Source organism: Bicyclus anynana, chromosome Z (assembly GCF_947172395.1).
Source record: "Bicyclus anynana chromosome Z, ilBicAnyn1.1, whole genome shotgun sequence".
Lineage (NCBI taxonomy): Eukaryota > Metazoa > Arthropoda > Insecta > Lepidoptera > Nymphalidae > Bicyclus > Bicyclus anynana.
In genome coordinates, this window is record NC_069110.1 from 4,298,289 (window position 1) to 4,370,377 (window position 72,089).

General features: G+C 36.0%; 3 protein-coding genes across 4 annotated transcripts; 1 reads left to right on the forward strand and 2 right to left on the reverse strand.

Annotated features, from left to right (window-relative positions):
* The first annotated feature begins 1,065 nt into the window (after positions 1–1,065).
* Positions 1,066–42,413, forward strand: LOC112042891 (chondroitin sulfate proteoglycan 4). 2 transcript variants are annotated; one of them, XM_052890607.1, is made up of 25 exons: positions 1,066–1,494; positions 1,575–1,711; positions 3,194–3,340; positions 8,164–8,307; positions 9,157–9,338; positions 10,276–10,483; positions 13,828–13,983; positions 15,061–15,285; positions 16,071–16,358; positions 18,657–18,854; positions 19,236–19,342; positions 19,588–19,723; positions 20,923–21,098; positions 21,719–21,878; positions 24,651–25,856; positions 26,462–26,643; positions 27,797–27,950; positions 28,483–28,974; positions 29,528–29,723; positions 30,132–30,287; positions 30,598–32,456; positions 33,048–33,286; positions 34,370–34,520; positions 34,923–35,070; positions 35,743–42,413. In XM_052890607.1, exons 1-24 carry the CDS (start codon positions 1,407–1,409, stop codon positions 35,028–35,030), a joined length of 7,095 nt encoding a protein of 2,364 aa, XP_052746567.1. In that variant the 5' UTR covers positions 1,066–1,406; the 3' UTR covers positions 35,031–35,070; positions 35,743–42,413. The 2 variants fall into 2 exon arrangements, with proteins under 2 accessions (XP_052746567.1, XP_052746568.1); XM_052890608.1 differs by lacking the exon at positions 1,575–1,711.
* Positions 42,414–43,162: 749 nt separating this feature from the next.
* Positions 43,163–58,708, reverse strand: LOC112042915 (alpha-tocopherol transfer protein-like). The gene is made up of 7 exons (XM_024078119.2): positions 58,549–58,708; positions 49,035–49,222; positions 48,531–48,690; positions 47,701–47,762; positions 46,819–47,012; positions 45,358–45,562; positions 43,163–43,923 (listed from the first exon to the last, which is right to left on the reverse strand). The coding sequence occupies exons 2-7, from the start codon at positions 49,216–49,218 to the stop codon at positions 43,715–43,717; spliced, it is 1,014 nt and encodes a 337-aa protein (XP_023933887.1). The 5' UTR covers positions 49,219–49,222; positions 58,549–58,708; the 3' UTR covers positions 43,163–43,714.
* Positions 58,709–70,432: 11,724 nt separating this feature from the next.
* Positions 70,433–71,095, reverse strand: LOC112042917 (bombyxin A-3 homolog). Its single transcript, XM_024078121.2, has one exon. It carries the CDS (start codon positions 71,020–71,022, stop codon positions 70,552–70,554), a length of 471 nt encoding a protein of 156 aa, XP_023933889.2. The 5' UTR covers positions 71,023–71,095; the 3' UTR covers positions 70,433–70,551.
* Positions 71,096–72,089: the final 994 nt, after the last annotated feature.

Below are 72,089 nucleotides of genomic sequence, written 5' to 3' on the forward strand. Positions count from 1 at the left end.
GTAAATCATGAAAAAAATACGAAATATAGTGTAATTATTTTTTTTTTAATTCAACCACTAAAGTGGTGATATAGGGCTTGAAAGTTTACATTGAATTCCACGCGGACGAAGTCGCGGGCGTCCGCTAGTATATTATATAAAAAGCCAAAAAGAAAATGAATAAACTTACTTATATACGCAAAATAAATAAACGTTTCACTACTCTTGCCCAAAAACACTGTCACTCCACAGAGGGGCTAAACAAGCATTTCAGCCTCTAGGGGCTAAAGTAATTTTGTTTTTGTAATTCTTGTCTGTTACGAGTACTAGCCAAGTACTAGCCTACTATAAAACGGAGGAGGTTTTATTCGAAAACAGAATCATTATTTGTAAGGCCCTGATTGGTTTGAAAAATAAATAAAAAAACTTTAAATTGGAATGAAATGCAGCTTTCTTGTCTGTGGAATACGTTAATTATTTTATTTAATTTTTATTGAGTTGCGAATATTGCGAGTTTTGGAGACATGGGACACCTTGTATGGTGTAATACCTTTGCCTTTTTCTCATGAGAAAGAAAAATAAAATTAAAAAGCGAGAATTTTAAAAACAATTGCCGTGAATAATCCATACTTGATTTTTTTTAAAGAAATTCATTGTGAATTTGTGACCGTAATTTACATGTTTCTCAACATTAATTGTTTTAGATTCTCTAATACTTATCTACCAGCAGATATATTTAAGTTTGCACTTTCTAAAAGTAGAATCACAAAAAAAACACCATAAAAACGATCTGATTTCAAGAATCCGTTACAAAATCAGATGGACATATAGAAGTTTCATAGGACGTAAATGATTCCTTTAAATGGCGCCTACGTGCTTCAAGGCGGAGTTTTGTAATAATATAAATGATTATGAAAGATACATAGAACTGTTTGACATTATGTTATCCTTTAACATTTTATAAACAACGTAGGTGAGAATGAGACAAAAATATTTTTACTCGTAAGGTTTATATTTTCATCGCACTTGTAAAAATTATATAGACAACTTAGGCCGTTCCTCCTTACTCTTTCTTCATTGGGTCGGTGGCACAGACGACATTTTGATTTTGCCGTTGACACTTGACATGACACTGACAGTGAAATACGAAAGTGTAAAGTGTAAAGCTAACCGAAGATCAAATTCAGCAAAAGATGTCTCACCATATTTAACTATAATCGTCTCTGCACGGTTAAAATCGTTAGTGATATTTGTGAAACTGGATTATTTGACTGTTTTAACAATGAAACACCACTTTTGCGATCTTTGCTGATTTTTGAGAATGTCCCTTTATTTTTTTCTATTATGTTCCACGGGTTAAGGATACGATGCCGAGAGTTCACGAAATACGTTCGACGTTTTAGCCTAAGTTGAATTAATTAAGTTTCATGTTCATCAGTGTTGTGTTAACTTATTTAAAAATGGAACTTTTGTTTGTATTATGTCTTGCGTCTTTAAGCCTGGCTTACGATAAAGGTAATTAAGTAATTAAAGTGTTTTATAAATTGCTAGTGTTGTGGTAGTAATCACTTGGTGAAGGCTTTGTTTATTTTTAGCGTCGTTCTACGGCGCCAGCTACGTTTCCTACCCACTTCAGGAAGCGAAGGGTGTTACGGACATAAGCTTTAGGTTCCGTACACACTTGTCCGATGCGCTGTTGCTCCTTGCCGCTGGAAAAACTGACTATTGTATGGTGTGTATATAACACTAGTTTATACATAAATTTAACTGAAAAATAGAAACAAAAAATAGAAATATATCAATGATTCGTTTATTCCTGAATTAAAAATACATACATTACTAGTGGACACTTGCTACTTCAACCCTTAGACCTCTTTAATCCGGCCCTGCCGCAAAACTCATTCTTAGTTGATGTGTACTAACTACAAACTTCCTACCCCCCAAATTTCATCTATGTATATCAAGTGATTTTTGATATTTTTTGATTTCGATTTTATATATATTTATTTTATATTCTAGTTTATTTATTTTTTAAGATTTTGTTTCTAGAGTCAGTTAAGCATTAAGTTAAGTATTTTCAAATATTTGAGCCTCACAGAAATCATTCATTTATTTATTTATTTACATGAAATATTATATTAAATAATACAGAGTATCCCACCTTTGGTTTCTAATTCAAATTAGGTACATACTGTACGAGTAATAGACAGATTTTGAAATATAATACCCTTCTGGTACTGTGTTCCCTGTAACTTATAATTTAATCATCTTATAGCTCAGAGTAATTACTTTCTATAAGACCTGCCTCGCTACATGTTACCCCTCTGTCAAAAATATTTGATCATGATCAAACATGTTCATACAAACTGCATCTATAGAATCTATGTTTCATTGTATTAAAATTACACATGTGTGTATTACAATTCAAAAATGTATAGTTGTGTCGTAAGGACACATAATATATTTATTGGTGTGTGAGTAAATATTTTCCATGTGTGAATTTATTGTCCCCCTCAAAAAACGACAGTCAATTTCGTTTGTGAGTTTGAGTGTGATACTGGTCCAATAGAAGGTAATTGGTCTAAGCCTTAAAGGCAAGAGTTGATTAATATAATCAACCAGTAGCACCAATTGTGCAATAGCATAGTGGACTCATATCAAATTTAATATAAACAATATTAATTTCATATAGTACATAGAATAAGGGTCTGAAATATATCAATATCAATTAATAAAAGTTAAGGATTTCTTATAAAACTTAATTCATTCAACAATCAATCACTTTTTTCAAATTTTCCGAACATCAAAAACGCTGTTGTCCATTTTGTGACGTCACTAACACACTTGATGTACTAAATATCGAACTAATTGTAACTAATATACTGATGTCATGAAACAGTTAAATATAGACTGCCATGGCCGACAGGCATTTTAGCTCATATTGTCAAAAACATATTTAAAAACCAAAATTTTCATGTAATAATGTCTCAAAATAATATTTAAAAAAATTTTAGTCTAATGGAATGGTAATGAACTATTTAAGACAATTTAAAAAAACTTGTCAACTAGCCTAATGATTGATTTGTTTTAACAAGATATTGTTATATTAGGCCTACAGGTATGATTGTATTTAAGCACAACAATATTTATTACCAATAAAAAACAAAGCCTTGAAAATACATAAAATACATATAAAAATACATATGTTTTTTAGATAAGACTAGAAAGCGGGAGATTAAAACTGCACATTAATCTTGGAGCTGGGGAAAGTGAACTGTCATCATCAAAAGGCATCAACCTCAATGATACACAATGGCACCACGTAAGCATCATCAGACGAGAAGCAAATCTTACTATGAAGGTATGTGACTAACATGATGGTTTATTTCTTACATTAAAAATAACAGATTCCTGCCACATACAAAGACGAAATTTCAAGTTTGTAGCATAATAAATGAAAGACTTTCATACAAACTTGTGAGAGCCTCTAGGCCTCTTTAATCCGGCTCTATCGATCCATTATTAGCAGATACTAACTATAGACTACATACCTGCCAAATTTCATCTTTGTACGTCCAGCGGTGTTTAAGATTTCGTGAGAATGACCTTTAGCATTTATATATTAAGAAGACAAGAACATTATTTTCCCCTTTTTGGCCACATTTTCGATCAGTGCTTTGCTCCTATTGTTAGTAGCCTGATGTTATGTAGCTTATAGCCTTCCTTGATAAATGGGCTTTTAAACACAAAAAAAAATTTCAATTTTAACTATTAGCTCGTGTATAGGTAAGGCAGAAGCACAAAATTACCTATAACAGGCGAGCTATTGTTGTGTAATGACGTCACGTACAATATCGCGACCGTTAGCGGGAGTCGATATTTATGCGAACTTTGAATGCATGTAAAATCATAAGTATTTGATATTTTTAAATAAAACAAAAACTAGTGTATCTGTATAAATAAAAGCTCTAATGTAACGAAGTTTCAAGTGATTTTGCGTACCTAGTACAACCGAGTCCTCAACAATAACTGGGTGGAGCGGTACATGAGCTTTACACATTGTCTTTGTCTTACTCATGTTCATTTTAAGGCCCACCTGTTGAGACACTCGGATGACACGGCGATTTCCGTCTGTGCACATTCGTCGTATCTTTTAAAAGATTTCTGACCATGTCCAGAAGATTGTTATTGATAGTTGGAACAATATATTCCAGCCTTTGCTTCCCATACCCATTTATGAAGTTAGGTACATGCATTTTGAAGTTTTAGCAACTTCTTAACTGTTTATCGTATTTAACTTCCTTCAGTTTAGAAACACAGTTTTAAAAACATTGTTTGATTGTAAGTAGCTATAACAATTCATGTTAGAGATCAAAGGAAATCCATCATCACAATATGCTAAGTGATTTGAGGGAATGATGCATCACAGCAGCTGTACTTTGGAATGTTGTTTTGTAAATAATAGTGCTGATTCAGTATACACAAATCTCTATACTAAACTGAGCTGACTGGTCTTCAGTTAAACAGGGACTTTAAGGTGGTCACTCATTTGATCAATCAGTTATCAATCAGTTTATACATTACACTAGCTGACGCCGCGCGGTTACACCCGCGTGGTTCCCGTTCCCGTAAGAATATGGGGATAATATATAGCCTATAGCCTTCCTCGATAAATGGACTATCTAACAGTGAAAGAATTTTTCAAATCGGACCAGTAATTCCTATGATTAGCGCGTTCAATCAAACAAACAAACAAACAAACTCTTCAGCTTTATTATATTAGTATAGATTACAAATGTAATTGTAATGTAATGTATCATGAGATTCTCTTGTGTTAGATTTGAGTCTTGGATTAGGTTGGCTATGAATTGTTGTGGTTATTTTTTTTCTTTCCAAAAACTCTCAATAATACTCTTAAGTTCTGGGAAGTTGATGGTGTTAGACCTACATGTTTTACAGAGTACATTAATTGGTTCCCATGTTCATTAATTAACATCACAAAGTAACTGTTATTGTGATAGCCCAGTGCATATACCTCAGCCTCCAATTCCTGAGGGTGTGGGTTCAAATCCAGGGCATGCACCTCCAACTTTTCAGTTGTGTGCATTTTAAGAAATTTAATGTCACGTATCTCAAACAGTGAAGGAAAAACATCATGAGGAAACTTGCATACCAGAGAATTTTCTTAATTCTCTGTGTGTGTGAAGTCTGCCAATCCGCAATTGGTGGACTATTGGCCTAACCTCTCTCATTCTGAGGGGAGATACGAGCTCAGCAGTGTGCCAAATGTGGGTTGATAATGATGAGAAATTGTTATAGATTCAACTATAACAATTAGCGTTAGGAGTAGCGTGGTGGGTCAAAGCTACATATATCCTCTTCTTTCTCTTTCTTTTTCGAAAAAGGCATTGTATTCTTTCTCTTTTTCTTCTTAAAACATAAAAAGAAACATTCACATTCTTTTTTTTTTAAATATTTGCCATATCTTTTAGACCAAGATCTCAGAGCGATCTAACACAGGTTATTTTCACAAAGATGAAACCTGAGGTTTTCATTAGTGTCTCAAGTACTTTGAAAACATGCATGTTTGTTGAGACTTGCTCTGTGACACCTGACCAGGAGAGAAAGTGATAGTCCTCATTGATACAAATAAATCAAGTTCAATCACAAGGTAGTTACTGTAAACAGTTAAGGAGTTCCCTCATCTGTGTTTCAGTTCCACCTTCTATCTACTCCAGACCTTCATTACATCGTAGTGCTTTAAAATACTTAATGAAAAATTAACAAACACACAAGTTGTCACTACAATTTATGAAAGTTCCCCCCGGTTTCTCCAGGATCCCAGTAATAGGTTCTGGCATAAGAACATTGAGATCACCTCAGTAGTATACTCTTTCAAGCAAAACCAGAATTTTCCAAATCGGTTAAGGCGTCATAGAGTAATCGCGTAACATCTGCTGTACGGGTTATTTTTAGTGTCTGACAAAAGCTCTGGTCACTGAAAAGTGTCTGACACTTTTGATACTGTTTCAGAATAATATTCTTCAATATAAATATCAGCCATGTAAGTTTAAGCCACGTAACGCTTTTTTAGTTACCTTTCTCACCTGTTCATGTGTCACAGAGCAAGTTCAAAGCACTTGAATTCTTTGTGAAAATAAGCTATATCGGATCACTCTGGGATCTTACTCGAATACTATATGACTAATATTTCCATTCCCCACCAACTTGTCGAAAAAGACTATATTAGAAGTGGTTACAACAAAAAGAGTGGACCACCACCTCTCGGTGATGTGATGTGATGAGTCCAGCCGCTTTATAGTAGGGAAGCCCGGGATGCTAAATTTGCAGTTACTCGAGCGTCATTGAGACCGATTACATTTGGTAGATTAAATTATAGGAAGAATAAATGGTTATTTACTTTTTCCGCTTTTAGCGGTGGAAAAAAAAACTACAGACTTTAAAAACAATTTTTATTACTTTGGCTTACTGAAATTGTAAGAAAATTTTAGCGATTAATTAGGAGATTATTTCCTTAAAAATAAGTAAAAAATTAATCGCACTCGTACCTCGAGCACTAAAATATAAGGGTTTAATTTTGTAACTTTGAAACCCTCCCATTCCATTACGTTACGCTCAAATCGTCAGATTTTCGAAATGTGCAGTTTTTAGCTATCAACTCACCTACCTTATCTTAATCTGACGTGCTGGTTGAGTATTTATGAAGTTAGTTTTTTTTTTGGTTGCCCTAAACGTACCCACCAATATTAAGGGCTCATATTCGGTGGAGGTACTCGACAAAGTGTAAGGTATAGTCCCTTATGTTTATCTGCCGCGCTCGAGTAACTGCAAAAATCCCCTCTCGGCTCCTCTACTATTATCGTTGAGCTATTGACGCGCAACGATATTACGAGTATATGATAAGTTTTTTTTATTTTTGGTTACACAGGAATAAAAGAGACTCAGCATTTACATATATATGTTAGCAAAATATTAATTTCACCTGATATGGAATGTAAAATATTGAATGCGGTTTCGGGCGTAAAATTAATGGTTTTGGTATTGTGCCAAGTCCTATTGGTGTATCGTGTAGTGCACCCGTATTACTTTTAGTTTTTCAATGCTTTACTTGATGATGATATTACTTGATGATGACAATGATTTCGCCCACGTGGAATCCCCTGACCCTTCTAGCTTCTAAGAAGTATCGTCATATTTTAATTGATTTGAACAAATATTAAAACTTAACCTTCCTGAACAATCACTATCTAGTACCTATTGATGAAAACTGCATGATGATCCGATCCATAAATTTTCGAGTTTATCGCGAACAGACATCCAAAGAGGGGAAGATTTTTTAAAAATCTTTACAAGTTAGCTATTGATTACAATCTCACCTGATGGTAACTGATGATGCAATCTAAGATGGAAGCGGGCAAACTTGTTAAGAGTATGATGAAAATCTACACTCTTTTTGGTTTTTACAAAAAAGAAAGAAAATTTCAAAATCTCAGAGCCCGATCCAAGATTCGAACCCAGGATCTAGTGATTCGAAACCACAAAGGCTAACCATTGAACCCACATGGCACTCACTTAATTAGGATTTAATTTAGCACGCTTAGTTAGTAACGGACGTAAGGGAAAGAAATAAGATTCACCAGGCAAATTCATAGGCGTTTTTTCGTATAAAATATTATTGAAGGTTGACATTAACAGAAAAATGGATCCGACTTCAATAACGTCTTTCAGTTATTTTGATTTTAATATAACATTAAAATTACTTAATCGATTTTCATGAAAATGTAATGGGACCAATCTGGAAGAATACTCTTTCACACAAAAAAGAATTTACAAATTTGGTTAATAAATGACAAAATAATGATGTAACGAACATTAATTAAAAAAAAATTGGGAAGTAGGTTAAAAAGCAGTTGCTGATTAAAAAAAAAAAATTCACACGTAACGATGAACTGAATATAAATTCGACTGCTTACAAGCATCTTTGTCATCATTAAGGTCACAGGGTTTATATCGGAGTATAATTTGTATAGCTTTGTATTTCAATTTCAATACTACAATGTAACGAAGGCTCGAATGTTGCAACGAATATGATCGGTGTACAAGACTTCAAGTGTGTGAGTCAGCCGGTTGATTATGTCAATGACATCCCCTCATTATTTTTAGGTTGACGACAACGTTGTGAAGAAGAGGTTGCCGGGACGTTTCTTCGAGTTAAACATCCATTTTGGAATTTTTCTCGGAGGCCAAGGCGATTTTTCTGAACTATTTCTCGGACATATGGAAAATTTTCGCGGATGCATGGAGGATGTGCGTAACAATTTAAATATAAGACATTTATTTTTAGACCAATTGACATATTTTATTGGTATACTGATTCTTTAAATTGAAAATAACAAGTCATAGTTCTAATTCGTTCACTTCACATTTTTACAGTTACATAATAAATAAGAAAAATTATACAACTAACAAAAAATGCCCTATATTTTATTAAACATGATTAATATTGCGAAAATATTTATTAAACTGAAATAAATAAATATCGAACCTGGGACCTCTGCCTCATTTCATTCCGATACCTCTTAAGCGTAGAGTTGTTGAGTAAAAATACTTTGTTATACTAGTATTGGTTCTATTGATAAATAGTATAAAATACTATTTATCAATAGAACCAATATGTTATAATTTATAACCAACCAATTAACATTGCATTATCATTGTCTTAAGGTGCTGATAGACTTGAGCATTCACTTGTAATGAGCATTCGTGCGAATGTTACATCACAGAAAAATATGAGAACCTTTTAGAGAGCATTCTATCGAGCATTCTGGCGAGTGTTCTAGCGAGCAGATTTGCTTGTAAAGGATACATCGAATAGAGCGTTCGCTAGAATTATCAAGATGTTCGTAGCAATATTTGGCTCTATGCTTGGCTCGGTTCGTTGTTCAGATCGACATGCTGAAGACTATCAGTACTCATATAAAGCACTGCGTTAATAACGTCAGTTGTCAATACATTGTTCTAGCATAGCATAGGTGTTAATTTAAATTTAATTAATTAATTTTAATAAGTAATTAGTTATTTAATTTTATTTATCTTCCAAGCTATTTCATGAAGTCGAAATTATAGTGTATTTAACATTTGTTATTTCGTTTATAGGTGTATTACAATGGAGTAAAAATAATCGAGAAGGCTCGAAGTCGCAGTGGATCAGTACACGTTGAGGGAGTCACGTGGAACTGCGCACCAGAGTTCGATGCCGATATCAATTCCGACATAAGTTTCATTGATGAGGGCGCCTATTTGATTTTACCGAAAATTAACTCTAGAGCGGGAGGAAGGTACGTCTTAAATTAATGAATCATCTTCCCATTGTTCTTAGGTAGAGTCAGCAAAATATGTCATTAAGTTCTATTTGTTTAAAACACACATTTTTTGTACCACACACTTCAACCATCTCTTTGGTTTTTCTCCTCCTCTTGTGGGTAATTAAATTGTATTAAAAATTGAAATTGATTATTGATGCATTTATTAATGACATAAATTAATCACGGTTCATTCAAATTCATCAACGTTTTAACGTTTGTTTTATTAGTCCATTATTTTTTTAAATTTATAACTAACATTACTATACTTCACGACATCCTGTTCAATGGTTTGATGGCCCTGCCACATTTGGAGGTCTATATATAAACATATGTAATTGTTTTCCTTTGAACAAGAGTTATATGTACTTTGCATGAGATTAAATAAAGTAGAGTATGATACATTGCATAAATTGGTATTAAAATACTCGTGTCTCTACTATAAAGCTCACTTCGTTCGTTTTATAAAATGCATTCATACTAAGTACATCATCAGTAGAGCAGTGTTAGCCCAGTGGATATGACCTCTGCCTCCGATTCCGGAGGGTGTGGGTTCGAATCCGGCCCGAGGCATGCACCTCCAACTTTTCAGTTGTGTGCATTTTAAGAAATTAAATATCACGTGTCTCAATCGATGAAGGAAAACATCGTGAGGAAACCTGCATACCAGAGAATTATCTTCATTCTCTGTGTGTGTGAAGTCTGCCAATCCGCATTGGGCCAGCGTGGTGGACATTGGCCTAACCCCTCTCATTCTGAGAGGAGACTCGAGCTCAGCAGTGAGCCGAATATGGGTTGATGACGACGTCATCATCAGTTTTATAATCTATTATTATATGTAACTCTGTCAATGTCAGAAACAATGAATTTCAGGGGCTTACCCAGGGTATTTATAAAAACGTATATATTTCAGATGGCAGATAGAGTTCAAAACGATCACGCCAAATGCCATTGTTCTGTACAACCCTGGCGGTGGTCGCGGTTCTGATTACTTGGCCGTAGAGATATTGGAGGGCGTGGTGAGAGTGAAGATGGCCCGAGGGCAGATTGTACACACGGAGAGAGTGAACGATGGTCAGTGGCACAAAATGCATCTGCTCTTCAACCCATCACTTATTGAGGTAAATCATCAAAATTTACTACATATTTTAAATTGTTTCTTGTATACGGCTACTGCTCGCGTCATTTTTTTTTATTCTCTACAAGTTAGCCCTTGACTACAATCTCACCTGATGGTAAGTGATGATGCAGTCTAAGATGGAAGCGGGCTAACTTGTTAGGAGGAGGATGAAAATCCACACCCCTTTCGGTTTCTACACGGCATCGTACCGGAACGCTAAATCGCTTGACGGTACGGCTTTGCTGGTAGGGTGGTAACTAGCCACGGCCGAAGCCTCCCACCAGCCAGACCTGGACAAATTAAGAAAATCAGTCTGCCCAGCCGGAGATCGAACCCAGGGCGTCTGCGGTGGCACAGTGGCAATCAAATGTAGTGTACGGACGGGATGTGGCAATGGGCGGGGCACAGTTCGAAGAACCGATGGACGTTGGGGTTCCAAAGTGCTGGAATGGCGATCCCACACTAGAAAGCAGTGTTGGTCGACCCCCACCAGGTGGACTGACAACATCAAGTAAGACGCTGGGATTCGCTGGATCCAGGCGGCTCAGTATCGTTATGTTTGGAAGTCCCTACAAAAGGCTTATGTCCTGCAGTGGACGTCCAACGGCTGATATGATGATGATGATGTACAGACTCACGATATATACACACGTCCTCCGATTTCATACATTACGTCTGATCGTCACCGTGCACGCCACAGCGTACTCTTTGGTTTGTATTTATAACTAGTGCGCATCGACTTGACACCTGGCTACCAAGCACGACCATACAAAAACAGTACAAACATCATTCGAGCCCGTGTCGAGTTGATCCGGACGAGCTGTAGCTTAAGGCTTATCTTTTTCTCATCCATGTATAAATATGTTGATCTAGGCGCGTTCTTTCATAATAATTACTATCATTTAGGCGACTGAGATACGCACGGTGCGATAGCGATTAATTTTGCGATTAGTGTTATTTTTTTAATTGTCTTAAGTAATGTGTGTAAACTTAATAAATAAAACTCATCAACTTGTCTACATTTAATAAATATACTTAATATACTATATATATTGTTAGCCGTGATATGACCTCTGCCTCCGATTCCGGAGGGTGTAGGTTTGAATCCGGTCTGGTGATGCACCCAACTTTTCATTTATGTGCATTTTAAGAAATTAAATATCACATGTCTCAAACGGTGAAGGAAAAACATCGTGAGGCAACCTGTATATCAGAGAAATACCTATATATGTGTGAAATCTCCCAATCCGCATTAGGCCAGCGTGGTGGACTATTGGCCTCACCCCTCTCATACTGAGAGGAGACTCGTGCTCAGCAGTGAGCCGAATATGGGTTGATAATGATAATGATGTATGCCTGTAGTAGTAATAAATGCTTGCGTGCTTGATGCAAATTGATTTAGTGGTTTAAACAGTAATGCTGATATATTATGTGCTACATCTATGAGATGGTCAAAGCTTTACAATTCAATTATTTACAAAATTTATCAGTATACGTGTTTTAATTCATAAGGCTTTTATATTAAACTCAAACGCAAATATTCGGCCTATCTACTATAAATTATTGGGTATATGATTTTATAAATAGCTATAAAACCAAATTTTAGTCTATTTATTGGCTTCCTCCGTTGTATTGTCATATTTTAGTTATTAACTGTAATTTTTTCAAATAACATAAAACTATTAGGAGATAACTAGACGTAATTTGTTTTGGTGTTAAATATTTCATTAGCAGTTAAATGTAAAATATTCTTCGTACAACACACATTTTGTATACCTGTTATAGTATATAGTCGTCATAAAATATATATAGCTTCGAAATATTGCTTTGCGATACCTACTTGAGTTTCAGATTTATTTTCATGTTTCCATTAAATGTGCTTTAGCGACTTAAGAGACATATTTGCATAATGGCGCCTCGCTCTTCCTTTGGAATAAAGCTTACTTCATTATAAACTACTTGTCCGTAAATTTTGGGGTCACGAGTTAGCAAAGTGGGACAGTTTGCCTTGTATCGAATCCCATGGGGATAGTAATGGATAAAAACATACATACAGCCGAACGTAGAACCTTCTCCTTTTTTGGAGTCTACAGATCCTCTTATGGGTTCTTAAGGACAGATTCCAGTATGCAAAGTCGAATATCTTTTAGATATATTTTATCCGACAGTCAAAATTAATTACAAAAATTCTTCAATTGCTTGCGTTTATATTACACTAGCAGATGCCTGCGACTTCGTCCGTGTGGAATTTATTTGTTTACAATTCCCGCGGGAACCATGGATTTTTTGGGATGTAAAAGTAACCTATGTGTTAATCCAGAGTAAAATTAATTTCCATTCTAAATTTTCAAAAAAGACTTTCAAAATATTTTCAATGTACTGAATCAGTTTTATTATAAGTATTTTACCCTATTCATTCCAGAATACTAAACGAGATTGTTTAGCTATGCTGCAGAGATGTCTGTTGCATTGCTCTCGGTTAGCTTAGGTATCTAATCTCAAAATGACATAATATTGTTAATATTGTTAGTTTTGTATGTTGAATCAGCGAATATGCGAATATGCATGTATTTTTATATTTTTTTATCGGTTTCTGATATAACAAAACTATGATAGTATGAAAGTATAACTAAGAAGTCTTTATTTTTTTTTTGGGGGGGGGGTTTTTGACGACTGATTGTCTACCCATTGTACCATTGGCAATGCTTGCAAAGTGATCATTACATAGAAAATATATAATTTTTTCTTTCGCTTACAACTTTTCTGCATAGGTTTGTGTTTTTGAAGTCGGTAGTATTTATAATTTTTTTATTGTTTATTATATAAATATCATTGTTTAAACAATATAAATCATTCAGTCCCCACTCTTAAACATTTCTGATTTCAAATAATATCAAAAAACAAACTTGACAAAAAAGTCATAAAAAACAGAGCTGTTTTTGAGAAGTTCGAAGGAAAATGATTGGACTATGAGTATATTAAAAATTACTGTTGTCACTGTGATTTCATACCCATAAGCAATACAAAGAAAAATATCTGGCCTTAATTAAAATCATGTATACTCCATAGAGTTGATATAATAGTATATATCAATTATATAATTACCATTATATAACTGCACTTTTAGAATATAGTTTACATACATTTTATTAAAAATTTTAGTCAGTTAAAATATAATCTAACTGCTTCATTGGACAACAAAGTCCTGGTACAAATTTTTAACTGGAGTTGGGAATTTTGTGGTGTTTACACCTTAAGCCGTGGGTCAGTTTAATTATTGTTATTAAACAAACAAACACACATTCTTAAATTATTTTCACTATCGTTATTTTTATATATTTACAGCTCTCCATTGATAACATAGCGATGAGTACACGCATTGAAAGTGGCGGCACGAGATACCTCGATCTATCGGATTCCTTCTATCTTGGTGGCATTGAGAGCGAGAAACGACAGAGGGCTTTTGCTAAAGGGATTAAGGCCGCTGACTCTAGTATCATGGTTAGTATTTATAAAAGATACAGTTTAAGTTTAAATACCTATATAATTGTCTTATTGCTGATTGGCTCAGAAATATCGAAACATCATTTTCGTACGTTGTGTTGTGTTAAAAGCTTTTTGCGACTGAGTGTTTGCTGTAAACACCTTCCTAGGACCACTGCAATGTCATCAAGAGTATGGGCGACAGTAGATGCTTTGTCAGATTCAAACCTGTCTGCAAGAGCAATAGTCTGACATAACAAGTTGGCAAAAACGTACCGTCACACGATTTAGCGTTCCAGTACGATGTTGAGTAGAAACCTAAAGGGGTGTGGTTTTTCCTACTCCTAACAAGTTAGCCCGCTTCCGTCTTAGATTACATCATAATTTATTATCAGATGAGATTGTAGTCAAGGACTAACTTGTAAACAATTAAAAAAATACAACTGGCAATATCCATGTTTACCTCCTACAATAAAAAAGAAGTGGGTGCGAGAAGCATACGACATGTTTAAAAACGTATTGTATTGATTTCTTAGGGTTGTATCAGACTTATCGAGGTGGATGATAAAGCGATAAGACTACCGAACGCAGTGGTGGAGAGGCATACCACTAAAACCTGTCTAAAGACGTATTATATTGATTTCTAAGGGTTGTATCAGACCTATCGATGTGGATGATAAAGTGTTCGGACTAGCGAACGCAGTGGTGAAAAGGCATACCACTAAAACCTGTCTAAAAACGTATTGTATTGATTTCTTAGGGTTGTATCAGACTTATCGAGTTGGACGATAAAGTGATAAGACTACCGAACGCAGTGGTGGTGAGGCATACCACTAAAACCTGTCTAAAGACGTATTATATTGATTTCTAAGGGTTGTATCAGACCTATCGATGTGGATGATAAAGTGTTCGGACTAGCGAACGCAGTGGTGGAGAGGCACACCACTAAAAACTGTCTAAAAACGTATTGTATTGATTTCTTAGGGTTGTATCAGACCTATCGATGTGGATGATAAAGTGTTAGGACTAGCGAACGCAGTGGTGAAAAGGCATACCACTAAGCCTGTCTAAAAACGTATTGTATTGATTTCTTAGGGTTGTATCAGACCGATCGAGGTGGACGACAAAGTGATAGGACTACCGAACGCAGTGGTCACATACGGAGTGAGCCCTCGTTGTGTGTGGTGGTATCCTTGCCACGCCGGGCCCAGTCCGCCGTGCGTGCCGCGCGCGACTTGCGAGCAGCATGGCGTCGACCACTTCACTTGCAAGTGTGACAATGAGTTGTGCATCAATCCGGATTATGCGGAAAAGTACAAGGTACTTACTTTTACTACTATAGATAAAGTTTGCAAGATGGAGGAGGTCCAGTGACTGGCATTGGATCATAATATAAACGGGTTAGATATATTTGACGGATTCCGTGGCGCAGTGGTACGCGCTGTGGAATTACAAGACGGAGGTCCTGGGTTCGATCCCCGGCTGGGCCGATTGAGGTTTATTGGCCGGTCGCATAACATTGGTTCAGTTGGCCTATGTATTGGATCATATTTAGCGGCATAGATATTTAAAGGTTCTTTGGCTATGTTTGGGTAAGTGAGGTGTACCTGTACAGGACAAGCGCGTTTGTCTGTGTAAACTAAAGTAGCGTTAGTGGGTGCACGCTTAGCTAAATGACATCATTCTAAATTCAATATGGCAAACTTTCAAACATGGCGGCGCAGTGGGTTTTATACATTCCTAGAATACGGGTTTAGGTTAACTGAAAATAATACTTATAGCCTTTACAAAAATATAAAATGTTCCCGTTCCCGCAGGAATACGATGAATAATATAGGAATAGAGGAATAATAGCCTTCCTCGGTAAATGGGCTATCTAACACTGGAAGAATATTTCAAATCGTACCAGTAGTTCCTGAGATTAGTGCGTTCAACTAAACAAACAAACTCTTCAGCTTTGTAAATTTGGAGTGTCATAATATATTTATGAATAAAAAATTGTCCCATTTTTGCGCAACAAGGCGAGAATTATTAATTTCTGTCCAAGTTGCATATAATTTATTAAAAATACAGCAATGGACTGATAAATGAAAACACACTTTCAGGTATTTTCAAAATCCAGCAGTGAATTGGAACTCGTGGCTTTGTATCCGCTGACTGTTCAAGAAGGCGGAGTAGCTGTTATCACCACACAGAACATAGACGTGGTGTTGGACCACCACAAGTACGGTGTCCGACCGTCCGGGGTGTTATTGCACGTGGCGCAGTCACCCCAACACGGCAGGATCGCCGTGGACCTCTCCCTCCAGAGGAACCTGCCTCAGTACACTAACTACGTTGAAGGCGAGAAGTCTAAACAGTTCTTCACTTTGATGGACTTGTCTAGAGATAAGGTTTGTTTTTTGTTTCATGTTGTTTGACAATAACAACAACAAGAACTTTAATGCCATATTTATTATTAGGCATGTGCAATTAAATTTTAATTGTACTTAAAACTACAATACTACTAAAAAAAAAAACTAATTACTAATCGGCTTACTAAGACGATTAGCAAGATGACAACTGGCTGCAAACTCAGCCTTATTTAAGTCAACTGCCGGTGAATGTAGGAGATTTGAAGTCGAACGATGAGCTCTCTGGTTCATTTGGTAGTGGTGTAGTTCAAAGAGGTCCTAGGTTCGATGCCCATATCAGACAGATTAGGATTTTATATTTTCTAAATTGCCTCTAGTCTGGTCTGGTCAGCGTCCGGTGCGATATCCCGTACAAACCGTCAGAGTATCTGTTGTAGGCCCGCTACTATCTTCGATTGCAACGTCACTTATCATCAGGTGCGATCGCGGTCAAGGGCTAGTTTTTCATTGAATAAATAAATAAATAAAATAAATCTGATATCCTCGACTAGCAAATTTGCTGTCATTTATCAGGCTTTCCTCCTACAATAAAAAATAACGTGGGTGCGAGAGTCATTCACTAAAACCTGTTTGAAGACCTTGGCCTAACTAAAACTACAGTTCGCTTCATATTAGAATACCAAATTATTGCTGGGAAGGGAGATCAACACAACAATTTTATTATACTTAATCGTTAGCACAAGTCAAACATAACAATATTCACAATGCGCCTCAGTCTAGACGCCATTGCAAGCCGCGACACATTGTGATGATGTGGTCGACGACCTTATTGGATGAAAAAAAAAACACCACAGACATTTATAAGCTAACAGACGCCCGTAACTCCGTTGGCGTGAAATTCTGTGTGCCTAGTGGGAGTTTTCAATATTTTCATACTGTTACTATCGCGTTGACTTAATCGCGAATTTATATGGAATTGAAACAGTTGTGCAGTAGAGCCACTAGATGGCACTATTTCAATTCCTAAGAAATTCTAGTTTACGTTAACGCGATAGTAACAGTTTCAAACTGCCACTAGGCCGTCTGTTTTCTACAAATAGCGCGGGAACCATGGATTTTCTTGGATAAAAAGTAACTTATCTATACTCCAAGGTTTAATTCCAAACCACATCCGAATTGGTTGAGCAGTTTAAACGTGGACATGTGACACACAGATGACAGATAGACAGACAGACTTACTTTCGCACTTATAAAATTAGTTTGTATTAAACTAACACAAGCGCATTTTTTTTTAAAGTACAGGCTTACTGTGCAAATGTTTCTGTTAACTTAACTCAGTAACTCTTAACAGTTTTCTATCGAAATGCGTATGCAATTAACTTAGCAATTGCTGTTTCTTATCCAAAAAAAAAATTATAACAGTTTACTCGAATTAACTAGACTGAGGCGCATTGTGAATATTGTTATTAGTTCCTACTAGCTGTTTGGGTAGCAGACACACTCTTGTGTTGTCTTGTCAGTTACTTGTACTCAGTATGTACAAATCCAAGAGCGTACATATCGTAAATTTCTTCTTGCTTCTGGGCCGTTTCCACACTTGGCCATGTGATTGGCCGTTGTACGTGGGTCCTTCAGTGTAAGTCCCCGCTGGGTTCACTCCAGCCAGCCGAGCTTGCTTCAGAAGCTTAGCAGGCCGCCCAGGTCGCTGATAGTCTCATGTAGTGTCGCTGAGGAACCAATGTAGGTTGCTCGTTGTTCCGTTACACCCTGCAACTGAGCATAACGTGTAGCGGTGTCTCATTTTTCTCCATACACGCTCTGCACAGAGGACTGTCACAGTCATATCTACAATAATTGAAAGGTGTTTGTTTAGTGGACAGTTGCCCTTTATTAGGCGAACTACTGTTCTCAACTTTTCTTGTGTGATGCGCATGAGTTTCTTAGTTATCCTTAGGTCGAAATCCGGTAATGCCTCTTTTGTATGTTTGCATGTAGTTGTGTTGGTTGGTGTTAATGGTCTGCCTAAGTAGCCATGTTCTATATTCACTGAACAGTATGGGCAGTATTGATTCGGGTCCTACTACCTTCAGTAGTCAGTGTTGAGTCGCGATGCGCCAGTTCGTCTGCCGCTTCATTACCTAAATATCCGCTGTGCCCTTTTATCCAATTTAAGGTCACTGTGATTTTTTGTTGCAAATTTTGTTAGGGCCTTGACAGTCTAGTAGTACAATTGACGTGGTCGAGAGTTTTGCCAGTGCTTTTAGCACTGCCTGACTATAGCTAACTATGTTAATATTATATACCGTAATACTATTAATACTATTTCATTTTATCCAGGTCCGATATGTCCACGATGGGTCAGAGAATCACCAAGATGCAATTGTGGTTGAAATGGAATTGATTCCAGAGACAAAATTCACCCTTCCCAGCTATCTTCAGGGACGGAACACGTTCGTCTTGCACGTCAATGTCACTCCAGTGAATGATCCACCTGTTCTCAATCTACTACCGGGAAAGGTGTTGAGACTCACTCAGGTATGAATTTCGATAATAAGCCCCCATTCGCACGAGAGTTTTTTTAACGGACGTTAAAAAACCGTTTAAATACAACAAATACATTCCCAAGTATATGTTCACACCACAGCGTTTTTAAAACATGTCGCTTTTTTTCAAGCAGTGTTGCATTTTCAATTTTGGTTGTTGGAATTGGTTTGATAGATGACTTTCATTTAACTTCATGCTATATTTGAACGCTATTTTAACATCCGTTAAATAACACTCGTGAGAATGAGGGCTAATGCTGTATATTTCTATTTCTTCCCTATGAACTATATATATAAATGAATATATGAACCCTATGTATGTTGTAATAGGGTTCTCCATATCACTAACTATACTAATATCCTTTATTTATAGGGTACAAGAAAGGTCATCACTTCAGACATACTAAAAGCTGAAGATCCAGACACTCCACCAGAAGATCTATTGTACACAGTATTGCATGGGAAGAATGAGGCTATCAGGTACTATTTTTATGAAATTATCTCCAATGCATTGTAGTTCTTGAAAATGGATAGTAGTAAATATCCATTTTATAAATATTGATTAATTATTATCATAAAGGGTATGTATTACCACATTTTCTTTCGTATCACAGATTTCTTTATACTTAGCATTTTCGTCGTTACAGTGAGATGAAAAATACCGTATTAAAACCAATTTTGCAATTTTTTAAAAAATATTATACACATATCTATTTTTGTTTCAGTGGACATATTGAAATGTCCGGGCAGCCTGTGGATTCATTCACTCAACAGGATATAGATTCAGGTGTTATATCCTACGTTCATGGCACTAACAGTGATAAGCAACTCAACAAAACGTCTCTTCGGCTCACTTTACAGGTAAACATAATATATTTTTGAAGTAAAACTTCTTTATGCGCGTGTCGGTGCGAGTGAGTCATTCGTTAGGTTGGCTCGTGTCGAGCCGACATGTTCTGTGAGTTAGGTGGGAAGTAGTGGTAAACCGCTCGGGTGGCATAGCTCATTCTTGTCGTGACGTTCGATCATACATACCTTTGGTTGGATAATCCTTCATGGATTATTTTGGTATAGGCGGGGAGTATGACTTGAGTGGAGAAGGGGAGTGTAAAATAGTTTTAAAAGACGTCTTTAACCCTACATCCTTCGGTCACAAGTTCGAGACTTCACTCAATGTTATCCTCTGTTAATCGAGGGTTTATTGGTTACATGCTTGGTGGGAATTGTTAGACATGACAGACTTTCAATCAATGATAGTGTTTTGTTATTTAAAGCTACTAGTAGTTGGCGTTCTTAGAGAACTTTGAAACAATTCTTTTTTTGTATACTACAAGAACCTGTTGGGATGCAGTAATGTCTGAGGCTCACAGATGGCGCTTTATTTTTTAAAGAAGTTTTACTTCAGTCGTGCGGACTATAGCACACTCAGTTTTGTATTTTAATTTCTATAATTCTATCCACAAGAGCTTATTTGAATTTGAGTCACGAGTTCCTGGGTCTTTTTTCTAAAAAAAAACAGTAAAACTTGTCACCCCGGCGTTGGGAAGTTGGTGGTGTTACACCCTTGGACTTGACTGCCTTGGACATCACATTAAGCCGTTGGTCACTGTTGTTATCATTTTAGCTTGGCAAGTTGACACTCCCACGATATGCGGGCGACGGGGGGAACTGTCTGCGCGGGAGTAAATTCGAACGCGCGGGGCATCGCTACCCCCCTCAGGGCATGGGCGGACCATCGGTAGTGTTACAAACGAATTTGCCAAGCTATAAAATCTGATAGTGGTCATTAAAGCGTCTAGCGTAGGTCTAAACTCCGTATCCCCTTTCCTATATGCATGATAGGTCTGTCTCAGTAGTAACTGTAAAAGTAGGCAGAGGACGATGATCCACAAGCTTAAAATTATGTATATTTACTAGTGTCTATATCTTAATATATATATAATATAAATAATAATAAAAGATTTTCTTGCCATGCAAAAATTATATTTCTGTAATAGAAAAATTATTATCGGTTTGGATCTTTACTTTCCGTAATGCTGAATAACTATTAATGTTTCCAGGTATCGGATGGAATTGAGACAAGCGGCCCAGGTGTGCTCAGGATATCGGTGGTGCCTTTACAAGTGCGTTTGGTCAATAACACCGGACTATTTCTAGTGCACAATTCGTATGCGTTGATCACCGCTGACAACCTCACTTTCGCGACCAATGCTGACGAAACCAACGTACACGTAAAGTGAGTATGTCTGTCTTATGTATGTGCGTGCGTTACTGATTTAATATTTTTTCAGTTGCTTCAAAATTTAGATTACCAGCCATCATTCGTCCCCACTCAATGAGTGCCAAACGCCACTTCTTGGCACTCAATTCAAGCATCGGATTTGCAAATTCAACCTTAAACTCAATCCTTAAGGTTGAATTTGATCTGAATTTAGGATTTAATTGAATATTAGACAATATTAAAGGCCTTTAGGTATAATTTTATTTACCAATAATTCTAAAACTGTCAAAGCAAAATTTGCCAGTGTAACATACACTGTTGTGTATGTTCGGCAAATGTGTAAATAGTCGTCAGAAGCTGGAAGTTTTTAAGTCCGATGAAAACGAGTAACGCTTCTTCTATATCTATACTAGTATTATAAAAGATTGTGTTATTGTTGGGTAAACTTTGAATCTACTGAACCGATTTTGAAAATTATTTTACTATTAGTAGGCCACGTTATTTGTAAGTGTCAAAGGCTACAGGTATTTTATCTCCGTATTATCACGGAAAGTTATGAATAGCTAGGTTGTAAATTTTCGCGGTTTACCAAAACTTTTGTATTAATTAATTGAAGTATGTTTATTTATTTCCAGGTATGATATAGTGAAGCCTCCGCAGTTTGGTGTGGTGGAGCGACTTCGAGTGTTAGACGGTACATGGCAAACGGTCGATTCGTTCACCAGCGAAATGGTTAACTTCGCTCGCGTACGATACATGCACATACTTGGGAACCCCACGCATGATGAGTTTAAGGTATTTAAAATCAAACTTTTCTTCTTTCTCTTTTATTTTTTAATAAAGATAATAGAGCACTTGAGAAACTTAATTATAGTGAAAGGGTGTGTATGAACTTAAAGGGCTAATATTCTTAAAAATATCAGACCTTTAAGTTAGTAACGCCAACGTGACATTGTTCCCATATGACAGGACACAGATTATAAACAAATAACTCAATCATCGTCCGCGCAGTGCAAGAGCATTAACGACCTCCTAAGCTCTTTTCCTCCGTCATACCCTGCACCGCTGTAATGCGCAGGCGAGGATTTAGAAGTGGTTTGCGATAGCCATGTAAATATTAAATGTCTGAAAAGACAAACTCTTGAAGCTGTGGATGGTGGTGGTCTGTTGGATTAACGACAAAAGGGAGGGGTGAAGGAGGCGTTAGGTGCATTCTACGAGTACATTCATTTAATGACAGTCGCTGTTGTTACCGGCGGTACTGTCTTCGCTCTCTTCTTACGTCATACCCTGCACCGCTGTAGCGCGCAGCTGAGGACTCAAGAACTGTTGTGTTTCTTCTCTTGGTCCTCTCAGGGCCTGGGGGGAGACGTGTCCAGAGCATATGCCCTCTGCGCGTGGTTCTCTACTGCGCTTTATGAAGATAGAACGGACGTTGGATTTGCCTCCGGTTAAGAGCATTTGTGGTTTCCTATGCTATTTTCTATCTTTATTTTGTTGACTTTTCTTGGTTTTTCATGGCGTGGTAGCCTAGGCGGCAACCTCGCCATGGGAAATCACATGAGCTTCTAGGTCAGCATGTCCGGCGCAAAATCCCTATTTGAGGGCCGTTTGCGACGCATGTTATATATTTTTGAAGTCGGTGGAATTTTTTTTATTAAAATTTTTTGATTATTGTGCTGACCATTCCCGGTGAGAAGAAGAGTGTGTCCTCGGCATCACTTATCTCTTGTTCATTATTGTCGCTGATGATGTGCAGCATGTGGACGGGGTTGTTGTCCGGGAACGGTGAGAACTGGTTTTCCAGAGGTTTTGCCAGTATCTCAGCTCTGTCTGCTGCACGATAGCGGAGATTACCATCTTCGTGCAGCAGTGGCATCTTTGGTGTTGGGGCCTTTGTGAAGGTCCGGCAGAGTTTGTGGAGCGAGGTTTGGTCCTCGCTGACGATCTCTAGGTAATCCAGCAATTCATCAGCCGCGTCTTCTATTAGTGATATTTTCAGTTGTCTCTTCTGCACGGGCCATTTTCTCCTGAATTTTCGTTTCCTCTCCAGAAGCTGCTGTATCTTGTAGAGGATTCTTTTCTTTTCAAGGAGGATGTGGGAAGCGGAGGTTTGGTGCTCGGGGCAGTGGTCTCGGTAGTGGCTTCTTTTAGAGCCCCTTTGATGGAATTTTTTAATTCCCGTCGCAAGAATCTCTACTTGTTCTGAAGCCTATGCCGATCCAGTCGGGATAATATCCGAAATGATAGACTTGTCCCAACCTATTTTTTTCCTTGGAGGCATTTTCGGGCTTGTCGCGGTACCGGCATCCAGGGTGGCCAGAACTGGCAAGTGGCCTGAAGCCATATCGTCATTTAGGACTTCGAAGTGGAAGTCCACGCGCCACTATGAAGTCCAGGACGTCGGGTAAGTGGTCATCATTAAAGGGCACTTCTGGGCCGGTGATTTGGTACCCTCTTCGGTCCGCTTCGGCAAAAAGTGCTCTACCTACTAGAGTCGTGGTACTCGAATTCCATGCCGGGTGCTTGGAGTTCCAGTCCCCGGCCAGTACTGTTAGTATTTGGGGATCCACGATTTTCTGGAGCTCTTGCATGTCTAGTGTTTTATTTGTCGGCGGTCTGTATACAATGTATAATCGGTGCGGACGTCCAGCCAGTTCGAATTCCGCTCCCATTGCTTGGAAAGTTTACCATTCTACGGAGGGCAGCAGCTGATGTACTAGTCTTCTCCGTACTAGGATTGCGAGGCCTCGTTTCGTTTGTGCGGATGAGGATCGTCCTCACGGTAAATGAAGTACCCCGGGAACTTTATTATGTATTTGGAGACTAGTAGAGTAGTAACTAGTAGAGTCGCAAATAAGCGCCACATCTCATCATCATATCTTGCTCCCGTAGTAGAGTCCGAAAGAGAGCCTTTTTTCTTTTGAGCGTTTTGGGCATTCCAGAAAAGCAATCTCAGTGGTTTAGCCATTGGACTGGAGAAGTTGGGTTATTCCTCTGAGGATTGTGGTGGTCGCATCTTCGCCTGCTTGAGCTGACTGAGTACTGATATTGGAAGAGTCAGCTCTACGTTCCGTTTGCGGGCGCGTCGTTATCCGCGTAGCCGCTTCTTTGGGAGCGGGAGCCGATGGAGCGCTCTGTGTCGCCTTTGTCTATTTAGGATTTTTCTTTTTCTTTTTTCTGAACTGTTTGCCTCTGGCCATGTGGGTTTCTGAACTGACAACCTCTTATTGGAAACTGTGAGTTGGATTGACGACAAAAGGGAGGGGTGAAGGAGGCGGTAGGTTCTTTTTTCATTCATATAATAACAGTCGCAATTGTCACTCGCGCTCCTTCGCTCCCTTCCTCCTTCACGCCCTGTACCACAGTAGTGCAGGCATGTTAATATTATTAGGTTGGTCTTCTCTAAGAAAGACTCTCTACAGGGCAAAAGGCAAGAAAGGACATTCTTTTACAATATTTATAGTTATTTAGTACCCACAAGACGAGCTACGCTTATTTAGCGACTAGTTGGCGATGTGTATAGTCTTCTAATACATCTATTTAATTCTTTTATTTCTTTTTCAGTTTAAGGCATCCGTGGGCACCGTCCGAACGAACACACTGTACGACTTTCGATTAACATTTATCAAACTCGAATTATATCAATCGACTAACGAAGAACTAGTATTGAACAACACAAGAGAAGCCTTCATATCGACTCAGCACCTCAGGTTCAGGACTAGACCTCTCACTTTATCCGGAGATCGTATACTGTTCACGCTATTAAAACCTCCAAAGTACGGTATACTTCATTTATCATCTGGAAAACATCATTTGCAAATGTTCAGCACTTTTACACAACAGGACATAGACTTGGATCAACTCTGGTACAGATTACATAGACGGGCGTATTCTCATATACAAGATGAATTTACTTTTGTAGTAGGGGCGACAGAATGCGAAAACATTACTGGGGTAATGACAATAAGGCACGTGCCAGGTTCCTTTACCTCAGATCACATGTCCGGTCGAGTTCACACTACATTGGAGAGGTTGCAAGTAACAGAAGGCTCTAGGATGGCGATACCGGCGACACATTTAAATTTCAGGACTGACGTCATAACCAATCTTGTGTTTAACATCACACATTTACCCAAACACGGGAAGATTGAAGTTATAAGCGACAGTCTGAAGATTGTGAGGGATAACACAACTTACTTCACGCTTCAAGAATTGAATTCTGATAGAGTGTATTATTCGCACGATGATTCAGAAAGTAGACACGATTCCTTTCATTTTATGGCTTTAAGCCCAGAGCCTGAAGACTTCCAATATGTCGGAGTTTTCCATATAGATATAATATTGAAGAATGATAACAGTCCAGTGCGTGCCAACGAAAAGGTCTTCCATATCGTTCACGGAGGAGCCAGGCTTGTAACTGCTCGCGATTTGAGTTACACAGATGCAGATTTAGACACTAAACCATCAGATATAACGTATACCGTTCAAAGATTTACAAAAGATCCTCCGAATGGTGGTATATTCCGTGCTGATAATCCGTCGGAACAAATTGCCCAATTTACGCAAGACGATATCAATAAGAATCTAATACTTTTCAAACACCAGGGGAAAGAGTATGGAAAAATGTCATTTTGGATTTCGGATGGCTTATTCGATGTAAACGGCAATCTGGAAATACAAGCGTCACCTCCTTTTATAAGAATGTATTCGACCAACGGTTCCATTGTTGAAAATGGAAAAGCAGTCGTTATATCTACTAAAGAGATGCAAGTAAGTAGACAATATTAATTTGACATTTTACTTGCACTTATCTATATATATAATAATAAATTTAAATAGTTTAAAAATCTAAAAAACATGCTTTTAGCACACACTAAAAATTACAAATATTAGACTTAAGTCTCGTTACTTTTTTTTTCGTATTCCTGACTGCAAACCCTTACATTTGGTATCCAAATCATGGACTGGATTTCAAACAGCCAGTGCGCCATTTTGGGGAAGCTGCCATATTGGATTTGTAATGACGTTTTTTAGAAAGTCATGTATTGTCATCAAAACTCAGAGCGTGTGCAAAATTTCATTCCAATCGAAGAAAGGGAAGTGGATCAAATTAAGATTCCAAGATTTTTTACATACATAGTTACAAGTGAAGCTAATATAAAGCGTGTAAAAATGAATTGCTGTTCGTTAGTCTCGCTAAAACTCGAGAACGGCTGAACGGATTTATCTTATCTTGGTCTTAAAATGTTCGTGGAGGTATAGGGAAGGTTCAAAAGGTAAGAAAAAGTAGAATAATTGCCAGGAAAACCATAAAAACAATCCTTTTCTATTTCTCATACAAACGTTTGTAATTTACACTATCTTTTATGAATAAGGTGGACACTAACATGAACTGTCTCGAAGAGGATATTCGGTATGAAGTGACCCAAGAGCCCAAGCATGGGTCCATAGAAGTTGGTGAAGGTCAAGGTGCTGTAACTTTCACTCAATTGGACGTTGCTGCTGGTAGAGTAGCCTACAGGCACAGGGAGCCGAAGACTCCAACTGATCTGTTCAGGTAAAAGATATTTACGAGTTTTTGACCTATTTGGCGTAATATAATTATTACATTTTTTAAAAAGGGTCTTAAATAGTTCATTACTGTTCTATAAGATTGAATTTTTTTTTTCATATTTTTTGAAACGCGATTTCATGAAAATTTTAGTTATTAAATATTTTTTTGACAATACGAGCCAAAACGCCTGACGGCTATGATGGTCTATATTTCAACTGTTTCATGACGTCACGTTAACAAATAGCTTACAAACGGAGCGTTTGTCAAAAATATTATCAATTAGTTTGACATCAAGTAACATTGTGACGTCACAAAATTGCCGACAGCGTTTATGATGTTAGGAAAATTTGAAAAGATACATGATTTTTAAATTAAGTTTTTTCAGAAATCCTTAAATTTAATTAATTAATATCGGTATATTTCGGATCCTTATTCCATATACTACGCGAAATTTATATTGTTTATTTTAAATTTAATATGAGTTACTACCCTATTGTTGGTGTTCATTATATATATTATATCAGTGTCCTACATTCGAAGCTGGAGTGAATTTAGGATTTATTTTTTAAATTGGCTTCAGGTTGTCTTACCAGACTAATATGTGACCGGTAAAGACCTACAGCCTTATTATTTAATGTACTACTTGGGGTAATAACATTGTATAGATTAGGTCATTGAAGCCTTATTATACAATTACAGCTCCACTATTAAGGAGACCAGACTAAAAACTGAATAGGTCTTGTTTTCGACTGGATTATTCTTATACACCTTGATTATTGTCATGATTTTGAGGGGAAACAGAAATGAAATTAAAAATGTAAAAAAATGGAATTGATAGAATTAAAACTGATCTGTGTAAATCGGTTTTCACATTGAAACAGTTTCGAATTGTCTCTTAATGTAGGGTTTCGTGTTAGACAGCATTGGCGTATCTAGGATTACTTCCTAGGGTGGACCTGGCCCCCGACATCAAGTCTATTTTTAGTATCATAATAGAATTCCATATCGGTTGCCTAGAATCCTAAAGCGGGCATTGGTCCATTCTAGGGTGGGCACGCAAACCCCCTATATACACCTATGTTAAACTGAGAGGTTGGTAATTCGAAACTAACACTATTGAGTTCCATAAATGAATTTTCAAAATTTTTAATTTTAGATTCAAAGTAATGTGTTTGGAGGCATGGGGGGAAGGCATCTATCCAGTCAAGATATTCCCGTCAAGTTATTGGGAACCTCTGAGGATAACCACTAATAAACCGCTTATTGTTGAAGAATCTACCAGTGTTAATATTACGAAGGATATTTTGGAGGTAATTACGCCACAATCACATTGTCTAGAACCAAAGGTCACATCACGACTTTGTTTCCATGTAATTGTCATTATTATAATATGAAAATTACATGGAAAGAAATGGTTTATTCAATACTCGGTTTCCGTACCTCTTTAATACAATATGCTCACGACAAGCGGCGACATATTTTCGTAAAGAAAACCCCGAGGATTTTTTTTGGCAACTAAACGTGTGTATCAGCTTCATTAAATAAATAACAGAGTTTAGTATTGTTTAAGTTATTACCTATGTAAAGGAACATCGTGCCTTGTCGCGTATTGACGCATTAACGAGGAAATTATATTTAGACCAAGAGCCAGTAATGACCAGACCTATTGCAAGGACTTATTCACTATCTTTGACGTATGCTTGAAATTCCTATAAACCAAGACAAGGCACAGACCAGATCAGACCAGCCTGTCAATGTGCTAAATCTCTGGCGCTTAAGGAGAGTGCTTTTAAGAATAACTTAATGATGGATTATGAATATCACTTATATTTATTTTTTTAGGTTATGCATCCTCAGATTGAGCCTTCAAACATAGTATTTCAAGTAGTCGAAGGCCCCTACCACGGTTGGCTCGAAATATCGTCAACACCCGGCACAATTGAAGTTGAAAACTATGAAGAACCAGTTCACACGAAAGTTTTCGACCAATCTATCATAAACTCGAACCGATTAGTGTACGTCCAGTCCGGGGTTAATAGAACGAGGGACAAAATCAAAATGGATGTAACAAATGGCATAGTGTGGCTTCGAAACGTCGAGTTGACAGTTGTAATAATACCTGAGCATTTTTACATTGTGTCATCGAACTTGACTGTAGTCGAAGGTGAATCGGTCAGTGTTAAACAGGATATGTTTAGAATAATCACGGATTACTACCGCGGCAAAGTGATCTCTTACAAAGTGATACAGAAACCGAAATATGGAAAAATTATGATGGCCGATCAGGAGCTCAGTTTGTTGCCGGTTTTGAAATTGAATTCAGGGAATATAATGGTGAGCTCATTTAATTTTTAAATATACTCGTAGTATCTTTGTTAAATTTACAATTTTTGCGCATGAAAAGTTACATATAATCCAAGATAATCTTTTCCAAGAAGTCCGTTTTGCTCTAAATGTAGTGGTAAAATGACAGATTAAGTATGTTTGTGATAGCCACTGACACGTCCGACTTCAAAAACGCAGAGCGGTAACCGCCCAATTAATCCAATTAAGTTCAATTATAAAAATATGCCGTACGCTCCCGACGAAAAAAAAATATAAAAGTATTGCAAACATTTGAAATTAAGTTTAATTTAGCAAAATAGAAAAAATAATTTATCGGGATATTTAAGTCCCACTGACATGTGACCATAATATTGAAACTACCCCAACGACGTTTGAGTGGTACACACAAACATAACACAACTGAAGGACTGTTATCACTGCAGACGAACACAGTTAATTTTACAATCAGGCCTGTCTGTATACGTTACCACTATACCCAAAGCAAGCTGAACCCGGAACAAATAGACTATAATATTCAAATATAACTTTTCTTTAATTCCAGTACGTAAATGATGGTTCAGAAGAATCCTCAGACTCTATCAAACTAAAAGCAATAACAGAAGGAGGTAAAGAAAGCGAACCATTCTACGTAAGGATAAACATTGTACCGGTGAATGATGAACCCCCCATTGTGGCTGCCAATACTGGCCTCTGCGTATGGGAGGGAGGAACATTCACTTTTACGAGGAACGAACTATGTAAGTACACTGAATGTAAATATGTTTTGACATGACAAATTTTCCTCTTTCGCCTCCATTTAAGCGATATTTAGATTTGTTGATGATTGAGACCAATACCTTCGAAACACTCATCACACACAAAAAAATCTGATAAATGAAGAACCGCTAGACTGATTATGCGCTAACTTCACAAAAACCATCTAATAAAAAGTCCGAACAAAGTCTCGAAAAACAAGAACTCAAAAACGGGCTCACCTATCCAAACCAAACATTTGGTTTGGATAGGTGAGCCCGTTCTTTAGTTAAAAAATTACAACGAAAAGTGGCATTGATTTTTTTATTGATTAAAAAATATAATCTTCAACCCACACTGTGAACAGCTGCCTGTTTTTATTGTATGCCTTTATTATTGTCACTTGTTTACAGATGTCAATGATATAGACACCCCACTGAAGAATGTCACAATCAGAGTTGTAGACATAGTATCTGGTTACATAGCCATGAAGGGCGATGTAGAGAATGCGGTGGACCACTTCACGCAAGCAGATATAGATAGCAGACAAGTCCTTTTTGTTCATAAAAGTAAGTGAGATTTAACACGCTATTACCTGTAAATGTGTAGCTTTACCAAACTATGTCAGTCTTATCATGAATTGAAACTCTATTAGAAATGCACAATATATTTCTAGTTCATCATGGATTGCGCAACTCTTTAGCCGCCTTAAAGAAACAGCCCTTTAAGTTCACACACACATTATGGCCCCCATAAATGCTCCCTTTACTCGATTCGGCAAACACCTAAATCTTTGCCAATTAGTTGTACATTACAATAGCAGTACTAATAATTAAGAATTCGCGAGTCTATTATTTAATTATTAAAACGTTTTTATAGATGGCACCAAAGGCAAGATGATATTCAACGTCACTGACGGTCTTCACGAACTGGCCAAAATAACATTTCTCATATCTACAAAATCTGTGTCACTGAAGTTAGTGAGAAAGCATACTTTACGCGTTTTCCCTTTAATGAGAGAACCGCTTAACAACTACCATTTAATGTCGAAATGTTCTGATGCCACAAGGAATATAGTATATAAAATCGACAGAGCCCCAACACTTGGAAGGCTCATAATGCTCAATGGGGAAAACCATCACAGATCAATAAAACAGTTCACACAGCAAGATATCAACAACACTTTAATCTATTACGAACACACACACCCTTTCTCCGACTTGCACACGAATGACTCTTTCATATTTTCTGTTGAAACTGCACTGGCGAAGCCCATCGCCGATCAAATATTCAATATAGACATATCTGTATCGTCGGGTGGTTTAGCCAAATACGTGCACGTCCCGGTTACGAAAGTTCAGGAAGGGGATAAAGCTCCAGTGAGAGTGAACGTCACTAATGTAATAACATATTTGGAGAGCCAAGCCGGTGTCAGGCAACCACAAATCGAAGCGCAATGGTCACAGCCATCCCATGGTGAATTGAAGCCATACTTATCATCACTTACACAAGCTCAACTAGAAAGTGGTGTCGTTACATACGTGCACGATGACACGGATACGTTGCAAGATAAAATAGACATGGCTCTTTATTTATTACCTGACTATGTTCTCCTCTGCAACGTTACAATAACAATCATTATAATACCAGTGAACGATCAACCATTCAGATTGCTCACAGACACACCTCAGATACAAGTCGTTCAAGGAGAAAACTATACCTTAACAAAGAATGATTTACTCACAGAAGATGCGGATACGTCTCCATCTGGTATTTTGTACGATATCATTAGTGGACCCACGCAAGGTAGATTGGTAATGTGGGAGAAAAATGAGACTGTAGACGAAGCCCAGTCGATAAATAAGTTCACTCAGCAAGACATAAATAATGGAAAAATTGTATACGAACATTCAGGCTTACTCCAAACCGCGACATTCTATTTTAGAGTATGGGATGGACAGTTCAAACCGACTTACACAGTTTTCACTATTGATGTTTTGCCTGTTATATTAAATGCGACGTCATTACATCCGATATATTTGCAGCAGGGCTCCAATGTGGCCACTGTGACCACAGATCAAATATACATAGAAACAAATGCAAAGAAATCCAAAGTTTGGTACAATATAACAGGACAACCTGTCCACGGAATGATTTATCTCGGCAGAAATCCCGTCACATACTTTTCCCATACAGATTTATTGGATAAGGTTGTTATTTACATGCAGAATGACATGACCGTCGCAAACGACAGTTTCGATCTTATTGCGTACGTGCACAATAGCAATTCGACTATGCCCTTCAAAATTGAAGTCATCGTTCAGCCATTAATGATTCTTGGAGACTTGAAAGTTGAAGAAGAGAAGGCAAAAATAACTCTATCTAATTTAGACGCAACTGAATTAGCTAAACTAACTGCCAGTGTTCCAGTTTACACTTTGATAAAGAAACCAAAGTATGGAACATTGAAGAAGATTATTCGAAGTTCAGGAGAAAAAACTAGTGCTCGCGAAAGAGAAATTGCTTACTTTACGCACGAGGATATCAAAGCTGGTGTCATATATTACGTGGCAAAGAAGAAGTTGAGCGATCTTAACGGATTGGAAGATGGATTTAGGTTTCTGTTAGCAGCTACAATATTTCAACCAGCCGCTGGTGATGTTAAGATATTTATCGGCAGCGGACAAAAGAAAAATCTACCGGGGCCAAATGACCCTGAAAGCCACGAGGGAGTGCCGGTAAGACTTTTAATTTAGCAACTGTTAGTAGGAAAATAGCAACTTCCGAGTCTTTGATATCACCATTATCTAATAATATTATTACCTGACGTTTCGAAAGTTCTTGTAAACTAAGCCTAATTGAAATAAATGAACTTTGACATTTGACCTTGATGTTTCTGGTAGAATTTGTTTTCCGAACCAGTGGTAGGTTATAGTCAGTATAAACACAGACATGACTTTCCAAAAGTCTTGTTCGAGGTCGAATTTTTGAATATTATAGTCTGAATTGGATATGACCTGTGTGTGAAGTTTGCCAATCCGCATTGGGCCAGCGTGGTGGACTATTGACCTAACCCCTCTCATTCTGAGAGGATACTCGAGCTCAACAGTGAGCCAAAAATGGGTTGTTAATGATGATGATGTAAATATAATCATTAAATTAGCCAGGCTTACAACGTGTAGTGGGTTTTTTTTATCCTAGGGCAATAATAACGATAAATCTTGTGCAGCACAGGGCCTATTAAATTTTAAAATTTAAGATTACGCTAAATAAATAATTAAGAGGTTACATTTAGGCACCAAATTCAATGGGCTATTTTATTCCAACAGGTTGCGAATGGCGAATCGGCGTCTTATTACATGATGGTGGTCATGGCTTTGCTGGGAACGGTATTGGCGATCATAGTGATATTCGGATTGTTGAAATGCCGTCGATACCTGATGCGGGAACAGAATGCGCTGGTCAAGATTCACGGGCAAAGCCAGGGCGCAGTTGCTCCTATTCCTTTGCCACGTCCGCCAGATCACTTGATGCCTTCCCCATCACAAGCGACACCACCTATTAAAAGGTAATAAATCTGTAGGCGATATTAAACTATTGGAAACATTAAAAATATTATTTGGAAATTGTTTGCAAATCTCTTTTTAATGTAATTAGTTTTGTATGCAATTTTTACACAATAAGAGCCGGTTCCACTCCATTCTGATAAGTACTTTGTCTAAGCTTTGTTATTTTAAGAAAGCGACAAAACTTACTGTTAGGCTATCTTATCATGGTGGTGAACCCTAAAACAAGTTATTTAATGGTAGATGTCAGGAACTGTTCTTATACATCATATCCAATTTGTAAAAATTATAATAGACTACGCGTTCTGACTCTGATGAAGCTCTCCAGGAAGTTAAACGTATTTCGCAAATATCTATACATAAATTAAAGCTCGCTTGGAATCCAATCTCTAAGCACTAGGCATCATCATAGGCATAGGCATATATGGACGTTCAAGTGGCATTTGCAATTGCAATGTGCACTCAATTTCATTTATTAACTCGCGGACGACCGCGACTTCGTCCGCGTTTAGACCTCATTAATCCAACCTTATCGCAAAAGTTGTTCTTTGCGTACACTTATTAACTTAGAGTGGGCGCACACGATGCGTTGCGGCGCCGCATCGCAAAGATTTCACCGTATCCGCAACCGGCGCTGCAACGTTATGTCGCAACGGCGCCGTAGCAGCATTGCATAGTCTGTTAATAAAGTAATGTTGTGACGCATAAACAACTGAGCGGTGCCGCTCCGACGTCGCAACGCATTCACCCCTCCCCGCCTCGTCTCGGTGGTTGAATGTCCGGTGCGGCGCCGGATCGCAGTGTGACTTGCCACAGGTTTTTTTATGTCAGACGACGCAGCAACACCGCTCCGGCGCCGCACCGCCGCGCCGCCGCAATGCATCGTGTGCTCCCGCTCAAACCTTTGTACGTCAAGCGGTTTTCGAGATTTTGCGATGAGTGACCTTTCGTATTTACATTTAAGATTACAAGGTCGTGATTACCTTTGTATACAAATGAGAATTTGTTTTTTTTGGAGATGTAAAGAGGTTTTACAGACAAGCTTACAGATGTTTTTGAAGTTTTTTGTCATTGTCTCTGCACAGATACGTATCATCGGATCAGTCTGTTCACACCGGTGCGAGCACGCCTCTGCCGTCGGGCGGAAGTGTGGCGTGCAAAGTGACTCCACTGGCCGACGCTGGTCTGACAGATCTCAACTCTCGGTATCCGTATGGTGCGGAAGATCATACTGACGTGAGTTTGTGACATATTAATCTATATCTATAAATTCTTCGACTGATCATCATCATCATCATCAAACATTTTACAAAGTTTAAATAGTGCCTATAAAATACTAAATATTAAACAAAAGTTTATTAAAATATCTAGCCCTCCTTTTTGAGTTCCCAACCGGTGGTTAGGGTTCCAGATTGAAGAACCTCCTCACAATACGTGCTGTTACAAGAGATATTACCTTCTATATCCGACGCTTGATCCAACAACCAAGTGAACTCAAAAAGAGCGAAGATCAATTTTCGACAAACCACGGCTCACTTAACATTTCATATGACGATAATCTCGTGAGCATGATTGTTGCTTCTAGCTTTTGGGTCGCAGGTTTTATGTATCTCAATTGTGTTACAAAATTAATTACAGGCTGAAGACTGGAGCAGCTACGAGGCGAGCGAATCTGCGTATCCGATTCGGGCACCTGGTGCGGCGCCCGCCAATCCCATGCTGAGACGCAACCAGTACTGGGTCTGACCCGCGGACACCGTTACCCTGCCTAGGGTGCCTAGACAAGGTGAGGTTACCGTGTTTGCGTGCGTGCGTGATTTAAGAGAGTGTGCCTACTTATTGTATATGAGTACGTTCGTGCTTTTAGTGCGTGCGTGCTTTTTGTTTATGAATACGTGCGTGGTTTTTGTTTTTGAAAGCGTGCGTGCAGTTTGTATATGAGTGCGTGCGTGTTTTTTATTAATAAGTGTGTCGGAGACGGGCGAACAATTATTGAATGAAAGTCTATCAGGTCAGACAATTTCCACCAATAATGTTACTAATAAATCGTTGAGTGGCGAACATTATCTTAAGCGAAATCTCGGACCTGTGACCGAAGGATGTAGGGTTGAAGACGTCTTTTAAAACTAGTTAACACTCCCCTTTCCGCTCAAGTTATTCTCCCAGCCTGTCACAAAATAATCCATGAAGGATTACCAGTACTCCCCATCTCTCATGTAACACTTCGTACTATCTTCTATCTCTCGCGCCGACAAGTGAGAGCGTGAATTTTGCTTAGGTGTGCGTGTCTGATTATTGTTTATGAATGAGTTTATGTTTTTTAATTATATGATAGTATGTGTATTACGTGCATGTGTGTCTGTGTCCAATGTGTGCATGTGTACATATTATTAATTTGATGTGAAATACAAAAATCATTTATAAGAGGTATGTAAATCAAATTTCATTTTATTTTCAGTGACCCTAACAACTCATGAGAACTTCGTAACGCTCAACCGTCGACCGACCAGACGCGGAATCGACTTCGTTCCAACGCCCTTTCTACTAAGCAACTATAAGGTGACAAAGTATGCAAGTTGTGAAGTGACTCTTTAAGTATTATGGCTCGTGTGTCAACCTGGGCTATTAACAATATGGCCCAATGTTGGCATCTTAATATAAATATAGGTATTGAATTATTTGTTACACTAATTGCGAAAAACATAAATTTTTCATTGTTTTTTTTTAAATTAACGCGCGTTTACGTTAGTCGACATATATGATAAGTATTGGGTGGTAGCGCGATGATTTCTGATTGGTACTGTTTATTTGACAAATTAATATTTACGCATATAATAACAAGACAATAGTTGTATGTCAGTTGAATCTGTTACTCCATGACATTAACGAATATAATTTAGCATATTAACAAATACATATAGTTAATTAATTATGGCAGCTTAATTTATTTTATAGGGAAAATAAAAGGCTTAAACATAGCATAGACTAAGATAATCATGGTGAAAAAATTGGTTTAAACATAATATTTTACGAATTAGTATTAGTTAATTTTTAACTAATTTGGAACACACGCGTACTTAATAATACTTCGGTGTGGACACATCGCATACTTTTACTGTCTGGTATTATTTTCATGACGTATATTTGAGTATTTTAATATTTTCAAAGCTCATGTGTAAAATCTAAAACATTTTTAAAATATGGATTTGCGTATACATGTACCAGGCATTAGTTTAAACATAAAAATTGTTATTTTGTGCTTTCTGTTGTCTTACTTAATATTTTTACGCATAACTAGTGCAAAATCTAATGCAAAATAGTGCCAAAAATGTTTTTTTCTTTTTTTATTTTTAATTTATTTATTAGCTTTCGTTCGGTTTATTTTACAATAAACCATACAAATATTATACCAAAGTCTGATTTTTGTTTAGAAATTGTCAAATTATTTTAACAATTCATAATTATATTTAACACCAAATCTCATGCCAATTATACTGAAGTGCCAAAGAAATAATTATAATGTATAGTTTTCAATTTCTAATGTTAAATCTCATTGTGACAAAGCTTCAAATTTTTATTATATTAAATTTAAAATTATGGACATTCAAAGCTTAGACGTAATTTCAAAAAAATTACTGTGCTGTACACAGGACTGAAGTAAAACTTCATTAAAAACAAATAAAGATTTAAACAACCTCCTTGTTTAAAGTCTGTTAAAATAAAAAACAAAGCGCCGTCTATGATAACTGCATGGCAACAGGTTCTTGAAGTGTAAAAAAAGGTGTATTTCGAAGTTCTATAAAAACGCCATCTACTGGTAGTTTAAATTAACAATCGCTGTTGTCTGTTACACTGTGCCTGTAGATGGCAGCACGCATGGCCAGATGTCAAACTTCTCGTAACGCATCCATTAAATTACTCTTCAAGTCAAGCGTGCGTAAAAGAGTTTTACTCCTGTAAAAAGTAGTATAAACCAAATCATGTTAGAAATGGATACAGCGGTCTCGATTTGCCATATTTCGCTCCATTACAATTTAGTTACTTTTTGATCTGATAAAAATAAATAATATAGCTAATACGCGCAGCTTCCTCTGTTCTTATTAACGGAGAACATAATACTTCGTCCTCAACTTGCAGCCTAAAGACGTCAACCGTCGAGCTGATTTTATATCTGTATTTAGTTTACAATATTATGACCTAGTGGAACGATAATATGATGTCAAAACATATTTCGTACTCTTTTTGGTTTAATATTAAATCGATATTTTGTAATGTTACATTTATAAATAGTACTCAATTGTTGTTAAGAAAAATTAGTTTAGATTCTGTAACAAGTGCCACGAATAGATACTATAATAGTAGTAATATCAGAAGCATAGAAAATGATATGGAACATTATGGCTGAGAATCTTTAGACATACTCATTTGTGTGGGCTTTTTCATAAAAAAAAAAAAAAAATTAATATTACCCTGTGTTTAGACTTTAGACTTCTATATAAATGTTTCCTTTTAATATTACGGTGGCAATAAATAACACGCAATATTCACTTGAACGAATCGTACAATACAACTAGATTTTTATATAACACAGTCATTATTATGTGATATAACATTAAAGTGGTCTTAATTAATCATGAAAATAAATCAAGAAGCCAAGTTGTGAACATACTCAGTAATTTTCTTTGTTCTGAATTTTTAATAGTAAAATTATAACGAATTTCAACGATACCACTTTAAATAAGGAATTGATTAATAGAAATAAGTACTTTAATATGTAGTTAATTGAATAAGCTTACAGGAGTTCAGTGTTTTGTTATTGATCAGTATTAAATTGTTTCAAAATATGGTTTTTAATCGAATAACGACTGTGTGTTACTTCAGTTTAACTTATGCGTTTGTTGGACATTTGCCAACTTTAGTTTGAATAATTGGATATCATCTTCCATCAATTCATATATCCAAACTTTATCCAAAATGGTATTGATTATTTTATAATAAAACTTAACCAAGTATTTGTCATCAGCACACAAATAGTTTTAAATATCTAACGACACAATTAAAAATTACTAAAGCCACACAGAAATAGGCTTGGAGCTTCTGGGTGAAGACTCGCAATGCAAAAGTATAATCTGTTTTCTTATATTCTGTGTGACAATGGTGATATAGGATGTTCTTATAGAACTGTAACATTTTATTTGAAATGTATTATGTACTTTAAATTTATCTACTAATTATAATTTATTATTATGAATTTATACTTTTTTATACTCTTTAATATCTATATTTATAGGATTTAAGTTAAGTTTTTCAAATTGAATTTTAGGTTATTTTTATGTTACGCGGTGTATGTGACAAGATTTGCAATGTAATGAGATTCTTCTCCTATTGTAGTTTCACAAACTTTTCTGACCCGGTGGCCAAAACTGGAATTCACAGCGCGGCGGTCGCCATTTTGCAAAACATTATTACTAAGGGCGATAACACAACACTGCGATGCGTCGTTGCATCGCAAAAACGATGACGCAACGCAATGCGATGTGTTGACGCAACGCAAATATTTCATCGCTTACGACATCGTACGAGAACAGTATAGCCATTTGTTTAGATTCTAGTGAATGTATGTATCTATGTACATAATACTACATGTATTCTACTTCTCCTTGATTTAAGACGCTTTAAGAAAAACCAGAAAAGAAACTGAGCAGGCACAAAAACTGATAAGGAAGTACTGGTTGCATCCTTTTTAAAGTAAGTAACGATGGGAATTATTTCAAGAGAATATATAGGAGGCGTTGAAAATAGATGAAGTAAAATTTTTCGTCTTATTTAGAATGAATTTTAAAGAACTATTAAGTCTGATGATGATGATAGTCTTATCCCAAAAGACAGGCCGTTTCTGATTTATTGAAATGAGATAATCGAAATCGTAATCAGTCATGTTGGAGTGCATACGCGCGCACGCAGCGAAGTGTGGACATCGACTGAACGGTAATGCGTCATCGCGTCGCAAGTTTGCACGGTGCGGCGCCGCATCGGAAATTTTCGCACCGTAGTGTTGTGGTTTCGCCCTAAAGAGCGACAACAGCGGCACAATCACCGGGTCAGATAAATTTGTGTGTACACGATGCAATACCGTCACGTACATCTTTCAGTGTACGACTCTCCATGTTATTCATGACGTTGCATTTTTTTTTTAATATTTCATAGACTGCAATAATTTGAACTTATTTCAGAACCAAAGAGCTTTAAATATAATCTAGTAACGTACTCGTACAATACAAACTGCAAGCACGTTTAGTTATTAGTGAATTAATAAGTAGTTATAAGTATATAAATAATAATAATTAATATAGTGCTATGTGGTATACTGAAACTTTGTTATGAAATTCTAATATTGTTTTTAATGAAAATTCTCTTTGCCGTTTCAATAGATTTACTAGTACGCAAGTATTTCTTGATTGCAATATTTTATGAATCTTAATTGTGCATTGCCAAGACACAAATACAGAGTTAAACAGATTAAGAAATCTTAGTCCCTGCGCCTTTAGAATTATTAGAATTGGAGTAAAAAGTACAGTTTTTTAGCTGAATACTATTCGTCGGAGGAAAATCCATAGATTATTTTAAATATAAAGTATAGTATAGTTCGTCTATTTCACAAATTCCGCTTAACATTAGTTTTAGTATTACACACAAACACACACACACATACACACGAGGTTTATTTATGCATAAACCCTGATATTAAACTTAAAATAACTATGAGTTTGCATGTGTTATAGACGAACTATTCGGTTCAATGTTACACTATGTAACATTTACAACTAATCTCATATTGTCTTTCAATAGAAATGTAGGTACTAGCAATATCTTTTAAGAACTATTATCTATCCATGATACAGATGCAGATACCCACTTAATTCATAAACATTTAAACCATTTAATGAACCTCCTCTATATTGTTTTTTGAAGACTTTGTATCTGAAGATCCCTTGAGAACTCATATGTTGAATTCAGAACTCTGGGGCAAAATTGGTCGCTTATTGAGTTGCTGTTCCTATAAATGCGTCATTTACTTAACATTTTAGCAACCCATTTAGTTAGGAGGTTTATTGAAAAGTTTGAATTTTTTATGAATAGGGCACAAGGCCCTGGTACTTAGTGTTGAATACATTTTCTCAGTAGCATTTGTATACCTTTTTATAGTTGTTGAAAAATCCCGGCGCATATCAGTTCGATCAAAATAAGAATAGCATTGATCTATGACGGCCATATTGGACGAGACAAATCAGTTTACAAAACATATATAATGGATTTTGTAAGTACGTGAAATTGTAACAAAAAAGGAGATGGTCCATTTCTGGTCCACTCTTGCACCCTGTATAGTTAAAATTTAATAAATGCAATGATTTTATTAACATCTAAATAAGTGAATAAGTCTTACTTAATAACTAAATAAAAAGAAATAAATGAAGATTAAACCCAAGTTTTTGAGCTATCAAGATGGCGCCCTTAGTTATTCTAATGACATGACAATTGACAGTAAACATCATAGCGACTATTGCGTTAAAACATCATCATCATCAATCCGCCATTGTTATTCAAATTAGTGTTGCATTTCTTGGGAGAGAATGAATATTATTTCGAAAGAATTTAAGAAAATTCGTAGATTTGTAAAATCGAAAATAGTTAATAATGACTGATCCTGGGCCCCATACAATTTTGGACCATCTCCTTTGTTGAACAATTGTAATTTGAAAAGTGTCGGTTAATCGATCTGCTATTCTTATCCTGCTCGGAATGTTATGAACAATTGCTTGTCGACGTTGTAAGTAAATGCTTCGGGAATAAATCCAGCGAATTCATTGAAGTTCCTAATGATGCCAAAATGATTGATGTTCTGTTATAAGTCCAGTAGCATGCGTCAACGACATTTCCTGTAAACATATTTTCGGCCAATAGCGACGGAGATGAATTGTTCTCTATTTCGTCCCTACACAACGAAAGAGAGCGATATTTTCGGTGTTATTTGTCGACGATATATCTTTCTCTTTTAATGATGTCGTAATGCGCATTAGGTCTACTGGTAGGCGAGCGTGCACATAATTATATTCTTAAAAAAACGAATATTAATTGGAAACAATGTGCGTGGCAGAAGAAGTCATTAGCTAATAAAAGAAGAAAAATATTTAGAACTTTCTATTAAATTTTCAACTGACTTAAAATATATTTCCAATAAACTAAATGTGTTTTGATTTGCAGTTAATTAAAATACGTACCTACTACTGTATTAACTAAATCCATTTACATCATTAATATTTAGGTTTTTTTAGATTTTTAAGAACTTTAAGGAAGGCTAATATTATTTATCCAAATGGTTTTTTTTTCTATAGTTGAGCTTCCTTAAATGATTTTAATATGTAATTCTGTGTGCGCTCGCTTGAACAATTAAATTAAGTAGTAATGCCTAAGCAATATTAATGTAGTTCCTGGACACATTATTAAGATCGTTGCGGTGCGTCAAATCTGATTAAGATTTTCTATTAGTTCAAGATATAGTTTCTGAGTAAAATGTTCTCTGTGCACACGAATACATTACCGCCAAGCGACCTATACTAATTGTACCTAGTGCATATCCGTGGAATAGTTACTTTTGCAAATATCTATATATAAAAAAATCAATGCTACTTTTTGTTCATCACGTTGCAATTTTATAACTCAAGAACGGGCTCACCTATGCAAACCAAATGTTTAGGCTTTGTTCGGACTATTTAATAGAGTTTGCATGAAATCGGTCGAGCGGTTCTTTATTTATCACATTTTTTGTAACAAATGAATTGAGGGGTAGTATAGGGGTAGGGTAGGGTATGGGAAGGAGTAGGGTAGTGTAGGGTAGGGATAGGGAAGAAGTGCACATAAGTCAAAGCGAAGCTTGAGCGGGTAAGCTTTTATTGGATTAATAGGAAATCTTTTTCAACCTCTTATCAACTCACGCCAAATTTCCTACGTGCCATACATTGTATAAGCTGTGACGTGTTGAGAAAATATTTGTACGAATCTTTGTTAATAAGTGAGAGTGTAAAAAGTTAATTAGAAAATGAGTTTTTAATAAATAACTTAACAAAATAAGACTTTTTACTTATCTTCTTTCATGTCCCTTATTAAAAAATACCTCTACCTGTACTGGGTACGTACTTCTTACGTAGTTAAAAAATGGTTGTCTTGTATGTCGGTTTTTGTAACTATTATTGTTTCATTAGTGGTTTCTGTTGATTTCAGTCAATGTCGGCAGCGTGCGAGACAATGACTCTGTGTCTGATTGGTGCATAAGTTCTGCCGGCGTACCACAAGGTGGCGTGTTGTCTCCTCTCCTTTTTTCCCTTTTTATAAGTTCTATTTCTCTTCAACTTACCTCTCTCTATCATGATGATGATCTGCAAATATGTGCTCAGTCCAAACTGGCTGATTTACCCAATGCAATAGACGTCATAAATAAAGATTTAGATTATATATTGCAATGGAGTAAAGTCTTGTGGCCTTTCAATCCGTTTAAAACCCAAGTTATAGTTATAGGCAGTCACAATTGATTGCACGTATTGACTGGAATAATATTCCTTATGTAATCTTTGATGTATGCTGGCGGCTCGAGACCGTTGTGCTTGGAGGTCCATGCAAGAGGCCTATGTCCAGCAGTGGATGTCTTTCGACTGATAAGGTAGGTAGTTAGTCTTTGATGGAACGCGTGTGCCATTTAGTGACACGGTTAAAAGTCTCGGAGTTACTTTTGACAATTAAATATATTTCTTCTTCTTCTTCTACTATTGATCATATTTAAAAAAATATGGTTAAAAATGCAAATTGGAAAAATTAAACACGTCTTTAATTTTAAGTATTTATTTCTAATTATTTAAAACTAATTTTAAAATAGATCATTACAGTCAGGTAAGTGTATTTAATATTATCATTACTATCACAAGTTTTATTATTCATGTTTTCCATTTGTCCCGTGATGGGGCTATTAAGTAGATACATCATACTCTTAAGCATAGGTATTGCTTGCTAAGGAAAGAACTTAAATAAGAAACTAAACCTAAGCTCACCCCGAACGTGGATGGATGAAAATTGGAACTCCAAAAATGATTTACAGTTATATATTTTACATCAGTAGGTACATTTGCAATCCCTATAACCTTTATCTGCCTTGAAATTTTGATTTTATGTAATTAAATTATTTTCATTTATGAACACGAACAGCCTAGTCTACATCCCCATTGTTTGCACTGGACACCTCTGTGCTTTAACAAAGTGTAAAAACATCCTATATTCTACTCTATTTTATATATTGAAGATATTGAGAAATAATTTTGAGTAGGTATCTACAACCACCAGTGAATATTGTATATGATGAATGAGATGTAATAGTAAACGCATCAGTCCACTTCTAGTTTTCTGAAGTTGCCAGTCAGTCCTCGCATGGCGTCGCCCACAGTATCAGCGCCCGCGCAGGTGTTGGAACCGGCGCGCAAAGCTGAGACAGCGCCTTCTCGAGCTGCCTCGCTATACAACTCTAGGCGGACAGATATCTTGTCGTTCAGGAGTAGAGTGTCGCGTTTTGTTGCCATCTCATCTTTCCATAGCTCTGAAATAGCATTATTTATATTGTATGAACTAGCTGACGCCGCGCGGTTTTACCCGCGTGGTTTCCATTCTTGAAGGAATACGGGGATAATATATAGTCTAAAGCCTTCCACGATAAATGGGCTATCCTAAACTGAAAGTATTTTTCAGATCGGACCAGTAGTTCCTGAGATTAGCGCGTTCAATCAAACAACTCTTCAGCTTTATAATATTATAGTACTAGCGGAGTAAACTTTCAACTACCTCTACCCTACCTCTACCCTACACCTACCCTACCCCTACCCTACCCCTACCCTACCCTTACCCTACCCCAAAAAAAAAGTATCCTATGTCCTTCTCCTGGCTCTAAACTACCTCCCTGCAAATTTTCAGCTAAATCGGTCCAGCCGTTCTTGAGTTATAAGTGGAGTAACTAACACGACTTTCTTTTATATAATATATAGATAGATATGTTTTCATAATTAAAAAAAAACGTGTGCGTCTCGGGACCCTCGACAGAGGTAATAACTTAAAGCTGCCATACCTATGCGTGAGAAAAAGGGATGCCAGACAGAGTGGCGCCGTAACGTTACGAAGCGGTTTACCCTCACTTAAGAAGTTATCACTTCAATTGAATCAAACCGCTATAACTTGACAACGACTTAGCGATTTTATTCAGCATTTGAAAAGAACGGACGGTTTCAGTGTGCTCGTGGCGTTCGAGCCGTCCACATCTCTTGTTGTGTAATTCTTTAAGGGTTACTTGGGGTAGGCGGGGAGAGTGACTTGAGTGGAAAAGGGGAGTGTTTGTTAACAGTCAAAGGCGCCTTTAACTCTACACACAACGTTTACAAGTGCGTGACTTCACTCAAGGTCATTCTCTGCCATTTTAGGGTCTTATTTTGGTTACAGTTTGATTTGTTAATTAAGTTGTCCTGACTAATGTTGTGAATCATAATCATCCTTTGTTCGATATTAGTTTTCTTATTTTTGTAATCGCTTCCGAGTCTGCTAAAAGAGTATTTTTACGAAGATCGCGATGTTTCAACGAATTGATGGATGAGGGACGAAGTGGGGGGTATGGAGCGCTGCTCTGCCGTCGGAGCTCGGGTGCGAAATATATCTGACTAGAAGCGTCCGGCGTCCTCTTGCATTGCGTCGTGTGTCTCAACACATGTGTGCCACACAATGCGCTGATTTGAACTGTTGCGACGACGCAACGCAACGCACTAATGAGGCATCGCCCTAACTGTACCCAAATGGGTATAAAATATTATTAAGTAAGAAGATAAAATAACCGTATATTAAAAAAAATATCATGAAATGTTTACACGATGGATTTTCTAGTCTGAATGATAATGTATGGCCGTCTACTTCGCGGGCAATAATAATAAAAATATACATATTGTTTACCTATCTCTTTTTACAAACTTTTCTTATAGTACTGTCTACTTACGTATCATTTCCTTCATGGGCATCACCCCACCATATTCCTGGGGCAGGAGGCTTTTATCAATTTCCACGTCTTCTATGGACGTATACAGTTTCACGCGTTTTCTGATTTTTTCCGAAATGAGTCCCATTCCAAAGTCCAGAGCAAACTTTATCGTAGGGTGGACGTTTACTCCGTAGATTTCTTTGTGTCTAAGTGGAACAGTGCGCTGAAAGGCCAAATTATATTTATTAATTTATTTATTTCTTTTCGTCGTAAGTCAAGTCCTGAGGATGCTCCGGTTTCCGGGTGAAACCTACGTTAGAGAGTATTTTGTCGGACCTGGGTGACGTTGTCTCATGGGTTCGTCGGCTTTACGCGGAGGATAGCAAAATAAATAAATTATCACATACTCATGATAAACTTCCGCAAAGTAACGCCTGCTTCTATCCAATAGCATACAAATTCTGTTATAGGTTGCTTGGTAAATTTGGTCGTAACACTCCCGATGGTCCGCGCGGGCCGGGAGGGGGTATCGACGCCCCGCGCGCACGACTTCACACCCGCGTAATTTTTCCCCAAAGCAGACCTGACAGACGTTGGTCCTGCCCTAGGTCACCAAGGTCACTTTTATACAACTGCATTTCAATTCAAAAATACTAAAAGATAATAATTAGAATAATTCTGCTGTTAAACGGTAGGTCCGCCATGAATACTTAAAAATCATATTAATTTCGACAAGATATTTTTTTGAAAGTATATTAAAATTGAGGTGTCATGTACAAAATTAAAATACATTTATTCAAGTGGAGCCGTGATAGCCCAGTGGATATAACCTCTGCCTCCGATTCTGGAGGGTGTGGGTTCGAATCTGGTCCGGGGCATGCACCTCCAACTTTTAAGTTGATCACGTGTCTCAAACGGTGAAGGAAAACATCGTGAGGAAACCTGCATACCAGAGAATTTTCTTAATTCTCTGCGTGTGTGAAGTCTGCCAATCCGTATTGGGCCAGCGTGCTGGACTGATGTGATGGATTAAATTTTAAGCCTCATGCTGAAATTGGCACCCGTCATTCGAATAATCGTATACAAAATTACGGTCGTTGTGTATTACATATGTGGATAGTTTTTACATAATACATTGGGTACCGAATTTCTCGTTTCCTAATACTTTATTGCACAAACAGTTTCGAATATCATAATACAGCCAATAAGTAGTATTATCGTTAGTCTTATATAAGACAGTGAAATAATAATTAGATGTGCCAGTCGAGCCTCAAGATTGAAGATTTAATAAAAGTTTGAAAAAGGTAGAGTGCCTACCTTGATCAGACTTGATGAGTTTAAAACGTCCAATGCTTATAATTTTGATAATGATTACTAAGTCAGATGATACTCGAACTATCGACTTGGAATACGTAACAGTCCATGTAATTTAATACAAGCTCTCTAATTAAAAACTCAGAGTTCATGAGTTACCCTTACCTCTCCATTTTTAACTATTCTCACGGCCTCCTTCGGAGTGAAGAGTGTCAAATGTGGGAAGCTGACTCCTGAACCGTCTGCGTAGTGAACTAATCCTCGAACCTGGGTCTCTTCATCCTCCATCAGGTTCTCGTATGTCAAGGCCATAATTCGGCACATGTCTTGATTTGTATACTTGTACGGATCGAATACACCTGTGGAGTATAATGTTTGTAAAAAAAATCTATTCTACGGACTTCATCTATGCTTATATGCCTCATGCTTGAAGAAGTTCGTCTAGAGATTATTAAGCAAGACCAATTAAGAAGTAGGTAAGATTAGAATCTCTTTTTCAGCTCTCAGGCGCGGTTAATGCTTTGATTTCAACATAGAGATCCTGGGTTTCATTTAAAACTCGGGTCAAATTGGGTATTTAAAAATTTCTTGGCTAGTTGCCATCCTACTGGCAAAGACGTTGGCCAATCATTTAAGCGCTCCTGGCCGAAATCGATAAACTGTATTTCTTTCAAATTTGCCAGCTAACGTCTTACAGGCCAGCGTCACTTAAAATATCTCACAGTCAAGGCTATACTTGTCGCTAAATAAAAATAGCAGCAACTGCAAAACTTTATTGACGGCCATGGCCTAATACTGCCATTAAATCAAATTCAATGCTGTTTAAATGTTAATTAATTTTATGAATAATATTCATAACGTAAGCTATAATAATACTAGATACATAGTGATATTTTATCTAGTCATGCTATCAATGACAAACGTGTGGATAGGCTAGCAATCTCGGGCATAAAGAAAGAAAGAAAGAAAGAAAGAAAGAAAGAAAGAAAGAAAGAAAGAAAGAAAAGACTATACTAAATAAACTAAATTAGATAAATAAATATATACCAGGTCTGTATATAACAACGCGTCGACCCTTTTTATCTTTGTAGGGACTCACGAATATGAATCTGAAATGCAAGAAATATACAAACACTATTAATATAAACACATTAACACAGGCGGCTTTAAATCGTGTTTAGAAGTCCTTAAAAAACGTGTATGATAAGCAGTAGACGATGAAGATGGTAATAACACAGAAACGTTATAAAGATTTTTTTTTCATACTAAGTGTATCTGCAATAACAATAAAAGTATCATTAATTGCTGCAGTACATTTATCTTTACCAGATAGGAAGACCATGGTACTCAACTCCATTTTTGATACAAGATAGAAATCTACCATCGTTTGCAAAGGTTGCAACAGTATTAAACGATGACAGAGGCAAATGTGAAAATTTTATATATAACAGGATCTAGTAGAGAGCCTTGTGATACACCATCAGTACACCTGTAAAATTCGGACCTCACACTTTGTTGTTTAACTTTACAAATATATCTTTCAAGTATGAGTGTTTGGGGAATACAGAAAGAGGTAAGTTTTAATTTTTTCATAGAAGGACATAATTATGTTATACGTTGTCAAATGCCTCTTGAATATCAAGGAATTGAATATTGTCAGGTCATACTCTATGAATGAATAAATGGTGGATTATATTCATAGAGTATGATCCGATCATCCGTCTTGGTGAAAGTCAAACTGATGTTCAGACTGATGATACTGATACTGCATTCACTAAGACTTTATGATAAAGTTTCTGAATGGTATAAGGGTATCACCGATTTTTGTGTCATTAAGAAGGAGCTCTATGACTTTAAGGCTATTATTGTTGACTTACCCTAGATCAATGATTTCCATCATAATGGGAAGCGTATAATCAAGCTGGTTAAAGGCGATGCCCCAAGATTGTCGGAGCAGTATGTATCTCTCAATCGCCTCTTGAGCCATTGGTACGCTGAACTTTTTAGTTCTTAGGTAACGAAGCAGGTAACTTGAGTCTGTAAAGTCAAAAACAAATCTCTTGTATATTTTCATTACAGTACTTACTTTAGTTCTCAGCTTCAGTTTCCGACTAAACACCTAGCTTTGATTACATTTATAACTTGTTATGCCTGATATAGACTGTGAAGAAAATCTTCAAAAACAAATCTCTTGTATATTTTCATTACAGTACTTACTTTAGTTCTCAGCTTCAGTTTCCGACTAAACACCTAGCTTTCATTACATTTATAACTTGTTATGCCTGATATAGGCTGTGAAGAAAATCTTAGTTTGAGTTTGAGTGCTTTGTACATTGCGATATAGCAAAAAAATTTAAGGTTACTATAAAGTGTTTGCTTACCCATTCTTACAGCCAAAAATTTTGGATTCTGCTCCAACCATTTCCTCAAAGCGTCAATGGCTTGACACCTAGAACTTTCTGTTTCCCTGAGTTCAATTTCTGCTATGGACTGCGTTTCTTCTGACAGTGGACACTTGTATTCGTCAGCTGGTGTTAGGTACCGCTTTGTTAGTCTTCTAGACATGGTTCTGAAATATATAATATTAAAAAATATAATACTTAATAAAGTCGTCGAAATGCAAAAATGGTTGGACGACATTATAGTATAAGAATAAATAATTTTGCAGAGCGATTTAATCTTTTTAATACCTCTCAACACGGATTCAGAAAAAATAGATCTACTTCAACTGCTATGTTTGAGCTAGTTAAGATAATATTTGAATCAGTAGATAAAGGAAAATTAACAACTGTTCTTTTTCTGGATATGTCTAAGGCTTTCGATTTAGTTCATCATGAGAAATTATTAAATAAACTCGAATACTTTGGCCTTCGTGGAAATGTACATAAATGGCTAAGGTCATACCTCAGTGACAGAAAACAAAAAACTGTCATGCAAAAGCAATTAGGTGAAAATGTAAGAGTTTATGAATCAGAGTGTGTAAACAATGGTTATGGTGTACCGCAGGGTAGTATATTAGGCCCTCTGCTGTTTCTAATATACATAAACGACCTTTCCGTAAATGTATCTCACCCTTCTATTCTTTTTGCTGATGATACCACAATAATTATACCTTGTGATGATAAACGGACTCATGAAGCTGAAGTAAACAATTCATTAAAAGAAACTGTGAACTGGTTAGAAAATAATAATCTAAGTGTAAATATAAAAAAAACCAAATGTATACAATTTAAAACAAAAAAAGGACAAACTCAGACATTAGACATAAAATTTAATAATGAAACTATTGACATTGTTGAACATACACATTTTTTAGGAATTAAATTTGACGAGCATTGCGATTTTAATTATCACATAGAGGACATTTGTCGTAAAATTAATAAATTTATATATCCTTTACGCCGTCTCAGACGGACAGTCTCATTTGATGCAGCACTGACAGCATATCATGGGTATGTTATGTCCTTACTGCGGTATGGAATTGTAATATGGGGACACTCCGTAAATATGATGAAATTATTTGTTACACAAAAAAAGTGCATAAGGGCCGTTTTTCTTATGGAGCCAAGAGACTCATGTAGACCCATTTTTCAAGCCCACAATCTACTTACACTGACATGTCTATACATCTATGAGACTTCAGTTTTCGTACACCGACACTCGGAATATTTTAAATTAAATGAAAACCCACGTAAACGAAATAAATTTCGGTTATGTCAAATGCAATACAAATTAAAGCAGACATTAAAGTCACCACACGCTATGTGCATCAAAATATACAATAAATTAGACGCAGATTTAAAGAGCCAAACTACTCGAAATTTTAAAACAAATCTCTTTCGTTGGCTGTGTAATAAATCGTTCTACTCATTAGACGAATTTTTCGCTAGATAAATTTTAATTTGATTTATTTTGTGTAATCTAATATTAATGCATGATTCTCTTATAATTTTCTATTATATCTGACTATTAAAATAACATGTCTTCCTGCGGTAGATCGTAATTTCATTTGGACATATTTTCGTATAATTTAATTTTCATTATGTAGGTATATTTAAATGTCAATCTTAATTGTATTTATTTTATTAGTAACAATTATAACATTGTAAGTAAATAATATTACTTAAACAGTGCTTTATAAAATTGTAAAATTTGCACACCATGTTAATGGTAATACACTGTGACTAATTATACTTGTAAAACACCATTTGTATACGTGTATTAGGCAAATAAAATTTCATTTCATTTCATTTCATTTCATTTCATTTCATTTCATTTCATTAAGATCCGTATTAAAAACGACCTTCACCTGTTTGTTTATTGGATGAAAAGTGTTTTATATCAAGCTCAATACCTACGTTAAAAATACAATGCGAGTAGGATTTAGCGGCAGCGAGTTGCAGGTAGCCGCTGGAAACCATAATTAAGTATCATTTTTGAGACAACCTACTCACAACATATTTTTTTAAGATCCTAATTTTGAATGAGTGATAGTTTATTCATGAAAATGTGGGTTTAAAATGATATAGGTACATATAAAATTGAGCCTATATACATTTTACAATAACTGGTGTATGAATTACCTTATATAATGAAATACATTTGAACGAAGAAAAAAAAACAAACTAAATTAATAAAATGTCACAATTACAAATTAATAAAATAGAAAATAATAAAATAGAAAAAGGAGAGGAAAAAAGTACTTGCAAACGTGAAAAAAATCTCGGGTACAAGTGCTATTAGTTTGAGTAATAACACCTAAAATAATTAAATTACAGAGAAACAGAAAGCAAAATATACGGAACTTATAAATCGTAGAATTAACTTTATTTTAATCTGAAAGAGATTCTAAATAAAGATATGTGATAACTAAAATAAAAAAAAGCCTTCTACCTCTAAGAAATTGCAGCCTTCTTTAAAGAGACAAGTAAGAAGTCTTTCACAATATTTACACTACAGTCTCTAACTATCTTAGATTGCAATAGAGGCTTAATCAGTTTGTTTAAATTAGACGTCTTTAGTTTTAGTCTAGATGTTCCGCTCATTAATTCATTATTTTCTTAATGAAACTGCTTGTTCGTCGTGCTTACTACATAATTACCTATATATTGTGTAATGCAATTTCCCCTATATCTTATTCGTTTACATACTTTTCACTTAATGTAATGTAGTTAGTATTTGACTTTTTAATTATATCATCATGAATGTTACGTGCAATAGAAGTGTAGTGAACAAATGAAATATGTGACAAATATTTATTTAGTTTAACCACTAGAATTAGATAGAAAGAGATAGATAGCGGGCTGAGGCTGTAACTGGCTAGCTCTACGTTCTCTTTCAAGCGTACTATTTATATTTTCTTTAAAAAAAATCAAATGTCTTTCTTCATCGGTTTGATTTTGAAACTAAATCCTGGACCAAACAAGATCACCACTAAACCAGTGTATGTTCTACAATAAAATAAATTGCAATGCAATGCAAATACAATTAAATCAATCTATACTTACTAATATTATAAAGCTGAAGAGTTTGTTTATTTGTTTGTTTGAACGCGCCAATCTCGGAACGGAAATACTGGTCTGATTAAAAAAATATTTCAGTTTAAGATGGCCGGAATATATCGAGGAAGGCGATATGTTATATATTATCCCCGAATTCCTACGGGAACGGGAACCACGCTGGAGAAACCGCGCGGCGTCAGCTAGTAAGATAATATATGCTGGTGAAGGTTATGGTAATTATGGCCAAAAGCAGAAACCAAAAAGTTTTTGTCATTGCAATTTATACCTATTCAAAGACGCACGCGATAGATAAGTGCTCCTCTCCAATTTCATAATAATTTACCTACCTATCGTACTTGCAACATGGTTATTTACGCCTGCATCTGTGTAGCAAGAAGTGAGAAATGTCAGAGATTTAAAGCGTCTACAGATGTGCTGACCAGGGCTTTCACAATACTTTGAAACCTAGTTATAAAGAAGAATGGGGATTATGAATAGATTTTAATATATTGATTTTTATGATACATTCGGGTAAATAAGGTCAATGTTAACTAATTTTTACATAAAAAGCAAAGATTGTCTGGATATTTGCAAAATAAATAAAATTATAACATTTCAAAATCTGTTAAAAATCTTTTATCGTAATTAGATGAAAATTCATAAAGTTTTAGCTTCCTTACATTAAATGTGACATTTTTTAATAAATTAAATATAAAGACAAACTCACAAATAACAAAGATATTAGTAATTTTATAGAACGCCCATACAAATCTAACGATCATTATGTACCTACGACGTCATTAATTCGTACCATTTTGTATGGGGCGTTTTTCAGGGATCCGTGGCAGTGCCGCAAATCTCACCCTTTAAATGCTTGTAGCTCCAAAAGTAATGATCGCAGATACCCAGTTACTTTTACAAAATTGCTTTATTATTAGCATACTCCTAATTTATATACAATTTAAAAAACTGTCATAATCCCTTGCTTCTCTCTTTAAAGGAGGATTTAAAGTTAGGTCTCTATTCCTAAGTGTCAGTTTAACCTTGAGGCTTATTAGTGTTAACTGCCTCGTGGCGTTTAATGGTTAGTTTATGAGGTTTCAGATAAAGAGGTCCTGAGTTTGAGACCTGGGTTGAGCTTTAAATCGTTGAGCTTTTGTTTGTACTACAACAAAATACTAAGTAATAGTCCGGAATTGGAAAGCCATCGATCCCGGTCATTATTCTTAATAATAATAATATTTTAATTAAGCCTCAATAGCTCAACGGTAAGAGCGGCCGGACTCATCACCGAGGGTTGGTGGTTCGATCCCCGCCCCGTTGGTCTATTGTCGTACCCACTCCTAGCACAGTCTTTCACGACTAATTGGAGGAGAATGGGAATATTGGTCATATTATAAAAAATATGGCAAATATTCCTTAAAAATAATAATAATAATAATTGACAGTAACTGTTACAGAGATAAAGTGTCACCCTCAGCCCGCTAACTGCAAAGAAATAAGTCCATATCGTCTCTCCAATCTCACCTGATGGTAAGTGATGATGCAATCTAAGCGAACTTGTTAGGAGGAGGATGAAAATCCACACCCCTTTCGGTTTTTACACGACGTCGGAACGCTAAATTGCTTGGCGGTATGTCTTTGCCGGTAGAGTGGTAACTAGGCCTCCCACTAGCCAGCCATAATTAATAGTATTTGAAATAGAATATTAGAGTTAAATCAGTATGTATGTAGATGGTATTAAAACCTTTGTGCCTGTGTGTCACGCAACGTTGGGCAACAGACCGCCACATTCGTTGCTTGGGCAACGCTATAATTTTTCGTAGTTACATAAGAAATATTCGGTGCCTGCTGGTAATAGCGAGATGCCGATTACGAGGGCAAATCAGATCAAAATGGAAGGGCACCGTTGTAATGTTTTGCTTGCATTATCCTACATACAATATCTGATTGGAATTTTTTTACGCTCTAAAAGTTTTATTTTTTTATCGCACGAAACAAGAGCGTCGCCAGTCCGAGGGGGGGAGGGGGGCATCAAGTTGATGTGGAGGACTAGCGAACGTCCGCGACTTCGTCCGCGTGTAATTTACTTTCTCACAAATCCTTTGGGAACCATGGATTTTTCCGGGATGAAAAGTAGCCTATGTGTTAATCCAGAGTAAAATCTACTTCCATTCAAAATTTCAGCCAAATCGGTTTCATAGTTGCGGCGTTAAAGTAACAAACATCCATAGAAACTTTCGCGTTTAAAATATTAGTAGGATCAGAAAATCGTTTCAAAGTCTGAGTGAAAGTCAAAATTAATTTATTTTAATTAAGCTGTATGCTATCAACGAAGGGGCAGTAGGTAGGCACCGGATGATATTTGTTACATTAGAATCTCAATTTCGTATAATTATGTCAAATAACATACGTCAGATTCAGTGAATTACCTATCCTACTGATTAATGTTAATTTCGATTTAAAGATAAAACTTTTTTACGTCCAAACCTCAGTTCAAATAAACACAAATAAGTTTTTTTTTACCCGACTTCGTCAGAAGGAGGGTAATGTTTTTATATATTTATTAGGAAGCCAACGTTGTATATAAAAATGTTTTTTTTTTATAAATTAATTTGAAGCCAGACAAAAGCGAGAGCCAGACATACCTCATTTTAAGAAGGCTAAAAGTTAGTTCTTGCTTTTATAATAATAGAAGTTTTATGGGTCAGGGTACGGTTTTAAGGATCCAGTTGGCCTATCCATTATCATCATCATCATCATCATTCATACTCAAAATTTTAAATTTTATATTATGTTATATTAGGTTAATAATAAATACCAAAATGGTGAATAGGCTAACTATGGGCCTCATATGAAGGCTCAGATTCACACAGCGGGCGATGAAACGAGCTATGCTAGGAGTATCCCTGTGTGATCGAATCAGAAATGAGGAGATCCTCAAAAAAACCAAAGTCACCGACAAAGCTCAACGTGTCGCGAAGCTGAAGTGGTAATGGGCGGGGCACATAGTTCGAAGAGCCGATGGCCGTTGGGGTCCCAAGGTGCAAGGTGCTGGAATGGCGACCCCGCACCACAAAGCGCAGTGTTGGTTGACCCCCACCAGGTGGACTGACGACATCTTGCCAGTCGTAACGTGATGTTTGGAAGTCCCTACAAAAGGCCTAAGTCCTGCAGTGGACGTCCATCGGCTGACATGATGATGATGATGATGATGATGACTTACTTATGGTAGGAGCATAGGCCAACATACTTTTAGCGTTCATAAAATGATGCATGTCTGGGTATCGCAGGCTTTTAGTACATTTACGTTTTAATGATATTTATACATTTACGTATAAGTAGGTATATAATAAAACTTTGCCCAAATTAATTGGATGTAAATGATTTTTATATACAGTCTCAAGTAATTATATTAGTAATAATATATAATTAACTTTTTGTAGTAGGTATTAATTTTGAACTAAATAACCTTACAAAATGATTTTTACAAAGACCATTGTGGGAAGGATAGATTTAAATAGTGTCACGGACAGAAATATGTGTGGGAAGGATGTATTTAGTGAATCTTGAAAAGGATTTTAACCGTTTGAAATGGTTTTTTTTTTACTTAGGTGTGTTAGATTTTGATTTTAAATTTAACATGTTATGGAATTTGATGAAGATCTTTATCATAAAAAATACACAGTAGGTTTTAGATTGATTATAGACTTGGTTGTGGTATATTTTAAGTTTTTAATTAATATGAAATTAACAACATTTTCAAAGGATAGAAATCGGCGCTTTTAAGGTATTTTAAGTGTCACCGAGAGGTCTTGGGTTAGAACCCTGCCCATTGGATTATAGTGGGTACCTACTTCTAATACGGTATTCCGTCTTTGGGACTAGGGGATCGAGTATTAAAAATATATCCATACTAATATTATAAAGAGGAGAAAGGAGATCATTCACGCTCCATACATATTTGGGCTCTTTTTGATAGTGCCGGCCATAAAACAAAGGCACGTATCGTTAGAACTAGCCATTTGGAGCAATGTACGTACCATATTTTTGTTGCATGGCTCTTTAAAAAATCAATAAACTATGGATTTGACGAATCATCGAAATTCTATTACTTAACTCAGAGCTATACATGTAAATGTATTAGTTTTAAGTTATTATGTAGTTATGTGTTGTGTTAACAAATAAATGATTTCTATTCTATTCTATTCTATACAACAACATTTATGCCATAATAACTATAGCTGCAAATGGCTGGTTTTAACAATACGATATCAATTATTTTATTGGTGGACACTTACAAAACTCAATACAAATTATAGAGGTGACGAGCCATCGAACCTGGTGAAACCAGGTCTGTGTGCCTAGTGGGAGTTTTCAATGTTTTCATACTGTTACTATCGCATCAACGTAAACGCGAATTTATATGGTGTTGAAACAGTTTTGCAGTAGTGCCACTAGATGGCGCTGTTTCAATTCCTTAGAAATACGCGTTTACGTTAACATGATCGTCACAGTATTAAATTGCCACTAGGCCCTCTGCCAGTAAAATAATAGAAAGAATAATCGTTTTAAAAATAACATTATTAAAAAAATACACGTAGATATTTGCGGAGACCGCTGCCTCCCCTTAACACGTTCGCTGCGGTACGAGGTCAATTGACCTCGTACGTCCAGTGTCGTCAAGAGATACGAGGTCGATAGACCTCGAACCGCACCACATAAAATTTTAGTATGAGGTCAAAAAACCTGGTACCGCACCAGAGGAGAGTAAAGAAAAAAACAGTGCCGCAGCGATAGTTAAGTAATTTAACCACAATATCACTCAAGAGATACGCTATAGCAATATCTACATAATTATTTGTGGTCTGTCTTATAATGTTTCTTGGTCAAAACATTTTAACGACAACTAAAAAAATATCCACACAGTCAGTTATTTTAATAGGACTTCACTGGGAAGAAAGAGGAGGTTATTGATTGATCAAGAAAAATCCATGGTTCCCACGAGATTTGTGAAAAAGTGAATTTCACGCATACTTAGTAGTAGGTGTCCACTAGTATGATGAGTAAGATGAACGAAGAGATGCAAATATGTAAAAAATATTTTTAAGAATATCTATATTTATTAGCAACCAGTTAAATATTTTATGTTAAATTTATACATTATATGTATATACTACCTGACGCCGCGCGGTTTCACTCGCGTAGTTCCCGTTCCCGTAGGAACATGGGGATAATAAAATAATAGCATATAGCCTTCCTCTATAAATTTAACACTTTTTCAAATCTTACAAATCGGACCAATATTCCTGAAACTAGCGCGTTCAAACAAACAAACTCTTAATCTTTATAATATTAGTATAGATTTAACAGTTTTTTTTTCATAAAGAGCCTGAATTTCTTAACATTTTCTAACGCGCGATATCTGTTAGATAAAACCGGCATAAAGTGAAAAAATAAGAATTGTATTTTGTTGGAAAAAATGTTCTTAAAAGTCCGGCCGCTCAGAGATTGAATTTTTGGCAGGTCGTAATCGTATGGGCGATGTAACTTTGAACTGGCTTCTAAACTGTCAAACTGTTTCAAAGTCATGCCAACTGTTTGTCTTTAAAGTGATGAGAAAAATAACGAAGCAATTGAAATTAAATATTATGTTTTCCCCATTCGATCACGACCTGTCAGAATCGCAATTTCTGAGCGGCTGAACTTTAGAAACTTTTGTAAACTATGGGAAGGACTATTTCTCCTCATACCATAATGTCATTATCATCATGTTTATAAAATTGCGAAATCGCCAAGCTAACAATTATCAAGTGTACCTTTTTTGTGAAATAAATATTGAAATATTATATTATATATTATTTTCGCTTAGCTTATACTAAAAAAATATTATTAATACCTAATAACTTAATGTTTACATATTTTAGTATAAAAAATAATTGCAACTTATACTGATGCAATTATTTTCATGTAATGTTACTAGTTAAAGTCGTTATTGATCAGTGGTATTCATACTATTTTTATATTAATTACATGCAAATACTAGCCATTAAATTTAAATGATTATTATTAAATTATATCAAATAAAAAGAAATAGGTTTAAAATATAAACATTCGCATGTAATTAGGTACTATCAATGAACCAATAGTAAAACAGTGACCACTCCTTTAGCTACCTATAGATTTACGTGTTAATATGTTTCATTTAGGAGACCCCGCTCACTTACAACTTATAGTTGGCTTATCGCCGATTATAGATACAGCCCACACATCTGTCCAACTAAATCGTCCAACTAAATCACGTACAATAAAAAAGTCGTCCAACTATCGGCCAACTAAAAATTGTCAGTGAGCGGCCACCTTTACACTATCGAATTAATATAAACAAACTCACATGTCCAAAGTTCCCACTGCAAATAGTGTGTCAGAAAAACGTGTTCACTTCACTACGAACGAGCCAACAATGTACGCTTGTGAAATGGTACCACTCCTTTTGCTCAGAGTCTACGATGCTGAAGTCACTCCGGACTCGTTCCTCTACTATTACAGTAAGAAGTTAAGACACAGTCGGTGAATGGATGCAGGGCTCGGCAACATTTTGACTAAAATTATGTTTTACTGTGTTTTTATTGAAGTTTTAACAGCAAATGTTTGTTATAGAAAAAAATTCACTAGGGCTCGCACCGATATCTATTATTTATCTAGTAGTTTTAATTATTGGCTACGTTTCGCACGTTCAATGAGAAGTTTACGATAATATTAATCTATGCAGATCCCATTTCTGTACCCTGTCCGTGTGGGCTAAGAGTAGGTAGTAGTAAAAGAAGAAGAAGAAGAAGAAGAAGAAATACTTTATCGCACACAAAAATACAATTATAAATTAAAACAATAAAAAGATAAATTAAAGTTATCATGCAAAGGCGGCCTTAAAGTAATATTTTTTTTTTCGACTAATTGTCAGTATAATAAAAAAATAGTAAAAGTAGTCCGTAAGAAATTAGGCTCAAAAATAAAAGATGATAAAACTAGAGGGAAGGCTCTGTGATTAAGTCTCATTTCCCTATTATATATTATTGGTAAATATATAGGAATATTTACCAAAAATACGTAAATTGACGTCATAAAAGACGTCTTAAAGGAAAAAAATGTAATATTATAAATAGCTGACCAATTACTACTAAATTAACTAATTACAAAACATATGAATTGTTAAGATATTCGTAGAATCTTCAAATTAATAAAAATGTTTAGAAAAAAAGAACAGTTTTGTTTTTTTCAACCACATTATAAATAATTCCGTTTACGTTTATAACGTCAAACAATTTTTAATTAATTTACTGTTTAACAAATTCATAACTAATCAGTTGTATAATATAGTGTTCTTGATTTTGTAATCTTATATATCAATTCATTAAGTTTTCCTCTATCTGGTATTTGTATAACTCTAACATATTTTCCAGATGACACATGTTTTAGCCAATTTTTATAACACTTACCTCTTTAATGTGTTGTATTTAATTACTAATCAAATAAATAATCTAACGAAATATGACATGAAATAATTTAAAGTCAGTACATTTAATATTGATTGTATTCGTAATTTTATGTTATTTAACTTAGATTCGTTGTAAGAAATTGTTTACAAAAATACAGATATTTTGTTCATTGTTTTTGTTGGTTGTTTATCTCCATAGGATAAATGGAATAGTGATGTTCTTTATAGAATCAGTTTTTAGGGCTGGCCTACATTAATTTTATGAATTTTCGTTTTTTATCTCAAAACACGTCAACAGGTAAAACATATACAACGTGTCATATTAATTGTTCTATTAGCTTAAGTGGTACCTAGAAGCGAAAATGCTATGGTGAAGTTTGTTGCAATTTTCAACTCGCATGCTAATACTAGTAATAAGCCCATAATTGCCTTTAGGTTTCCTTTTAGTGCGATGTTAAAAACCATGCTGGCACTCTCTTTTGCGTAAGTAGTGACAAAGTAATGTAAATTTACTTAAAATTTTGTTATCCAGAAAAGATACTCAAATCTATTTTCAGTTTCATACCCGTATCTGTAAAACTAGTTTTAGGGTAAAACGGGACCACAAGCCCCCATTCGCACGAGCGCTTTTTTAGCGGACGTTAAAAAAGCGTTCAAATACAACAAATGCATTCCCAAGTAGGTATATGTTCACACTACAGCGTTTTTAAAACACGACGGTTTATTCAAGCAGTGTTGCATTTTCAATTTTGGGCGTTGGAAATGGATGCATTTAACTACATACTGTATTTGAACGCTTTTATATCGTCCGTTAAAAAAAACTCTCGTGCGAATGAGGGCTAAGACTCCGCTGTCCTTCCGTTTGTCATGAACCGTGATAGTTAGATAGTTGGAATTTTAAAGGCCTATATTACAAAAAACTTGATATTTTTGCCATTTTTAGGGTTCCGAACCTCAAAAGGAAAAATGGAGCCCTTATAGGATCATTTTATAGTCCGGTTGTCTATCTGTTAAAACCCTTTTTCTCAGGAATGTGTGGGAGTATCAAGCTGAAATCCATATCGAATAATCAGGCATACCGTCCCTTACAGCTGTGAAAAAATTAAAACTTCTGAACCAACACGATCAAAATATACAACCGTTTATTTGCAAATTTTCGACACTCGCATAATAATCAAAATCAAATACTTCCCGTAAACTCAGAATCTTGAAATTTGGTACGAAAGAATGTCCTATACTCGCACATACATGTAGATTAAAATACATTCATATATACACAAATAAACATACTTGAAAAATTGTGTCAAATAAGTACCTACGTCTACTTTGAAAAGGTTTGTCTTGTTCAAAGAAAATCTACATGGTTTGGTACAACTGAATTTTCTGTACTTACTGCGACCGTTACATAAATCAAATTATAGCAGTCATTGCGAATAAGATTAAGGTCGGAGCTATTTGAATCAAATTTTGTTGAAAACTGTTGCAAATGTTAGATAATAATGTATACCTCTGAATATCCATAAAGTGACCATAGGGTCGAAGTGCTACTTACTCAATTACACAAACTATACGATCAAATCAAAGAAAGGAGATGGTCCAAAATTGTATGGAGCCCAGGATCAGCCATTGTACCCTGGCGGAAATAAAAGAAAATATATTTTTTTAACTACAATATTATAGAAATCTACGAATTCACTTTAATTCTTTCGAAATAATATTCATTCTCTCCCAAGAAATGCAACAATAATTTGGGTAACAATGGCGGATTGATGACGTTTTCAATGCAGTAGTCGTTTTATGGGCTGGGACCATCTTGATACAAATCAAAAACTTGGGGTTTAATTTTATTTATTTCTTTTTATTTAGTTACATTTATTTATTTTATTTAGATTTTAACGAATACCCTGTATTTTTTAAATTTTAATGATACGGGGTAGAGGTAGGGTAAAGGTAGGGTAGCGGTAGGGTAGAGTAGAGGTAGGGTAGGTAGGGAGGAGTAGGGTAGGTAAGGGTATGGAAGAAGTGCATAAACGCCAAAGCGAAGCTTGACCGGGTCCGCTAGTTAAACAAAGAATAAGCTTTTATTCGACTAGACTAATAGAACACCTAGGTATCGCGATACCGCTACAAAGTTCATTTTGTGATTCTGTGCTTTAGTATAATTCAAATTGAATAAATATGAGTGGAGTCTCACCTTCTACACAATACATACTGTGAAATAATGTAAACATAAATTTCTCCTTTATATCTCCAACTTGTTTGACAATATATTCGTAGAAACGTCCCTATTTACAAGTCTAATAATTTTTTAGTCGCTACATTGTTATTATGCAGTACAGTTACTTGTGATAATTCTAGGTAGGTAGGTAATTCAGTTATGGAAGCAAATTTCAAAAAAAAAATCAAAATAGATATCTCCAAATCCTCGGGGAATAAAGAAAAAGTAGCTTTCTAAACTTTTAAGAGTTATTTTATATGCCGTAAAAAAAGAGTTTTATTATTTTTATATCATTTAATATTGTCGACTAGCATAATCTGTGTAACAAGATAAAATTATAAAAAACAATTAATGTTCTTGTGAACTGCCAAACCAGTTTTCTATTAATTATATCATTAATGTTACTTACATTAATGATATATTATATGATTGGTCTGAAGATAAAGAGTCAAATGGTTTAATGATGTGAATTTTCTGTAATTGACTGCAGTAATTGTGTGACATGCCAAATAATTATAAAATGCCTAAAATCATACCTTCTAGAGACCTACTTCTTAAATCATACCTTCTAGAAACCTAGTTCTAAAATCATACCTTCTCGATACCTAGTTTTAAAATGAGGAGACAGGGTTTTCACATTGGCATCGCATATATGATATAATTATTCGACAATTATATTATAATGGCTCTGTTATTGTGTCCAGACTAAATAAAGTCATGTTTTCCTAAAAAAAACCCAAGGGTCTAATCCATACAACACTAATTCTATACACTTAATATTCTATCTATACTATAATTATAAAGCAGAAGAGTTTGTTTGTTTGCTTGAACGCGCTAATCTCAGGAACTACTCAGGTCCAATTTGAAAAAATGCAGCCAGTATTCTTGCCACCATTCCACGTGGGCATGATTTGTATAGTTATTAGGATAAGTTAGCTTAAGTTCCTTATTGTATTCTTTCTCAATAAAAAAAAAAAAAATTTGAAAAATTCTTTCAGTGTTAGATAGCCCATTTATCGAGGAAGGCTATAGGCTATATATTATCCCCGTATTTTTACGGGAACGGGAACCTCGCGGGTAAAACCGTGTGGCGTCAGCTAGTTATTAATAAATACATTAGACAAGTTACTCTTAATCTGATAACATAATTATAATCTTGGTTTTATTTTTTTTTAATTAAATGAGTTTTTTGCTGTGTAATGCTAGTAGTCGTGGATATAATTTACGGCCTCTTAATGATGTTTGTTGACGTATATATGTTCAAGATAAAAACAAATAACAAAGTAAAATTACGATGTATTTTATAATTAAAAGACTATTGGCTAAATTAATGAATAATGTCTTTGTAATTTCTTATTTAATAATTGTATTTTAAATATATATTTTTATTTACAAAATGCGTTCTTTTAAATTAAATAGCTCCTATTATAGCCTGTGTACCTAGGCTACAATATTGAAAATATTTTGTACTGTTGTGCATATACAGAAAACAAAAAAAGTTTTCTAAAATTTACGTCTAAAATCTACATCAAGGATTTTAATGTGGTTTTTACTGGTAGATTAGTGCAACAAATAAGTTAATAGATGATGAAGCTTTTTTTACGCTTACTTACAAATAATTAATAAATACTTACAAAGTTGCAGGCTAATATAAAATAAAACTCATTTAATTTTAACGATATAAAGTAATAGGTGGTGACAGAAGGGCTGGCTCATTTTTTGCGCAAAGGATCAGCCTGGCTGTCCAGCGCGGAAATGCAGCCAGTATTCTTGCCACCATTCTACGTGGGCATGATTTGAATAGTTAGGATAAGCTAGCTTAAGAGCGCGCAGCGCGTCGTTACGATATGAATAAAATTCGAAGCGCAAGCGAGACGCCGAATTATGACTTTTACGTGAGTGAAAAGCACGGAGCGATTGACGCACGACGTAAATTTTATGACGTGAGCGCCAAAACCATTTTTACCTAATTGCAAGTAAATTAAACAACATAACGAAAAACAAAATGGCCATGTTCAAGATATATACCTAGTTTTCTATACAAAACAAAAATTTAAGAAAATAAGTTTGCTTTTCCTGATATTGAAAGCAAAATGTGAGCAAAACATGTATTTTTAAAAAAATAAACTATCAGGAAAAGTTTTACAAATTGTGTATTTTGTACAGTCATAACGAAGCTAACACTTTGAAATATCATTTACCCAAATATCAGGCTCCTAACTTTTCCAGAATCTGAGATCCAGAACCATTTGTAACCACCAAATTACATATTGCACACTCTTAAATTCCTTATTGTATTCTTTCTAAAAAAAAAAAAAAAAGTAAAAGTACCTGAATTTAAATAGAAAAATGGTTTATTTTCATTATTCATAAATGTTTCTACTTACAAAACACTTCCTAGGCAATTTTACGAGTGGTAGACAACACGCGCCCTTTGCGTTCCAACAACCTTGGCCCGATATCTCCTTTCATCCGTTGACTCACATGTTTTCTTACTATGTCGACACTGTGGAACACCGTGCAATACGAGTACGTACTATTGAGTCCGAAGTGTCTTGGCAATACCGCTAAAGATCATAATAATTACTACTTATAATAGTCTTTATTGTGAGATGTTTCAAGTAGTTCTTTTAGGTGTTGTGAATTGTAATAATGTGTGATTTTTTTTTAAAAGCGCAACTGTTATGTATGTTATTTAATATTGTAACATGATTGTAACTAGTTTTGTGATCAAAATAAAAAAAACTGTTGAGTTGTTTTGATTCTTGCCAGCTCCACTTAGCAGAACAAGCATTTCGAACCGGCGCGGCGGCACAGTAAAAATAGGCGGCGGTTCGAAATGCTTCATTTGAAGAGGGCACCTGGTGATGATGAATAATATAATGGCCAACTACAGGGCCTCACTCCATTGAATTATTACGTAGTACATAGTAATTCAATGCCCCATTCATAGTAAAATGTATTAGACCACGTTGCACTAGGGTTAGCAGGCCTAGGAAAATACTTTGTGACTAAAACTATCATTTTCAGCTATCGTTCTGCTAATGATCATCAGAAAGAAAGAAAGAAAGAAAGAAAGAAAAGTTTATTCAATGAAATGAAAATGAATTTTATTCGTTTTATAAACATTACATTCCATAGTAGGGCTGAGACCTTCTTTTAAGTGAAAACCTGTGTCAGAAGGTCTCGCTCTCGCTAGTAATTAATATATTATTATAAGTTATAAGGAAAAAAACACATCAAAAGACATGAATTGAAAAATTCAGAATACACATCATACAAAGAAAAGAGAGAAAAAAAAAACAATAAATTAAATACATTGCAACTTGCATGATGTGATCCTAAAAGGGTCCTCAGCATATTGGGATCAGTTAGGGATCTGATGAATTGATGAGCGTACTCTCAGAGGCACGGGGTTGTAACACTTTCTAACTTCGAGGCTTTTTTAGAACCTCATCCAGTCATTAGCCACCAATGCAGTTGCATTGTTCTTATTTTTTTTTTAAAAAGAATATTTACCATATTTTTTTGTGAATATGACCAACTAGTCGGGAAAGACTGTATTAGGAGTGGGTACGGCAATAGACCAACGGGGCCGAACCACCACCCCTCGGTGATGAGTCCGACCGCTCTTACCATTGAGCTGTTGAGACTCGACTTGAAAATAATGGATTTACTTTCTGGGCTTGTCTACCGTCATAACTTTTCCTATAGCTAAATATGCTATTTTATCTCCGATTTCGCGCAAAAGTACTATTTGAGCCGGAGAATTAAAAAAGCTTTTACTTTAAAATATGAGTAGTAGCTACATTGATGCATATCTAAAGTGCCGTGTTTTGTAAACAGTTACAGAAACCACCAGGTTATTAAATAACTCAGGTAAGTATCTATGATAAAAATAAAATGACAAGACATAATTATTGTAGGTCGCCGGTCTCTCAAATAATATGAGGTAATGTAATGGCGCAACGAAACCACCTTGCTCGCTCTATCGCGTACGAACAGTCGACTGTGTGACATACACTGGCGCCAACGATATTTTATATTATAGATATACATGTCTAGAAAATCACCGCAAAAAGTGATCAGTGTACCTAGTGGGAGTTTTCAATGTTTTCATACTGTTACTATCGCGTTACGTAAACGCGAATTATATGGAATTGAAACAGTTGTGCAGTATATAGTACGTGCAGTTGTGTAATATATGGACTATAAACATAAGCGCACAAATAACAAAGATATTAGTAATTTTGTTTTAACGTTCATACAAATCTAACGATCCTACGACGTCATTAGTTCGTGCCATTTTGTATGGGGCGTTTTTCAGGGATCCGCGCCAGTGCCGCAAATCTGTCCCTTTAAATCCTTGTAGCTCCGAAAGTAATGATCGCAGATACCATGTTACTTTTACTAAATTGCTTTACTATTAGCATACTCTTAATTTATATACAATTTAAAAAACTGTATTCATCTCTCGTGTGTGAAGTCTGCCAATCCGCATTAGGCCAGCGTGGTGGACTATTGGCCAAATCCCTCTCACTCTGAGAGGAGATTCAGCAGTGAGCCGAATATGGGTTGATAATGATGACTTACGTTATATATTTAAGTATACCTATATAATTTTACATTTTCTGAACACACAACTCGACATTGTAAACAATATTTATGTACTATTTGTTCAAATAGCTTTCGTAGTTTAACAAGCGACTAAATGAAATTAAGACAATTATGCACATTTGTCCGCCAAGTGCCCTGTCTTTAGTGTAAAATATCGTTGACTGGCGCTCAGTTTTCGTTGGCTACGCAACAAAAACCTTGTCAATTATTTTCCCACAGTTTCGCCTATTTAATATCTGCAACATCCTGCTGAACTTAAATAATCTGTTTAGAATAGAAGCAGGCGTTACTTTGTACGAGTAGTAATTTATCTACACTAATATTATAAAGATTTTAAGTTTGAGAACTTGTTGGGGGTAATCTATGAATCTAGTAGAGTATCTAATGCTATTCTGTACGTTGTATGCTACAATGACAAGTGGTACTCTGTTTATAGTAGTCTTACTATCTGTTTGGTCAATTAATATAACTGTGTGAGAAGGTAGTCGGTTATGTGTTCAGTTATACATAAATAAATAAATAAATAAATAATAAAATAAAAATAACCACCGTTGATAGAATTTTGAATGTCTCAATAACACATCTTTAGGCCGACCGCATACGTTTTCCCAATGCGTTATTTCGATTTGGAATTCTGTGAGACTACCGCCACAGTATAACCAGTAGTTGGACTTCATACTAAAGGTCGAAACGCGAGCGATACCTACGCACCTCGTACGCGGGGTGATCGTGGGGTGAAGACCGTTGCGACTGAGCCGCGGTGACGAACGCAGTATATTGGATTTTTTAATTATGACGACTAGGAAAAAAGTTATTATTTTTATAAAGTTTGATTAATATCTCTTCGAACTATGTGCCCGCCCATCGTCACTTATGCTTCGCAACTCCTCGAGCTATGTCGGTTACTTTGGTTTGGTTGGTAATGTACTTTACTACACTTGACTCCTAAATGGATGACCGGTCGTCGATCGTATCCGTTACGTGACATGTAAAAAAATATAAAGTAAACTAAGGGCAATAGGCGAGCACAGTATCATGCTCCGCGCGATAGAGGAATATAAAGATTTTTTAAATGGCTCACAACGGTAGATTAAAACCGCATTCCCTGACTGTCGGCTTCTTCAACGCAGACGGGCTTTTCGTTAAAATACTCGCGGGCAGCGAATGGTTAGATTGATTTCATGCACTCGGTTTTCCGAATACGGAAAATGGATTCGGAAAACGAATACGGAATACAAGTGTATGTGGCCGGCCTTAGTCAATTTCAAGTCGGTCATCAACCGGCGAAGTGTTTCGACATCTGTCTGAGCTGGTACAAACAGAAACTGGTTTAATACAAAATGTACATAAAGACGACCTTCACCTACCTTCGTACCCCAATCCTGTATTTGTATGGAAGTATTTTAAAACAGGTGGCGCTTGTAGACTTAAGATTTACCATTTATGTCTGTTTGTGTGTCTGTGTCACTTTACCTTTTCACGGTTAAAACAACCTATAACATATATCTCTAATATTATAAAGCTGAGTTTGTTTGTTTGTTTGATTGAACGCGCTAATCTCAGGAACTACTGGTCCGATTTGAAAAATTGTTTTGGTGTTAGATAGCCCATTTATCGAAAGAGCCCGCAATCTTACGGGAACGGGAACCACACGGGTGACCTCGTAAGTTAGTTATTTTAATAAAAAAGTAACATACAAAGAAAGTTTAATCGATTTTCTTGCATGTAAAAAGGAAGTAGGTAGTCGCAGGTCGCAACTCGCTTGATATCCTTGGTCCACCTCGTCGGTCGGTCGAGTCGACCAACACTGCACTTTCCGGTGCGGGGTCGCCATTCCAGCACCTTGGGACCCCAACGTATAACGGTTCTTCAAACTATGTGGTCTGCCCATCGCCACTTCAGTTTCGCGACTCTCTGAGCTATGTCAGTGATTTTGGTTCGTCTGCGGATCTCCTCAATTCTGATTCGATCACGCAGAGAAACTCCAAGCATAGCTGGCATCATCGCTCGATGGTGCGAGCTTGCTTATTAGGAGGCACTTTGTGCCTTATAGTAGGGTTGCCAACCGTAATATAATAGATAGTATTGATCTATATTATTTCGGGTCTGCGTAGGTACTATATACTGCTGAAGAAATATATAGTACGCAAAAAAATAATATATTTTCTACACTGAAATCTAACAAACGAAATTTTCATTATAAAATTTTATAAACATTAGTTTTTAACACATGCAATAGTGCAATCAAACATTAAACGAACAAATTAAAAAAAATCTTTTGATTTTCAAAAATTAAAAAAAAAGGTTTCATGTGAAAAAGCATTGTCACTCTTATTTTAGATAAATAAATCTTAAAAAATGCAACAAGAGTAAATAAATAATGCTTTTTTAAAAAAAACCATTTTTTGTTTATTCCAAATATTATATTATATTTCAGCGGACTATATTTTTTTATAGTTCAATCTGAAAAATACTATATTTTTCCGAAAAAATGTTGGCATCCCTAGTCTATAGAATGGTACCTACCTGAAAATTAAACACAGTTCGATTGTTGGTTGTTTATTGTATAAGAAACCTTAAAATGTACAATTTTCATTTCTTTTCAGTGTGGAACGAGAACGAGACAATGAGAAAATTCGTAAATTTCTTCATGTAGAACCAGGTTATTTAGATTACCAGCTGCTACTATCAATTTCAGCTTCAAATACTATAACAAAAAGTACATATTTTAAATAATAATAATTAACAATTTACAATAATGATTCTTGAAACGGTGTGTATTGTGAGGAGGTTCCTCACTCTGAAACCCTGACCACCGGTTGCTTGGGCACTCTGTTTTGTATTATATTTTGTATTAATAACATTGTTAAAAATTAAAAAAAAAGGACAAATAAATGAGAACAAAAATTTATATTATAAAGTGGTTAAATTGGTGGTAGATATTGTAGGGGGTAATCTCTGAATCTACCGAACCGATTGTGAATTTTTTTTTCCACTAGAAAGTCAGATCATACCCGTACTATATTTTATCCACGTATTCTCACGGGAACACGAGATACTATTCATTCTGAAGATAATCATTCATCATTATCAACCCATATTCGGCTCACTGCTGAGCTCAAGTCTCCTCTCAGAATTAGAGGGTTAGGCCAATAGTACACCACGCTATCCCAATGTGGATTGGCAGACTTCACACACGCAGAGAATTAAGAAAGTTCTCTGGTATGCAGGTTTCTTCACGAAAAAGCAGATATTGTATGCAGGTAGGTATGCAGGTATGCAGGTTTCCTGATGAAGATACTTGAGGGAAAATTCGTTTTTCGTTTGGTTACGCATTGTAAAAATCTGACCTGGCACACATTAATCTGCTTTATTATATGTACCTACTCGTATAATTCGTTCATACAAAAAAAATAATATAGCGATTAAAATCAATAGTTAGGGTAGGAGGATGAAAAACACTTTACGACCATTCTTACCAAACGACGATTCTCATATTAAAAAAAAACATTAAAATCGGCTGTATAGGTGGAATGGGTCTACTAACACTATAAATGATTTTTATATGTGATTTTATAATACATATTGTTTTGACAAGAAATAAACATCAGTCATATTATTATTATAGCCATATTACATCTTCGTTAGCCGATTAGGATACCATTTGGAGTTGGCACAGGCCTAATCCCGCAGGTTGCGGTAGCTTATGAAATGTTCCCGTGGCTCAGTCATCAGGCGGCGAGTCGGGACACCGTGGGGTTTTAGTCGGTTGAAGTCCGACATAACCTTCATGCCTCCCCGTGGCGAAAAGGTATTTAAAAAAGGCCTAATCCCGCTCGTTTTTAATTACAACTTACAAAAGCCGGTGTAATGCGGGGATAGTATTTGTCACCGTCACAATTGCACCGGCTTATTGATGGCCTAGAGCCAGAAAAATGAAACACTTTGTGAACTTGCAAAGCTTTATTTGAGTAGCACGAGTATATAAGTAAGCAATAAGTTAATTCATGATTATACAAGATTGGTTAAATATTTTATAGCAGCCAAAAATGTTAAATATTATAGATTTAACAGTAGGTTTTCAATTCATCAACAGAGCATGGTTTATCACAGCATTCGCTAACAATTTGCCTCTTCCCTCGTACAATGGTAAGTGCTTTTTGCGCAGTGATCCATGGTCCTTCGATCTCGTATTTAACAGATGAGTCGTCGTCGACAGAGTTGTCGATGGAGTAGTCCAAAGAGAGGTCTTCAGAATCGTCGATAAAGTCATCGTTAGCGTGGTCCATTTCATTATTATTGCCAGTAGAGTCATCGAGAGTATCGTTAACAGAATCGTCTTCAGTATCTGTGTACATATCCTCATCATATTCGTATTGTGAAGATCTTTTTTGTGAAGTCCCAGAGTTTCCAACTTCTTCACACACAAGGCTCACTGCCACGGCGAGACGTCTGCCACAGTATTTCTGTACCTGAGCCTCGGGAGTGAGGTACATCGATGCAATTACAGAGAGGATCATCAAAACTTGGATCCTCATTTTGACACAGTACAGATTTATGTAATTGATCCTTACTTGTTCACGAAGAAGCAGCGATGAGAATGTGATGGAGGGTGAAATTTTCACGCGTTTTATACCCTGACATAGTTCATTAATATTCAATAAGGTAGGAAAATTTTACTGAAACCTGAATAAGCAGTGATTTTAGTTGACACTATTGAACTCCCCCCAAAAAGGGCGAGGTAACGCAAAAGTTTAAGTTTTCGTGTTACATCAATTACTTTTCAATTCTCGAGCTTTAATTGATCACCACAAATATAATGTAAGCAATCAGATGGTGATGGTTATCGGTTATTGATAAAATCGCACAAGTTGAGGTGTTGGAGGTAGTGCGTTATAAGGACAGTTCCAGGTGTCAGATGTTCTTGATCGTTGGAAAGTTGTTCCATCAAACATCATTTGAAAAATGTACTTGACCCGTATAAAGAAAATATTTGCATTTTTTATAGCTAAATAACAAAATGTTGACTTAAGTAAAATCTACTTTAGCTGAAGTTAAAAAATCCCAATCCTATATAGAAAAATCTCTCAAAGATCGCATTCCATTATTAATACTAGCAGACGCCACGCGGTTTCATCCGCGTAGTTCCTGTTCCCGTAAGAATACAGGGCTAAAATATAGCTTATAGCACTCAGGGATAGAGTAGCTTCCCAACAGTAAAAGAAGTTTCAAATCGGTTCAGTAGTTCCGGAGCCATTTCAATGCAAACAAACACAAACAATCAAATCTTTCCCTATGATATCAAATCCCTATGATACCGCTGTGAGGTATCTTAAACAAAATAAATGAAGATCCTGACATAAAAAAGGGGACCAGCTTGTAAGTATACCCTTCCAAACAAAAAAAATATTTTTAAAATCGGTCCACAAATGACGAAAATATCGCTGGAAAAAAAAATCATACACACAGCCGAACGTAAACCTTTTTTGAAACTCGGTTAAAAACACGGGCGATGTCCTGTCTTGTCGCCAACGCGCAGTGTTGGGTTCCGTAGATTAAGTGAGCACTTTAAACCCTTATAATACAAAAATACCGACAGTGATAC

Excerpts from the sequence above, each read along its gene's own strand:
- LOC112042891 (XM_052890607.1), top strand. The coding sequence starts at position 1,407 with ATGTTCATCAGTGTTGTGTTAACTTATTTAAAAATGGAACTTTTGTTT. Across the intron at positions 19,343-19,587 it reads GGGAAGAATGAGGCTATCAG|TGGACATATTGAAATGTCCG; the intron begins GTACTATTTTTA and ends TTTTTGTTTCAG. Across the intron at positions 21,879-24,650 it reads CCACGCATGATGAGTTTAAG|TTTAAGGCATCCGTGGGCAC; the intron begins GTATTTAAAATC and ends TTTCTTTTTCAG.
- LOC112042915 (XM_024078119.2), bottom strand. The coding sequence starts at position 49,218 with ATGTCTAGAAGACTAACAAAGCGGTACCTAACACCAGCTGACGAATAC. Across the intron at positions 47,763-48,530 it reads ATGGAAATCATTGATCTAGG|ATTCATATTCGTGAGTCCCT; the intron begins GTAAGTCAACAA and ends CTTGCATTTCAG. Across the intron at positions 47,013-47,700 it reads CGTTGTTATATACAGACCTG|GTGTATTCGATCCGTACAAG; the intron begins GTATATATTTAT and ends TATACTCCACAG.
- LOC112042917 (XM_024078121.2), bottom strand. The coding sequence starts at position 71,022 with ATGAGGATCCAAGTTTTGATGATCCTCTCTGTAATTGCATCGATGTAC.